The sequence below is a fragment of the Rhinolophus hipposideros genome, assembly GCF_964194185.1.
Source record: "Rhinolophus hipposideros genome assembly, chromosome: 15".
Classification (NCBI taxonomy): Eukaryota; Metazoa; Chordata; class Mammalia; order Chiroptera; family Rhinolophidae; genus Rhinolophus; species Rhinolophus hipposideros.
This window is the reverse complement of record NC_138061.1, coordinates 48,252,468-48,320,153: the sequence shown is the minus strand read 5'-3', so window position 1 is coordinate 48,320,153 and position 67,686 is coordinate 48,252,468. Positions and strand designations below refer to the sequence as shown.

Below are 67,686 nucleotides of genomic sequence, written 5' to 3'. Positions count from 1 at the left end.
AGCTCCCCCCAGACTCTCTTTATTCTCCAGGTCCCAAGCCTCCGGTGGGCCTCCAGGCTAGTGGCTGAGCTCTGGATGGGACAGGAGACTCCTCAAAGACTCTTCACCTCCTGGCACGGGCCACATTCCATCCCAGAGGAAGGCAAGAGGAGAGTTTACAAGATAATGTTATGAGACCCTACATCGAAAGACTTCCCAGAAGAGCTGTGTTTAGACACTGAGCTGCTCCCTTCTGAACGTGGCTGGAGAAACACACACTGAAACGTGGGACTGAGTCAGACACACAGAGCAGGGCCAACTCTGCTGCATACTCTTGTACCACTCTGAGCAAGGCATGGAACCCCTGTGATCCCAGTTCTCCCATTTCAAATGGGGCTAATACCTAACCTGTTTACCTCCTAGTGGGAGGGTTAGATAAAATAATAGATATGGAAATGCTTTGTTAAATGCTGTGCAAATGAAGCAGCTGATCACCACAATGGGAAGGGGTGCACGATAGGTGGTAGCCTTGGCTTTGGATGGTTTCTGGTGAATTTAGCGTGTGCCTTTGCTCCTTTGTCCTAGTTCAGGTCCCCTTTCATTCTCCTTTTCCCGACTGCCTTCTTGCCTTTCCCAACTAAAGTTCCGTGGAGGAGAGGATGCGGAAGGACATCAAAGATCTTGGGAGTGTAACAGTCAGGGTCTCAGAAGAAAACAGGTGATACACTCAGAAAGTGTGTAACTGAAGAGAGTTTAACAGAAGGGAAGGTCTACAGGGGGGAAAGGGAGGGCAAGAGAACCAGCCAGGGATGGTGAAGCCACCTGGGACTGGCAGTCACAGGAAGCAGTGTCAGTGTGGTCCGAAAAGAACTCGAATCATAAAGAGGAGACCTAGCAGGAGCTGTGCCCATAACTGGGCCAGGCAGGGAGTGAGGCAGGAGGTGAATACCCTGACCTCTTTCTTCTCTAGTCCTCCCGTCTCCCTCAGTGCCTCCATTGACTGAACCTAGTCAGCAAACCAGAGGGCAAGGCGCCTGGGTGATGTGGTCCTTAGAGGTCAGGCTCTGGGGCAGAGAGCAGGGCTGAGAAGGATGGAGCCTAGATGGGGCAGAGGAGGGTTACATTTACGTGGAGAATAGCCAACATGGGGAGATGAGTCATGCACAGGACAGGGTGGGAGGTGTGAGATCAGGGTGGCTGTGGGGGCCGAGTTTTGGATCTGTGCATTCATTGACAACTGGAGCTGAGCAGGGTTTGGAGCACAGACGGATCTCACCCATGGTGGGAAGTCAGTCATCTCTTCTTTGTCTAGCATCCTGACTCATATGTTCCTTCGCTCCTAGGGGCGCCCTCCCAGCCTTCCAACAGCAGCTGGCCCCCAAACCAGAATGGGAGTCACACTGAGGCCACCCCGGCCGCAAACCTCACCTTCTCCTCCTACTACCAGCACTCCTCTCCAGTGGCGGCCATGTTCATTGTGGCCTACGTGCTCATCTTCCTTCTGTGCATGGTGGGCAACACCCTGGTCTGTTTCATCGTGCTCAAGAACCGGCACATGCGCACTGTCACCAACATATTCATTCTCAACCTAGCCATCAGTGACCTGCTGGTGGGCATCTTCTGCATGCCTACCACCCTTGTGGACAACCTCATCACAGGTGAGTGTAGCCCGTGGCGGCCGAAGGAGCGCCCTCCCCGGAATCACTGCTGGCCTGCTCTCTCGGCCAACATGTCATTGTCTCAAACTCTCAAGGCAGTCTGATGGCACAGGGATTTGATGCTAGATACAATGAATTAGCCATTTTCTTTGTTTCAGCATTGTGTGACCTCACTCTTCCTGCATTATCTTAACTAATCCTCACAACAATCCAGTGAAGCATGTATTATTATTATTATCCCCAGTTTAGCAATAAAGAAACTGATGCTCAGAGTGATTAAGGGACAGATAGTTACACAGCTAAGTGTCGAGTCCCACATTGTCACACCCATATTCCTAACAACTATACCATTCAGTCTTACTCTCCCGGGTATCTCGCACGGGAAGAACTAGAACCAGTGGGAAGGAGTGGGAAGGAGGCAGGGTTTTTCTGAATAAGGACCTAAAAATCCACTTATTTGTGCTGTTCTCCAACAAAAGATAATTCTGTCCTACAGATAGCGAGCTCCCTGTCACTGGGAGTGCCTAAGTAAGGACGGGCTGGCCATTTAGCAGGGATTTGGGAGAAGGGATTCAAGCAGGACTAGACTACCTGACCTCTCGATTCCTGCCTGTTAGTCCTGCAAGTGTCAGAAAGATCCCCCTGTCATCTACTCTCTCCCGTTTCAGAATAAGGCTCCGCAGACCCTGGGACTCTGGATTTCCTGAGCTGTGGAGACCCCTAGAGGTCTGAGCCTGCAGCTTCTGAGCTCAGAGCCCCATTTGGAGTGACTTAACCTGACTTGGGGCAGGGGAGTCACAGCCTGAGTTTCTAAGATCCAGGAAGTGGAACCAGGGCAGTTAGTTTCCCCTCGGGTATACTGATGGAACCTTTAATTACTGCTGAAGGCCGGGTTCTTTCAGGGCTGCTGATAAACTGCATCCTTCTTCCCAGCATACCTAGACACATACATAGGCATGCATGCACACACGTACAGGCGCGTGCGTGCACACACACACACACTCACACACACACACACTCCAGTTAACAATGATATGATCACTAGTTGGTTAAAGTCGTTTTGCCAGTCCTTTTCAAATGCCTAAAATTTTTAAATTGCTTGAATAGATAACATATCTACATGGTTCAATAGTCAAAATCTCCCAAAGATATCCAGTGAAAAATCTCTCTACCTAGTCCTCTGGTGTCTCAGCTCCTCTCCTAGGAGGGAACCAATCTTGCCAGTTTCTTGTGTCCCTTTCCAAACATATTTTATACAAGTACAAGCAAATTAAGGAAAAGCTAGCTTTTCAGTCAATTCTGCACCTTTACCTTTTCTTTGCTTAAAAATATAGTATATATGTTATAAATAGGATTCATTAAAATTAATTTACATGAAGTTATTTCATTCTTTTTACAACTGCTTAGAATTACATTGTATGGATGTGTTACAATTTATTTAACCAGTCTGTTTTTATGTGTATTTAGAAGTTTTCTAATAGAATGTTTCGCTATAAAATAAAACTTCATATGGCTTTTCCCTTCCCTCCCCTTCCCTTCCCGTCCCCCTTCCCCCTTCTTTATCTTCCCCCTTCCTCTTCCCTTTTCCCTTTCTTCCTTTTTACAGATGAAAAATTTCATCTCCCACCTTCCCCCCCCTTTCTTTTGGAACACAGGTACAAATGGTTGAATTATTCACATCCACAGTTCATGGCAGAGGGACTTCACTCTGATGTGAAGCCTCATGTTTATTTTTTATTTATTCATTCCTTTCTATACCCCTGCCCCACTCCAAAGCCCCTTCCTCATAGGCAAACATTCTATTAAATGTCACGTGTGTCTTTTGCATTCTTACAGACTGTACATTGGGTTGGGTGGATCCAAATCTCAGGGGAGGAAATCATTGGTTGGTAATAAAGATTGTCTCTCCAATGGGCAGAATTGTTGATGGTGGTGTGGGCTGGTGAGTTTCTCATTCCTGGAGATGTGTAAGCAGAGAGGGTGACCACCTCGCCGGACATGGAGGAACCACGCTGCAGAGGGGACTGGCTTAGATGGTGTAAGGTTCCTGGCTCTCTGTGGGTGAGACATCTCTTACTCTGTGCTGGCCTCTGTCATTGCAGGGTGGCCCTTTGATAACGCCACATGCAAGATGAGCGGCTTGGTGCAGGGCATGTCCGTGTCAGCTTCCGTTTTCACACTGGTGGCCATTGCCGTGGAAAGGTAAGAGGGTTCCCAACTCAGTTATCCTGGGTCGATTGGGCCTGGCACTTGAAAGAGCCACTGTCTTCACTGCAGGACCCGGGGAAGGCTGGGGCTGCTCTGTGGTGGGTGGGGCTGAATCTGAGCCATAAAGGGAAGGCTGCTCTTTAAATTTGGGGAGACTGGATCCCACCACCTCCTCTCAGAAGGCTTGGAGGCAGCTCCTAAGGACATTTAATGGGGACTCCTGGGGCTTCTGAGGAGCTTGAAGGCAGACCTTGTTTCCTGAGGAGCAGGAATCCTGCCTTCCATGACTCTGAGCAGGGGAGCTAGCTTAATGGGTGGCCATCGTCTGGCTGGGAGGAAGTGTGTCCCCCGGCTCCTTCACTTCTCTCCACAGCCTCCTTGCTGGGCGCTGGCAGTCCAGGCCCTACCGGCACCCCATCTCCACCCTATCACCAGCTACTTATGGTATTTGAAGCCTCAGATTCCATCGGATTCTCTGATAAGCATGGCTCTGCTAATGGAATGGAAGCAGGAGCCAAGGAGGCTTTGCAATAAAATTCTGACTAACTGCAGTAAGTCCTCTTCCTCCCCGGTGAGCCCTTTCACTAAGTTACTTACCTAGTCAGAGCCTCAGTTTTTCATCTGTGAAATGGAAAATACCCTACAGGATGGTTGGGAGTCTTCAGTGAGCTTCTCCTTATAAAGCTGACGCATACTACCTGGCACAGGGTCAAAATGTCAGCTATCACTGTTATTTTCTTTCTTTCTCACACTCCTTGTTCGATTCCCAATACAGGCACTTCTTAGCTCTGCCCTTTCTATTTATTTACTTACTTATATTACATTTATTGGGATAACATTGGTGAATCACATATAAATTTCAGGTGTACGACTTTATAATACAACATCTGTGTACTGTATTGTGTGCTCAACACCCAAAGTCTAGTGTCCTTCTGCCACCATCTATTTGACCCCCTTTACCCTCTTTGCCCTCCTCCCACCCCCCTTCCTCTCTGGTAACCACCATTCTGTTGTCTGTATCTATGAGTTTTTTTGTTTGCTTTGTTTGTTATTGTTTGTTTTACATCCCCCACATGAGTGGAATCATGTAGTTCCTTTCTCATCTGACTTATTTCACTTGTTTCTTTATACCCTCAAGATCCATCCTTGTTGTTGCAAATGGCAATATTTCATCTGTTTTATGGCTAAGTGATACTCCATTGTATATATGTGCCATATCTTCTTTATCCGATCACCCATCAAAGGACGCTTATATTGTTTCCATGTCTTGGCCACTGTGAATAATGCTGCAAAGAACATAGGGGTACCTATATTTTTACGCATAGTGTTTTCAAATTTTCCGGGTAGATACTGAGAAGAGGAATTGCTGGGTCATCTGGTAGCTCTATTCTCAATTTTCTGAGGAACTTCCATACTGTTTTCCAGAGATGTTGTACCAATTTACATTCCCATCAGCAGTGTGCAAGGGTTCCATTTTTTCCACATCCACTCTAATATTATTTCTTGTCTTATTGATAATAGCCATTCTAATAGGTATGAGGTGGTATCTCGTTGTGGTTTTGATTTGCATTTTTCCCTGATGACTAGAGATGTTGCGCATCTTTCATATATCTGTTGGACATATGTATGTCTTCCTTGGAAAAGTGTCTATTCCGTTCCTTTGACCAATTTTTAAATTGAGTTGTTTGGGTTTTTTTGTTGTTGAGTTGTATGCGTTTTATATATTTTGGATATCAGCCCCTTATTGGAGGTATCATTTACAAATATCTTCTCCCATTCAGTTGATTGCCTTTTTGTTTTGTCAATGGTTTCTTTTGCTTTGCAGAAGTTTTTTAGTTTGATGTGGTCCCATTCATTTATTTTTGCTTTTATTTCTCTTGCTTTTGGGGTCAAGGTCACAAAACCCCTCGGAGACCAAGGTCCATTAAGTTTAGTGCCTATGTTTCCTTCTATGTATTTTATTTTTCCAGTCTTATATTCAAGTCCTGAATCCATTTTGAGTTAAAGTGTCCGTTAGCAGTCTAGTTTCATTCTTTTGCATATGGCTTTCCAGTTTTTCCAACACCACTTATTGAATAGGCTTTTCTTTCTTCATCGTATGTTTTTGATTCCTTTGTCAAAGATTAGTTGCCTATATGTGTGTGAATTTACTTCTGGGCTCTCATTTCTGTTCCATTGGTCTCTGTGTCTATTTTTCTGCAAATACGATACTATTTGGGTTATTGTAACTTGGTAGTATTGTTTGAAATCAGGGAGTGTGATGTCTTCAGCTTTGTTCTTTTTTCTCGGGATTGCTTTGGCTATTTGGGGTCTTTTGTGTTCCCATAAAATTTGAGGATTTTTTGGTTCTATTTCTGTGAAAAATGCCATTGAAATTTTGATGGTGATTGCATTAAAACTGTATATTGCTTTAGGTAATATAGCCATTTTAATAATCCATGAACACAGAATATCTATTTCTTTGTGTCTTCAATTTCTATCAACAATGTCTTGTAATGTTCAGTGTACTTCACTTCCTTTTAGTTTATTTTATCCTTTTTGTTGCAATTGTAAACAAGATTGTTTTCATTTCTTTTTCTGATATTTCGTTGTTAGTATGTAGGACTGCAATGGATTTTTGCATATTGATTTTGTATCTTAAAACTTTAGTGTATTTGTTTATTGTTATATTTGTTTTCTGGTTGCTCTGTATCTCCATTGTTTCTTTTTTCTAGTGTTTCTGTCTGCTGTTTTAGTTTGGTAGTTTTCTATAAATTTTTTCTGTTTCCTCTTTTTTTATGTTACGTGTCTCAGCTCTAGATTTTTGTTTTGTGGTTATCATGAGGTTTATGTTTAAAAAAAGTTTCATAGATACAATAGTCTTTTTTCTTCTGATTACATCTTATCTTCACCTGTGCAAGTTCAGTCCTTTTTTTCCCCCTCCTTTTTGGTTTTTGTTGTCACAAATTACCCTTTTTTATGCTGTGTATTCATTTCCAAACTGCAGAAGTTATAGTCTTTTTAAAAAAATTCTTTTTGTTCCCTTTAACTCTTCTGTTATAATTAAAATTTCAATACCTTATTCTGGAATAGAGTTGCAATTTCCTGCTTCTGTCTGCTATCTTACTCAAAGTTTTATATAATTTTATCTTTTTGTTTCAGGTAGAAGAGCTTCTTGAAACATTTCTTATAATGCAGGTCTTGTGGTGGTAAATTCCTTTAGATTTTGTTTGTTTGGAAAAGTCTTTATTCCTCTTTCATATCTAAAGGATAACTTTGCTGAATATGTTATTCTTGGCTGATATTTTCTCCCTTTTAATATATGGAATATTTCATTCTACTCTCTTCTGGCTTGTAAGGTTTCTGCTGAAAATTCTGATCAGAATCTAATGGGGTTTCCTTTGTTGGGTACAGTCTTTTTCCCCCCTGGCTGCATTGAGAATTCTTTTTTTATCATTACTTTTTGACAGTTTTAATACAATGTGTCCTGGAGAAGGTATTTTTGCATTGGAATAGTTAGGTGTTTGTTAGCTTCTTGAATTCGAGGATCTAGCTCTTTTCCTAGGTTTGGGAAGTTCTCATTGATTATTTATTTCAGTTGGCTCTCTTTTCCCTTCTCCTTCTCTTCTCTTCCTGGTATACCCATTACTCTTATGTTGCTTTTGCTAATGGAGTCAGATAGTTCTCACAGAGTTCTTTCACTTTTTTTTTTTTTAACTCTCATTTCTCTCTCTTCTTCCACCTGAGTCATTCCTGGATTTTTATCTTCAAGCTTGCTTTCATCTCTCTTTCATCTAGTATGCTCTATTTCCAACGCCCTCTAATGCATTCTTTATCTCATTTGTGGAGTTCTTCTGCTCCAGAATTTTTCTTTGGTTCTTTTTTATAGTTTCAATATCTTTGGTAAAATACTCCTTTTGTTCATTGATTTTATTTTTTAGCTGGTTGAGCTGTCTTTCTGAGTTTTTTTGTATGCCATGGAGTATTTTCATAACTGTAATCTTGAATTCTCTGTTAATTAAATTACAGTCATTTATGTGTTTGAGTTTAGTTTCTGGAAAGTTTTCATTTTCTTTCTGAGCTATCTTGCTACCTTGGTTACTCATTGTATTTGATGGATTGTTTCTCTGCCTAGGCATTTGAGGTAGTGAAGTCTTCTTTCTTAGGTACTGTTCTGCTCTTAACAATTCAGCAGGTTGATACATAGAGGTCTTTCTTTTGTTTTCTAGTAGATGTTATAGCACGAGTTTTTGTTTTCTCTTCCCTGCACTACTTGCACCTCTGGGATCTTAGGGGGGGGGTGTTGCCTCAGTTGTGGAAAATGCCCCATATTCCCCAAGGAGGTGGGCATCCTCTCTGTGTCTGAGATGCCTCAATCTCAGGGTACCACCTCCATGGTGGGAGGTGGAAGGGGATAGGGCTCTAGGCTTGCAAGTTCCTGGTGCTGCCTCCTTGTAACCAGAAACTACCAGCCACACTGTACTATTTGAGGTGTTTCCACTTCTTCCACCAGGTTCTACCACAGTGGGGTGAGATGGGGTGGATTCATGAATATGCAGCTTTGCCTTCTTGCTAGTAATGGTAGATGTTAGTCTGCTGCTGCCATACCACTGTGCTGTGTCTCTGCCTGGGTTTAGCAGCAACTGGTGCCAGCTACTCAGGCAGAAAGGTTGCTTCTGCCCCTCTGGCCCTCCAGGATGCTGAGTATGGGCTGCAACCCAACTCCTTCCTTGCCACCATGTCATCTGGGGCCGTGGCAGGTGCTAGGTTGCATCTGTGGCCCCTGTCTCTGTCCTTCCCGGCATCTGGCCTCCCCTGTTTGTTCTGATACCTCCACCTTCATATGTCTCGATGCGTGCCTCTCTCAGATGTGTTTGTGTACTGAGCAGGGAAGCCTTTGTTGAATTATAGTTGTCCAACTTGTAGGGAAGAAATCAAGGGGTCTTCTCATTCCAGAATGATGCTGACTCTCCTTCACCCTTTCTAGAATCTAATGTCTTCATCCTCATTGCACCTCTGCCCTTCTCAAATGCAGTCTTTTGTGACCCAGTGATGTTGGCAACTGGGGTGATAGAACTGGATTCCTGTCTCTGCAGTGCACACAACTAGCTGGGTAATTGGGGGAAATCCCTCTCCATCACTCATGTTCATCTTGCTATCGTTGTTAATGGTATGTGAATGCACAACCTCTTCCAGTGGTGTCTGCCATATTCTTCAATTTCTCATCTCCTCCAGGAAGCCTTTCTAGACCGCCCCAGGATTCTCCTCCATCCATTAACTGGTACTGCACTACAGCTAGTACTGCGTGCTTTAAGAATTATTTGTTCTCTGGCAATTTCTTAAGTGTGTAATGCTATGAAACCAGTAAGCCAGCAAGGCTTGAGTCAGGCCATGGAAGAGGTAGAAGGTGCTGTCAGGTAGGGAAAAGGGAGGCGAGGCAGGAGGGCAGGACACAGTTTGGTGAAGTGGAAAGAGCACTTGGCTGAGAGTCAGCTCTAGGCCTGTGTTTTAGTGTAGGTTCACTCTCTAAATTGCCACGTGACCTTCCTAGATTAATTAGATTGGAATCATTGGCCAGGAGAATTCGGCACAGGTATTTCTTTAAATGTTTCAGGATGTTTTAACGCACCGTGAAGGTGTATAGCTGCTGGTTTATATGGCTTAGTGGAGCAAGACAAATCTAGGTTCGAGGCTGGTCCTTGCTACTTAGTAGCTGTGTGACCTGGAGCCAGTTGCTTAACACCTCTGAATCCCAGTTTCCTCAACTGTAAATTAAGGGTGTGATAATAATCGCTGTTGAGATGTTCTGTTGAGGAAATGGTGCAGATCTGTCCTAGTACTATGAAAGCACTGTTGGCAGGATGCTGGCCAACATGACATAGGGCCAGCCTGTTGTGGAGGCTCCCAAGGCTTTCTGAAGAATCCACAAATAGCTAAAAATTGTTTTCTTTGACACACCTCCCTAATCGCCTACTCGAGGACCGAATGTACAGACTGATCCCTCTGCTAGCTGCCGGCCCATCAGTTTACCCCCAAAAGTGCACAAACAGGATTCACGTTTCCCACACTGCCTGCGGTTTCCTTCTCCCCTCTCTCCTAAATCCTGTTTTTGCCTTTGTTCTTGGCGTCTGAGACCGAGAGCTGACTCCTCACACGTGAGAAACCAATTTGTTTGCAAGCTCGATTAACGTCAGAGCTGCTGTTTGACGCTCAGGTGAGGTGGTGAATGAAAAGGACCCGTACCCAGCAGCCCTCAGTCCAGGTTAGCTCTCACGTGGGGCTGCTGGACCCGCGCAGACCCGCTGCTTCTCTTCCCCCCACCCCCAACCCGTGCTGCAGATTCCGCTGCGTCATGCACCCTTTCCGGGAGAAGCTGACCCTGCAGAAGGCGCTGGTCACCATCGCGGCGATCTGGGCCCTGGCTCTGCTCATCATGTCCCCCTCGGCCGTCATGCTGACTGTCACGCGCGACGAGCACCATTTCATGGTGGACGCCCACAACCGCTCCTACCCGCTCTACTCGTGCTGGGAGGCGTGGCCCACGGAGAGCATGCGCCAGGTCTACACGACCGTGCTCTTCTCGCACGTCTACCTGGCGCCCCTGATTCTCATCGTGGTCATGTATGCCCGCATCGCCCGCAGGCTGGTCAAGGCCTCGGGCCCTGGCCACACCCGCGAGGAGGCAGCCGCCGAGGCCCGGCGGGGCGGCCGGCGCAAGGCCCGGGTGGTGCATATGCTGGTCGTGGTGGCGCTGTTCTTCACGCTGTCCTGGCTGCCACTCTGGGCGCTGCTGCTGCTCATCGACTATGGGCGGCTCAGCGAGCCGCAGCTGCACTTGATCTCAGTCTACGGCTTCCCCTTCGCCCACTGGCTGGCCTTCTTCAACAGCAGTGCCAACCCCATCATCTACGGCTACTTCAATGAGAACTTCCATCGCAGCTTCCAGGCTGCCTTCCGTGCCCAGCTCTGCCCACCGCAATGGGGGAGCCACAGGCTGGCCTACTCAGAGCGGTCCCGCGGGCTCCTCCGCTCGCGGGTCTTCGTGGAGGTGCAGCCCAGCGACTCAGGTCTGCCCTCCGAGTCGGGGCCCAGCAGTGGGGCCCCCAGGCCTGGCCACCTCCCACTGCGCAATGGCTGGGTGGCCCACCACGGCTTGGCCAGGGAAGGCCCTGGCTGTTCCCACCTGCCCCTCAGCATACCGGCCTGGCATATTTGAGTAGTATAGGGACCCCGGCTGGACATGTGAGACCTAGACGTGACAGCAGATTAATGGGTAGTGAAGAGGGTGCCATGATGCCTCCCTCTCAAATACAAGGTCGTGGCCATCTCTGCCTTGTGATACTTCTCTGGTACCTGCCTCCTCAGAGAGCGGCAAAGGAGGGAAAGGGGAAAGGAGCTAAGTTTCCTCGAAACCCTTCTGCCACAAACTTCATCTCTGAATTCTCACATTTGGGGAATAGGCTTTCCTTATCCTCCTACAGATGACAGACTGAGGTCTGGAGAGACGTGGCCAGCCCAGTCTCTCAGCTGGAAATCTCATAGGCGCATGGCTGACTCCAGTGTCTCTATGGTTTTACCTCTTCAGCTATCTCTAGAAGGGCCCGTGAAGGTGGAGCACAGTGATATGTGTAAATAGGCTGCTGGAAAGAAGCAAACAGCAAAACTGTCCTATCTGTTTGATGCTTTGTGTCCATGTCTTGGAGTCCCTCGTGTGTTGCTGAAGCCAATCCCCTTGACCCCTTCCTGCCAGCTCTGTGTAAGTTTCTCTTTTTGGTGTCCAAGGCCATTCACTTCTCCCCCAAACTACTACAACAGGACGTCATGTCTGAGCAGCTGTGGAATATACCCTAGAAAGACTGCAGCAGTTGCATGTCCTCTGGGTCTGAGCCCTATGGGTGTAGGGGATGGGGGTGGGCTCTGTCCTCCCTCCTCCCCTCATAGGGGGCCCACCACCATCACCCAGGGGCAGGCAAGTACTTATAGTGTGACACGTAGCTACAAGTCCACATGGAGGTGTCGGTTTATTTATTCATAGACAGGAGGAAGGAAAAGCACAGTACCCCCTTTCTGCCTTTGGAAGCACTCGTACGCTTGCTGGAGCTGCCAGCCCAAAGCCTTCCCCCAGGCTTTTTTCCCCCCGCTCTCTCTTGGGGGAAGATGGGGAGAAGTTGGCCAATGGAAGTTGTGTCCTTTGGGGCCTCCAATGGAATCTGGTGTGTCCTTTGGGGCCTCCTGGAAGACAAACACTAAATCCCCAACATGGATAAGTCATGTATCCTCTAAAGGGTTTGGGACCAGGAGGTCCCTTGTTTACTCCGGCTCACCTACATCACCATGAAGAACCCAAGGCTTCTTTCTAGGTTATGGGAGGAAATGAGATTGCCTCAGTGATCCTTACACAGCCCCAATAACCTTGCTGGACATTTCCCCTCATTTCTATACAAAACACAGTGTTGCTAGAATTTTAGTGATTAAAAAAGAAACATTTCCAGGGGTCAGGGCAGAGAATGGGACTCTGAGGCTTCAATTGTCTCCTTAATCTATACAGAATAATTTAACTTTGTTTATTCCACTCTAAATACAGATGTAGGGGCAAAAGAAAATTCCTAAGCAACTGTGTAATCCCTTCTCAGCAAGTCCCCAGGCACTGTCTTGTTTGATTCATACAAATGCGATAGAAGGAAATATTATTGTTGCCATTTTTTGTAAACAAAGTATCTGAGGCTCAAAGGGGCCAAGGTCACAGGCCACAGAAAAGCAGGGTTTGGATTAGAATTTGTCTTCTGATGGTTTCTTGCTGAACCTCATCTTGCCCCTCAAGGCAGGTAGATTGGGCATAACAGGGAGGAGAGCTGGAAATTCCCACAATGGTTTTCTGCCTGGCGCTGAACCAGAATGCTTCTGGAGCCAGCATCCCCACCCTCAAGCTCTGGGGCTGGGAAATGAGAGTCTATTGTGTTGACTTTTTTAATATCCGGCCTGAACTGCTCTGTGTACAATATCTCTAAACCCTTGTGTGGCACAGGCTGCTAAGATCCAGAGGTCTATCACGACCCCCCCACCCAATGTCTGGGAGTGATGGAGGACGGTCTCAGGGGAGGGTGTGCCATTCTATCCCTCCTTAGCTAATACACGTATGGTCCCCATCTTCAGTGTTGTGTCAGTGTTGTGTGTCACACAGACTAGACGGTTAACTCACTGCAGCTTGCTGTGAAGATCTCTGACTCCAGGCTCTAAAAATAGGCCAGAGAAAGAGCTATCTCCAACCCAAATGCTTGTCCCTGTGGCTGGCTGAGATGAGACACTGGTCTCTTCTCTGCGGTGTGTTCCTCCTTTAGCATGGACTCCCCAACCACAAAATCACAGCCTCTACAGCGGAGGGAGACCAGGGCTCTCACCCAAGCCAACATTTCCACCAAGGCCCCTTTGTTTCATTTCCCCCAAAAAGATGCCATGCTTTGAAAGATTGTACCTGCCAAAAAACTGCTCAAGGTCGTAACTGATATATTTTGCTGTTGTTTTTATTTATTAAAAAAAAATCAATCAATGTCTATGCTTGCCCATTTAGAGATTGGATCTAAATGGTCACAGACACGACTTGATGCTTTTAAGGGGGTGAGGCATTGTGGGTACCTGTGGAGTGCTTGGTTTTTTGTGTATGTGGTAAAATATACACAACATAAAAGTTTCCGATTTAACCATTTTGAAACGTACAGTTCAGTGGCAGTAAGTGCCTTCGCATTGTTGGGTAACCATCACCACTATCTGTTTCTGGATTTTATTCTATTTTATAGAAAACCTAGATTTATGTGTTACGCTACTACAACGACAAAAAAATTATCATCTGAAGTGCTTTGAGGACTTCATCCCAATTTCACTTGTTCTGTTACAGAAACTGACCTAAGAGGCTGGAAATTAAAGGATATATAACCTGAGAGATTCTAACAGAAGAAACTGGTGGAACATGATGAAAGGAACAAAAACTAGTTAGAAGCACTTGTGGTAGTGGCAGTATGTGTGGCTGAGATGTTTCCGAAGAGGCTCCCTAGAGACGCCTGAATGAATTAATCTGAGTCCCAAATTAGTAAAAAGATCCTTACCCCTGTGGTGAATGAGCAGAGGCCAAGATTTCTCTGCGATCTCTTTGTCTCTCTCTTTAAGGGATAAGGGTATCCTGAGGCCCTAAAGGGGCTCTAGCTTAGATTCAGCTTCTGTCCCACCCTAGACCTTCAAGAACCTCTGCATTTTCATATAGCCCTGCTGGGGTGTGGAAGGTGCATATACTGAAGGCAGGAATATAGACCCACTCAGAGGGCACTTAGACACAGGAAGTTTGAGGGTAAATGATAAACTACAAATACCCTCTTAGTTAAGTTAATTCACCTTTGTTAATAAAGGTCATACGTAGTTTCTTCTGCTGGTGACACCTTGTTTCAGTATAATCTGTCTCAAGAAAGAACTGTTTCAGGTAAATTTTGGAGAAGGAAAAATACTTTCATCAACACTCACGCCACCGTGAAAAAGGCACCAAGTTCTCTCCTACAGTTAGTTATGAGCAGAATCCCAAAGCAGCATAAAATCATTTTTAGTGATCAACATCTACACCCTCAAACTGCCCAGCAACTGTTGGTGTCGTATCTACCTCCATCCCATCTTCCTAATCTCTTACTGAATCTTCTGCCCGGACTCCAGCCATGATACACTGGCTGCTCGCGGACTGAGAAAGCATTCCTTCTCGTCTCTCCAGTGTGGCGTGGCCTTCTGCTGTTAAATGGGATAATCCTTCTCCAGAGGTGTAAAACGTAGGAATGTCCCCCTGCCCTTGTTCGTGTACTTCTACGTCATATTCTCCGTCGTCATCGTCTGGGTCTGGGTGCAAAGCCTGGCATTCCCAGATTGCCGCGGCCATTGCCTCCAATGATGATTTATCACTAGACACAAATCTAAGTTCAGGAATAGGTTCTACATCATCATCACTGTCTTCCTCTTCTTTGTCAGCAAGAGTCCTTCGTGTCTTCTTCAAATTCAGCATTCACCGTAACAGACAAGTGTTCTCGTGGACATGCGTTCAGGCCCCTGGACCCCGCATGCAAACTACTGGTGGGGTATTCCAGTGAGAATCCTAACCCAGAGCCGTCTAACCAAGACGGGTGGCACCAAAATCCCCCGGCATTGTCACAATTCAGAAAGAAATATTCCAAATTTGGGTGTCCAAAATTACAAATATCCAGAGCCAGAAAACTTTCTTTCATGACTCAGTTAGGAGATGGAAAAACTCTCAGCACCATAAAGAATGCCAGTGCCAAGGCCCTTTCTCTTCAACATAGCCTCCATATTAGGCTGCTGCCGTCAGAGCCCTCAGCTGACCCTGGGGGTGGGAAACTTTTGAGGAAGCTCATTGCAGAAGTGAGCACCAAGATACAGCTCCAGATTTTTTTTTTTTAACATCCCCAACTACAACTCTGTACCCATTCAACATCTCCCCATTCCTCCCAGCCCCTGGCAGCCACCACTTTCCTTTCCATCTCTATGAATTTGACTATCTAGGTACCTCATACAAGTAGTCATATAGTATTTGTCCTTTGTGACTGGCCTGTTTCACTTAGCATAACATCTTCAAGGTTCATCCATATTGTAGCATGTGTCAGTATTTTGTTCATTTTAAGGGCTGCATAATATTCCATTTGTGTGTGTGTGTGTGTGTGTGTGTGTGTGCATTTTGTTTATCCATTCATTTGTCAATGGACATGTGGATTGTTTCTACCTGTGGACTATTGTAAATAATGTGTGGCATTTTAAGATGTTGGAAGTAATTCCTGAAAATAGTTCCTGTATGAATCTGAGGACAGAGACCCCAGGTTTGGAACATGAGATTTCAATCAACTTAGCATTTATTGGGGACAAAGCAGAGTCTCTGAGAGAAGCTGATTGTCCCCCTCCCCTGGGCCCACCCCAGCTGCTTTGAACTCCTCTTGCTAGGCTTTCCTTCTTGACCAAAGAGGCTAGAAAGTTGTATGTTCCCTCCACAGGATGATATTTTATGAAGCGATTTTTATAAGTATAGCTTTATCATCTTCTCCAGAATCCTGTGTCCTGACACCTGGACCTGTCAGGAGTCTTGTCCAGCTACCCCCAAGGCATGCAAGGGCAAGCAAAGCAGACTTCTCTGGACATGCCCTCCTCCGCCTACGAGCTGCTTGGGTCTCCTAAGGTCGCTGTCCTCTCAGGGGCGGAAAGTTCGGAAATGAATTGGACATATGATGGAGGGAAAGGGCCAGAGGCCTGTTGACACTGAGTACCCCCACCCCAGTGGGGCTCTTGGAGGGACTCTGTGTCCTGTCCTGCCATGTGCAGCACAAGCGTTTGTGCTAATCATGGGTCTTCACTGATGAATGGTCTCTTGACTACACCAAGACCATGTAGCACTCAACAGACCAACGTGAGCTGGAGGTGGGCACCCGGCCTGGACCCCACAAACCACAATCTGCCCTGCCCTATGCTGAGGACTTTCTCTTGGGGCCTGGAGGACGCATGAGTTGATTTGGGTTGGAATGGAGGGCGGAGTTGGCAAAGTAGGATGACAGCCCCCCTATCATTAGTCTACTGTGTATTCATCCAAAAATCAAGGTGAGAGCCAAACCAAGAGCTGGATGGACAAAGCATTGCTATTAAGCTCTGTACTTTTTGCATCTGTTTCCTCAGCTCACCCCTCAGAAGTGCCACTGAGGAAAGATAGATGAGAAGGAGGTGACCCAAATGGGCTTCATGACAAGCAAACAATGTTGAATTAACAATAGATTCCTTGTTAGATAACCCAATTATTTATGTTGATGGCATTTTATTGTTTTCTTTCTCCCTCTCTACAAAAGCATTCCACAATCACTGTGGAAATTTTATAAAATTTAGATAAGCAAAAGAACGAAAATAAAAAGCACTTAAATCCCACCACAAGAGATAAGCATGGTCATTTTCTATGTGCATACCTACCTATATGTTTAACATTTTTCTAACAGCTTTACTAAGACATAATTTGTATAGAATAAAATTCACCTGTCTTAAGTATATGTTTTGATAAGTCTTAGCTATTGAATACAATCGTGTAACTACCATCACACTCAAGATATTTCCAGCATCCCCCCTAAAATTCCCTTGTGCCAATTTGTAGTCAACCCTCTCCCCCTACTCCTGGACCCAGCTAACTACCCATCTGATTTTGGAGTGTCATGTTCATAGAATTATACAGTGTGTAGCCTTGAGTCTGTCTTCTTTCACTTAGCATGATTTTTTTGAGATTCATCCATGTTACAACATATGTTTGTAATTTGCTCCTTTTTCCTGTTGAGTAGTATTCCATTATAGGGATATATTGCATTTTGTTTGTCATTTGTTAGTTGATAGACATTTGGGTTGTTACCAGTTTTTTATGAATGTTGACTAATGCTGCTATGAACATTCATATACAGGTCCTGATATGTATATATGTTTTGAATTCTCTTGGTCAAATACCTAGGAGTAGGTTTGCTGAGTTGTATGGTAAACGTATGGTTTAATTGTAAGAAACTGCCAGTGTTTTCCAATGTTGCTGTACCATTTTACATTCCTATCAGCAGTGTATGGGAGTTCCAGTTGTTCCTGCCAACACTTAATAGTATCAGTCTTTTGAACATTTTCCTGATAACTAATGATGCTAGGCATATTTTCATTTGTTTATTGGTCATTCTTATATCTTTTGTTATAAAGTGTTTTCAAATCTATCTGTTAAAAATATGATTATATTGTAGACACTGTAGGACAAAAGTGTGCTCCAAATCTAAGGGGAACTTATCAATAATAGATGATTTTTAAATCCATCAAGAATGGGTTTAAAGTAAAAAAAGAGTATAAACTATGATAGGGGCGGGGGCGGCTATTTTAATAGGGGGTTCGGAATGGCCTCTCTGAGGAGGTGATGTTTGCCTACAGATATGAATAAAGTGAAAGAGGGAGCCATGAAAATAGCTGATTTACAGCTATTTACAAAACAACCCAGACACAGAGAATAGCATGTGCAAAGGCCCTGAGATAGAAGAGGGGATCAATGAAAACAAAATTATATTGAATTTCAATAATTACGTTTCTGGTCAACTCAAAACATTTATTGAGTTCTTGTTAAAAGCCAGGCACAGTCCTAAGAGCTTTGTGTCTGTTATTTATTTCTCATAACGATTATAAAGCTCCATGAGGACGGGGAGCTATTTCACTCACTTTTGTGGATTCAGATTTAGGACAATGACTGGTACATTGGGACTCAATAAATGTCTGTTGGATGAGTGAAGTAATGCAATAAGCAAGTATTTATTATTATTCCCATAGTATAGCTGGGAAACCAAGGCTCAAAAAAGCTAAGTAGTTTATTGAAGGTCATATAACAAGGAGACGCTGAAGATGGGTTTAAATCTCAGTTCATCTGACTAGGAAGACAGGTTTTTTTGCCTCTCCCCCAAACTACTGTGGATTCTCCTTCCTCTATTTGGGAAACTGAGGTTCAGCATAAAAGAAAGAATTTTGATGGAGCTCCCTTTAATTCTGAAAATAAACCCAGCTGACCACAGGCTCCAGACTGCTGTTTTGGCCACAAGACCACATTTCCACATCATTCAGTGGCTTCCAAAGATTTGAGATGGAAGGAATACCAGCAATTTAAGTAAAAGGTGTAAATTTAGTTTGATCCAACTCTGCATCATGCTTTCAAAAAGAGATCCTTTCGACTCCTCTGCCTGAGGGCATTGACAGGGCAAAAGCTGCCGAACTGGCTATGGTGTCCTGCCTTGAGTTGTGTTCTCTTGCGAGCTGCAATGCCCAGACCTTTGAATCCTGTCACCAACAAATGCTGCTGTTGTCATGTGCGAGCAACCAAATTAATGAGGATGGAAAAACCCAAGCTTAGTGATTTAGGCAAATTAATTTATCTGTCACATAGCCAGTGGTGGTGTTAAATCACTCTCTGTGTGAGGAGTAATCACTCCCTACCCCACTCTGTCTCCCTCTCTGCAGGGAGGTTAGAACAGCCAAAGCCAAGCTGTCTCAGTGGCTGAGCGACCTACATTTATGTGTTTTGACCGCCCCCAAGGAAGAGCATTTTGCATAGTGTGTTTGTTCGTTCAGAGTGCTGGCTGGCAGTCCTTTGAAGCACCTCTAATGATCATAATCACCCTCTTTATTCTCCTCTAGCCCATGTCTTTGGAAAATGATTCTGTTACTTATGCTATAAATTATGGAAAATAAACTCACTGTGAAAGAGTTTGGTATTTACTTTTTTCTTTCCATCAAATTCGTACTTTTCCCCCTTTTGCATCTGCACCGTGAATGAAAAGTTTCTAGGCAAAACAGTCATCCTCCCCCCAAAAGGATAGACAGTAGGCTGTGTTACCACCAATATAACTGCAGTATTCCCATTTTACAGATGGGAAAATGAATGTGTAGAAGCCAAGCCATTTCCTTGACATCCTCACAGCTCGTAAGTACTGAAATAAAAAAAATTTTCAGGCTTTCTGGGTTGCAATTGTTCTTGGCATGACACCTAATTACCTACTTGATTAGCTTCTCACTTTTAAGTGTATATGACAGGCTAGACAAAACTTAATTCTGGCATGTGTACACTCAACAAACGTCGTGTCTGTTGAGTCTGGGAATATAGGGAACCTCTCCACAGTTCAGGGAGCAGAGATAGAAAAGAGAGAAATCATAATGTACTTTCTTGATGGGATATTGTACTTGGTCAAAGAAGCAATGGAACAGCTGAGGGCATCATAAAAGGGATCCGATAAAAACTTGAAATAAGTCGTAAAGACTGAGCAAGAGACAACCAGGTAGAGAGGAGCGTTTGAAGAAGGGAAGTGGTGTACTCAGGTCTTCATCTGTTCAAGTTCAAGCTGGCATCAGGTGGAGACTGACTAGGAGGGAGATGAAACTGGAGACCAGTGAGGCAGGAGGTATTAGTGGGAATCCAGGTGAGAAATCCTGGGATTGGCTAAGGCTGTAGAGATGGAGAAGAGGCCACAAGTTCAAGAGGTGTTTGAGAGATCCATGCACTAGTAACTGGTAACTGGTAGGTTGTGGGAGGATGGGTCATCATCTAGGACGCGTTCAGTTGCCATTACAGAAATTTGACTCAAACCAGCGACATTGAAAACTAAAGGGATGTATTGGTTCATAAAACAGTAAGTGCAAAGGATTGGTTGATCCAGGAGCTCAACAATGTCATCAAGGACCCAGCTTGTCTCCATTCCTCTGCTCTATCTGCAATGTGACCTGCTTCCTTGGCTGGCTTCCCTCATGGTGCAGAATGCAGCTATCAACAAGCAGAACTGCATGTTTTCTTGTTTACATTGAGAGAGAGAAAGTGAGAGGGAATATCTCTTCCATGACTTTCTCCTAAGAGAGCAAAGGAACTTCTCAGAAGGAAGCAGCAAACTCATTGGTTGAAAGTGGATCAGGTATCCATTTCTGAACCAATCCCTGTGGCTAGGGGAATGCCACGTTCTGAATCCCACGTTCTTGGATGGGGTTCTGGAATAGTCAAAGGGGCTGGGATTTCAACGTTTGGTTTAAATTACTCAAGACCCATCCCTGGAACTAGACGCCATTTTCAATCATATTAATCTGGGAGAGGGGGTTGGGAAAGACTGTTAGGAAGTTGTGTTCGTTAGAATGTTTTTCAGCTGAGAGACACAGAATACTCTGAGTCAAACTGGTTTAAACACAACAACAAAGTCACGTGCGATAATCTCACACAATTTATTACTTATTAGTAAAGTCAATTTATTATCTCCTCATAAGAAGACCTGAGGCAGGGAAGGCCCAGAGTTGGTTAAGTCAGAAGCTCAATGACCTCAGCAAGACCCAAGGTTCTTCCACTTGGCATCTTCATTGTAGGCTTACCACTATTACCTGCAGGCTACCTCTCCTCCCGCTTGTAAGACAGCTGGAGATGGCAAATTCCATGACAACGTCTAAAGAAAGAACACGGCCTTTTCTAGTGTATCTCTCATAGAAGCAAGAGAACCTTATGCAGAAGTTTCTATTACACCTCCCCTTATATCATCTTGGTGAGAAATGTGTCACAGACCCACAACCAAACTAGTCATTGGCAAGGGGAATGGAACCACTGTGACTGATTTAGACTCATCAGGCCCTCCCTTGGGCCTGAGATGGCACCTAATTCCCTGAATCACCTGGCCATGCAGGGGTAGGTGCCTTTGTCTCAACAACAACAGAGTCCTCTTGGGAAGGAGAATGGAAGCATACACAGGCGCTGGGCTGGCAACCACCAGTGGCTGCTGCAGAGATTATCCAGGAGGAGCCTAGAGGAACTGAACTTCCAGGTAGGCTGACTGGACAGGTGTGGCACGTTAACTGAGCTAGAGGACTCCAGGGAGAAAAAGGTGAGCTCATTTTTTGAGTTGGTGGCTCTGAGATGCTCACGGACCAGCCAAGCAGAAAAATCCTGAAGGTAGCTGCATGTGTTGACCACTCCTTCTTAAAAACCTCCTCTTCCCCCAGCTTCCAAGCCACTACGTGCCCTGTTTTGTCTCCTACCTTATCTCCTATCTCCATGGTATTCCTTTTCGGATCCCCTTGTGGACGCCTCTTCTGCCATCCATCCCTGGAATATTGGGATTCCTTGGGATTCTGTTCTAGGCCCTCTGCTTTTTAAAACTATTAGTATTACTCTATGTATTTCCTCTAGGTGGTCTCATATTCTGTGGCTTCAATTGTCTAACTCAATGACTACAGCCAACTTTCTTTTCTCTTCTGAGTTCCCGGCCTCATATCTAATCACTCACTGGGCATCTCAAATTGGACTTTGGTCTCTCCCCAGCCCCATACTCTCTATAAGATTCTCTCCATTATTCGATCATTTGGAAGGCAGATAATGTACCAAGTAGCCTGTGATTTTAGGCAAAGAGGTTGAGAAACAGATTATTACTAATGTGCCTTGGTTGTTTTTAACTGCATTTGACAGGATACTACAAGAAAGAGATGAGCTTAGAGAAGAATTGGCTGTTTTATAAGCAGGGATGAAAGGGAAAAGAGAGAATCAGAAGTTCCAGGACAGGCAGCGGAGAGATTCATCTCTAATCGATAAAAGATAGAAATTGAGAAACGCTTTGAGTACCAAGGCTGATTAAGTCTCAAATTAAAACTCAGACTTGGGACAGAAACCAGATTAAGGGCACGAGCAGTGGCTTCCAATAAGTCCTTTGTTGGATAAAATGGCTCAGGGGAAATAGACTAAGGGCATGCTCTCCAATGGAGGCTTGATAAGTTCAACTGACCTTACCAATTATGCCTAGAGAGAGGCATGTCTTGAAAGAATTATGGGTGTGGAGCTTGGTACAGAATCAACTGACTAGAATCAGGTAAAGCACTTTCCACATTGTAAAGAGAGATGTACAGCCAAGATACACCAGCTTGGATTAAAAGATCATGACTTTTACAGAAAGTAAAAGTAAAACTTTTGGGCTCCCAAATTTCTGTGCACAGGAAGGAAGCTGAAAAACCTGCTTTGTCCCAAGGAGTATGTATTTTCCAAATGTGACAGGGAAGGATAATGGAAAAGAAAGGACCTTCCAGAGAGTAAAGCCAAGAGCGATGGAAAAACAATAACTGGGAGCTACTCCCAGGGAACTGAACTGAAACTTAATGAAGGAATGGTTCTTACACCCGACGGGATTTTGGAATTCTAAGAACCAGTGATGGTTGTGTGCTCTCCCACATTATTTCTTTTTATAAATGAGAATGTTTACTTCAGTGTTTATTCTGTCCTCGTTCAACCTTTTCATATTAAGTATAGATGTGGGAGGCAATAGATTACATTTGTTTTTTTTAAGTTTGTAAGTGTCTGGATGAAGAGGAGCCGCATCTGGACATAATGCAGAAACTATCATGAAACTATCACTACTAAACTTTGAACCTGATATCATGATTGGTTGAGACTTTTGGCTATCACTTTTTGTAAGTAGAGTGAGTATTTTCATGCATAAAAGGGATAAACAAATATTTATGATCAAAGAAGTAGACTGTGGTAAGTCATAATTTTTTTTCACCTTCCATCCCAACCAAACTATCTCAGTAATTGACACACCAATCAACCAGTTGTTGTAGCCAGAAACCTAGAAATCATCCTCAAATTCATTTCCCTCATCTTTCATTTTGTCCACCCAATAATCAATTTCATTAATTCTATCTTGAATATAGCCCTGTATTCATCCTTCTCTTTTGTCACCCAAACTAAGGGAACCACCATCATCTTTCACCTGGGCCACTGCAGTAAACTTCTCATTGTTCTCTCTGAGTCTAGTGTTGCTAAACTTCAATCCAGGCTCCAAGCTGCTAACAGAGCCATTTTTTAAAGCAATTCTGATTATGTCATGTTCCTGCTAAAACCCTTCTTAAGTTTCCTATTGGTCTTAGGAAATAATCCAAACCCCATATGACGCCTTCTAAGGCCCTCCACCTGTTAACCCTCACCACACCTCTGGTTTCATCTCTTAATAATCTATTTCTGACTTCCGTCTTGTCCCCTTTGCCATATTAACCCCGTCTCATCCTTCAGGTGACAGATTAAGGGTCACTTCCTTGAAGAGGTTCTCTGCTCCCATAACACAATATCCTGTACTTCCTCTATCACTTTACTTATCCAAATTGGTTGTAATTGTCTGTTGAAGTCTGTCTTCCCTTCAGACTGTAAGTTCTGTGAAGTCCAGGACCATGTCTTTGTTAAGTGCTACATTCCTATGACCTTGCACAGAGCATGGCCACAATCAGTGTTAAATGAAACTTAGTTATAGATTTGAAAGTTTTCATGTTATGGGAACTATAGGCGGTAGTTGACAACAAATATATACATGAGACGACTTAGGGAGAACGTATCTCTAGAAAAAGAGAAGGAGCAGGAAGACAATGATGATTAAGATGAAGAGATGAAAAAGGAGCTAAGGGGGAGAATGATTAATGAGCAGCCAGAGAAGTAGGAGGAATGTCAGCAGAGAATGCAATCACAAGCCAAAGGAGAGAGAGCATCAGGAAACTGGAGGTACCCAACAGGATCAACCACAGCAAAGAGGACAGGATACGGACTGAAAAGTGCCATTGGATTTGGTTACAGAGCAAGAAAAACAATGTTTAAGAACAGTTGGGTTCATCCTTTGTCAAACTAATATACTTAAGAAGGTCTTTCCCCCTCCTTTTAATTCCTCTGTCCATTGGTCCAGCAAAGACTCACTGAACATCTACTCTAGGCCAGATACTGTGCTAAGCCCCAGGGAGACATGAGAAGGGGAACAAGGTCCACTTGGGCCTCTGGAGCGCACCACCCTTCCCTGCAGGGGAAAGTTACAAGGCATTTCCTCATGCCCCAGGACTTGCCATTTCACTGGAGTTGGTACTGATTGGCTCTCCCAACACATTCAATGACGGAAGAGGTAGTGCTCAAGTCCAGAGGTCAGCAAGACTTTATTATCTTGCTCTGAGCTGGCAGGAGGCAAAAGGGAAAGTTGTGTGGCACACTATTGCATCATTTCTGTCTGTTCATAAGTCAGTCACAGATGAGAGTCTGGGTTTTTCCAAGAAAACTAGTTTCATCTGCTCAAAGGCAGAAAACAGAGAGCAGTTCAAAAGAGCATCTCCTCAAAAAACTCTGAAGTTGACCCTGCTTAGCATTCACTCTGCAGAGATTCCTTTAATTTTCAGTAATACATTGTATTACCGACTAAACTACTGCTCTACTATTTTTTTCTATCCTGTGTTCTAACTACAGTAAAACAGTGTGGTACGGTGTTCAAAAAGGTCAGTGAGTCGTGGCCTTCGGAAAATTAATGGGAATCTAGATGGAGAACAGAGGGACACTCTTTCTAACGAATCAACAAATTATCTTACTAGGTTTTCATTTAATGTAGGGAATATCTCATTTTATATCATTGACATTGTTTCGCCAAAAAAAAGAGTTTAAATTAAAATGTCTTTAAGGCATATTATGAGAAACCCAGCCCATCAAAAATTTTAAATAAAACTAGGCATCCTTTGAAAGGTGAATAATCATTTCCAAATTTATAATTAGGATTTTGAAATATATTCTTTTTTTTGACATATAAGGTTGGGGATTTTAGTGATGCAAATATCCGCCCACAACCTCAATCAGACTGTAGCTTTTGGGTGTGGTCTGACACGATGGAACAGAAGTACAAAATTAAACTTCATGGAGCTTACATCTGAGAGAAAGGTGTCCTCCAGGAACTCTGAGCTCACGCCTGGACTTTTCCAGTGCTTCCACCTGAGGTACGTGAGGACCTGGGTGGGGTGAGTCCTGCAGGGAGCAGGCAGAGTGAACCCCTGAGTGCTTACAACCAGCCAGGCTCTTCCTCCAACTCTTGTATCAACTCAGTTAATCATCCCAACAACCCACAAAATAGTTACTACGATGGCCATCTCCATGTCCCAGATGAGAAGCTCAGTCAGAGAGGCTGACACTGCCCTTAGAAAGTGGTGGAACCGGTACTTAGCTCTCGTAGCCATTACAGGGGTCAGTAATATACTTCAGCTTCACTTACACGGATCAGAAAAACACAAATGCACATCGTTAAGACCGCAGGCAGGGTCTGTCTGGTAAAGCGGGTGAGTCGTAAATCACTTTTGAGATAAGGAATTACTGTGTGCGGAAGGGCGTGGGAGAGTCAAAGAGGAGTTCCCAGTGCGTGGGTGGGGAGCGGCCAGTGCCTAGCTGGTCCCAGCTGTGGACTTGAGCTTTTACCCTGCTCTGTCACAGCCCCAAAGCCCGAGCCTGCCGCCAGCCACGTGGCCCAGCTTAGCAGCCAGCCGGCCAGTCTGCGGAGGCAGGGCTGAGGGGGCGGGGCGGGCCGAGAGGACGAGCGGAGTGCGCCTGCGCGCGAGGTGGGCCGGGCGGGGGCGGGGCCGGCACGCGAGCCCGAGCCCAGTTAAAGGCCGCTCCCGGCGCCGCTCGCCGGGCCAGTTCGCGCAGTGCGCAGGCGCGGAGGGCTCTCCTTGTCAGTCGGCGCCGCGTGCGGGCTGGTGGCTCTGTGGCAGCGGCCGCGGCGGTTGTTCGTCTCCTGCACGATGAGTGGCTTCAGCAGCGAGGAGCGCGCCGCGCCCTTCACCCTCGAGTACCGAGTGTTCCTCAGTGAGTGTCGGCGGTGCGCGGCCCCTCCCCGCCCGCCCGTCCATTCATTCCCGGGCCTCGCCTCGCGTCCCGCCCGGGCTCCTGCGGCCCGCGCTCGGCCTGGGCTCCTCCCGAGGGTCCCCGGGGCCTGGGCCCGCCCGGCCATCCCACTTCACGTGTCCGGCCCGCGGGCGGGACGGCGTGGGTCGGCGTTTTCCCTTCTCGAGCCGGGTTGGACCCGCACCGGGGTCAGGCTAGTGGGCAGGTGTGCGCTCGGGCGGAGTGCGGTGGGAAAGGAAACCTCTGGGTGGCGCTGCAAGGTGCCCGGAGGTAACCTCACCCCCGCGAGGGACGCGGCGGGGGCGGGGGCGGGGGCGCGACGCCCGGGGACCTCGAGTCCGCCGCGGCAGCTCCGACCTCAGGCGCCGAGCGGGGGACGGCCAGCCCCTCGCCCCGCAGACGCGGACACTGAAGCCGGGGCCGGGAGAGGTCCGCGGGGGACGGGGTGCTGCGGGGCGGGCGTCCCGCTAGCGCGCCTGCGTTTCCCGCCGCGCGGTTGCCCCGGGCGCTGAGTCTGGGACCTCGCTTCGCGAAACAGAAAGCTGTTCGCTGCTAGTCTTGGCGGTGACGTCAGCCTGGCCGGCCGAGCGACGCGGTGCCGAGCTTTCCGCTCCGCCGGGACTCGGCGTGGAGGGGGACCTGGCCCACGCCCGCCCCGGGGCCGCCCCGGAGGCTGCGGCGGGCGGCGCGCCCTCTGCCTGGCGGCGCAGGCAGGCGGCCTAGGGCTTATCTCCATTCTCGACCCTCCGCCCGGCCCCCGTGTACTAGGAACAGATCACGGGGGGTGACGGGGGCGTCGAGAAGGGGTCCCCAGGGGCGTTTCTATTTCACCTTCTTTACGGCTTTGTTTGGGAGGCAGTGGGCAAGGGCGGCGAATTTCTGAGTTCTCTCGTGTGTGCAGGGCGAGCGAGGAAGGGTTTGGAGGGAGCGAGTGGGAGCGCGGAAAGGACGGACAGAACTGCTATCGAAAAGTAGCCTGGGGGGGGAGGGAAAGGAAAGCGGACGCTCCAGTTGGCACATCTGGTTGAACAGTAGACGACCGCGTAGAATCCGGGAAGGCTGGGACTCCCCGTGTTATTTAATGTTGGAATTAAGCAGCAAGCGCAGTGCAGGGACTTTTGACCAAAAAAAAAAAAAAAAAAAAAAAAAACCCACTGAACTATTTTTCCGATTTTCTGGAGTTAGTGTCGGTTCCAGAATTTCTCTCTGTGGTCTCCATGGAAGGGATTTAGAGAGGTGACTGTCTGGTTTTGGGGGGGGGGTGAGTGGTGTTGATAATGGGGGAGGCTATGCGTATGCGGGAGCGGGGGGGGGGGGGGTATGTGGGAAATCTCGGTACCTTTGCAATTTTATTGTAAACCTAAAACTGCTCCAAAACGTAAATTTTTTTTTTTTCAAAGTGTATGTCATGTATCTGGAAATATAATTAACGACAAAAACCAATAACTTTTTCTAATTCGTTTTGCAGAAAATGAAAAAGGACAATATATCTCTCCATTTCATGATATTCCGATTTATGCAGATAAGGTAAGGTGTACTCTTTTTGAATGTAGTTTCTTTGCTGAGATCAGTTAGTTTCACCTGGATATTCTTATGTCTGAACAAGTGATTAAAATACCTCACCGTGCTGTGAGTTAAAGGTCCGTTGAGTAAATAAGAAGTCAGTCTTAAATCTAGATTATGCAATTAAAGAAGCAACTATAAATTGGGAAAGGAATAGAGGAATAGAAACAAATGTTTTAAAAATGCCTTGGTTAACAAAAAAATCACATTGGTCTTTATGTGTATTTGGAGCTAAAAATCTTAGTTCTTCATTAGTGGTTTTGAAATTGACCAAATAGCCAGCCCAAAATGGGGGCTGTGGGTTATTAACTAAACAGTAAAAATAAACTAGGTGATTCAGTGAATACAGGAAAATTCAGTACTTTTACTGGACTGGTAGAGTTAAGATTTACAAATAGTATTAACAAAGGTTAGTCTACAGACTTTTAAAAAGAGATCCCAGTGAGCTGAAGAACTTTAGCACAAATTGATAGGTACAAGTTGGTAAGAATCTTTACTTTCTTAGGGAAAAAAGTCTACAACTATATGTTCCAAAATATTTGTGATCCTTGGGAGGTACAATGAATTGCTAGTGACTTTTTTGTTTTTATTTTCAGTTTTGCTTTTTTATATTTTCTAACCTTATTGCAAAGAGCCTGCATTATTTGTACAAATTTAAATAGTTATTTTTTAAAAAAAGACAACACAGCTTTTTTAGCCTCCTTCCCAATTGAAGTCTGTATTGTATTTAGGAACTGACACAAGGACAAATGTTTGATTCTTTTCTCTACCTTAAAATATTTTCTTTTATTCACTCAGGAAGCTTGATTCACAGGGAAAGCAAATCTTTTGGGGCTAGAAAATCTACGTAGGTTATTGATCTTCCTTAGCTAGACGCTGATACAGAAACATGTGAAGGTCACGTTCCAATGTACATCTAGAATACTGGTAAAGGTGAAATTTCATCCTGCTGTGTGCTTGCCTATCAGAAAGAAAGTTCTACCAGAAAGTTGCTGCTGGTCTGTATTGACACTTGAACGTTGGCAGAAAATCCGAACTATATGTTGCTCTGCAGGAGCCTTCCTGAGCTGGGCTCCAACTGGAGGCAGTGGAACAAACAGCCCTAGGCCAATTATTGCCCCAGGTACATGAGGGACTTCTCATTGGCATGTGTTCTCCTGTGGGATTATCAAAGTTGTATTTATTCAGAAGCCAGTTTGTTATATCTGGTTTCCCAGGAGTTGATATGAACCCCAGGGTCCTTCCTTCCTGTTGAATTGGCATCATTTGATTGGCTTGAATTATATTTGTTGTATATTTGTTGTATAATTCGTATGTATAGCAAAGTACGTTGTAGTAACATCTCAGACCATTTTGAGTAATGAAGAATTATAAAATGATGACCCCATGTTTATTGATGGTACCTTGGCATACAGATGTGCTAAGGAAGGAAAATATTTTCTTGACATAATAGCTGCTTTTTGTATGTTCCTAAGTGTCTTAGTCCGTTCGGGCTGCTATAACAAAACGCCATAGACTGGGTAGCTTACAAACAACAGAACTTTGTTTCTCGCAGTGCTGGAGGCTGGAAGTCTGAGAGGAAGGCGTCTGCATGGACAGGGGAGGGCCCTCTTCTGTCGCAAACTTCTCCTTGTCTCCTCACCTGGCAGAAGAAGCAAGGGAACTCTGTGGGGCTTCCTTTATAAGAACACTAATCCCATTCATGAGGGTTCTACCCTCATGTCTTAAACACTTCCCAAAGGCCTACCTACTGTACCATCACCTTTGAGGGTTAGGATTTTGACATATAAATTTTGGGGAGACACAAACATTCAGACCCTAGCAGTAAGTGCTTGGACAGTATTCTAGCCAAGGACCAGAATGATCATAACTGTTGTGGTATCTAATCTTATTACTGCTCAAGTTACCCCAAAATAGGAAACCAAGGCTACATTTTGGTGGCGCTAAAACATCTTCCCTCAAATTACTCAGACTCCTTAAAGTTTCATGCAGGACTGATTATGTCTGTAATCTGGGATTAATCAAATGAAGACTGCTTTTGTATCACCCAAGGCTGGTTCCAAAGCACAAGCTCTTGCGACAACTCTGGATTTCACCAGTGGTCCAGACCGCAATAAACCTTAGCACTTGCAGGAAAGAGTTCTTTTGGTTTCCTTTTTTTTTAAGGAAGGGTAATACGTATAAAACAAGTAAGGGTGTGGTACACAGAAATTTTTTGGATGATAGCCTCAATAAAAGATCTAATTGATTCAGTGGGTTACAGAAGAGTATGGTTTTAAAAACATTCCCGTGTGGTTAAGTTTATATGAATACATTTGTGTGTGTGCGTGGCCATCGACCTTATCCCTGGTATGGTCAGTCATTTGAGGGGTGATAATGAGGGAAGGTACTTTTAACACAACTCAGTCAACTCTACTGAGAAGAAAATGCCCAGAGACTTACCTGACTCCAAGTCAGGATCTTTCAATGTGGACTGCATTCGATTTGGTATATGTGCCATTAGGTAATCAATCCAGCCAATTCTGGGAATCCTTATGACTCGGATACCCTGTTTGGATACCCAAATCCACTGGGAAGAAGGCGGCAAAGGCAAGGACTCACTGGATTTTTTCTTTTTCTTTTTTTTTTTGATTATAAGAGTGTCCTTTGCTCTGGGTCTATTTGGGGATCAGATACAAACACCTGTAACTCAGAGTGTCTTCTGACATAAAATTTCTAAGATACCAGAAATTTAAAAAATCTGGAACATAAACAGTGTGAAACATTGAGTTGGTGAAACCTTTATCTAAATATGAAAGTGTTCAAACATTATGATTTGATCTTTAGCTTTAGAAGTTTGTTATTTTTCTATTCCATCTTAAACTTTGATGTTAAATACTAGGTGTAGCAAAGCAGGCTTCTATTTGCTTTGCAGGTGACTGTTGGGAGTATATAATATAAATATGGAATTACATTTCTTTTCTCTCCTGAAAGTCAAGCTTCGAATCAAATAGGTTGATGCTTCAGAAATTTAACAGAATATTTTCTGTCGTATGTATCATTAACTTTTTAAAGATATTATCTCACTGTACCCAAAACTTTTAGACTCCTATACTACCCAAATGGATACTTTTTAGATTATTCACTTTCTTACAGGGTTTGTCTTCTTTTGAATTTTCTGTTTCTTTTTATAGACAGTTCCATAAATGGAAATTTTAAAAACATCACAGGATTAATAATTTAAACGTCGTTTCTTGTCTTCCCCAGTTTGTGGAATGGTGGGGTTTTCCCGGTAGTTTTGTTGTGTTTATCTTTTGGTTTGCATTTTCCAAACCAAAGTTAGATGAAAACTGAAACATAGATGGAAACATAGGTGAAAACTGACAATAATTAAACTTAATTGACATGTCATGACTACCATAAGAATAAGCTCCTATTTTTTTCCCCTCAGATGAGCTTTAAGATGACTGAAATTTGAAAATAGATACTCTAACCATATCTCTGGTTTATCAACTTTATAAAAAAATAAAGTTGTGTTGATGAAGTCTCAATACACAATAACCAAACAAATCAAAATAGGATGACATGTTGACCACAATGACAAGTTATTTCTGAAAACGTTGAGAGCTCTATTTTATGGAGGAAAGATTGCTGACGAGTCCAATAATATTGTTAATATTTATTGAATGCTTCCTGTACCTTAGATACTATGCTATACCCTTGTGTGGATGATCTCATTTAACCATCATGTCATTCCCTGAGCTAGGTTCTTTTATTAACCCCACTGTCCGTGAGTCCGTGATCAGCAGCGAGAAGCAATAGTGGCAGGCAGCCTTCAAACCCAGGCATTCTGGCTCAGAACCTGTGGTCTTAACCATCGAGATACATTCCCGCCGGTGAGGCATGTACGTGGGGTGGATTTTACTTAGTGCTTTTTTTGTATTTTCCACATTTTCTACAGTAACTCTCTTTGATAATGCAGGGGGCAAAAGCTTACTTAAATTTTGTTTTGCTAGCATTCAAAGGAATTGAGTATTCAATTTTTTTCTTTGGGAAGGCTATAAGGTCTTCTAGTCCAGGATTCTTCGTGACCCCAAGGCCCTGGAATGCCTATTGGTGGGATTCTGAGAGTCTGTGAACACTCTGAAATTGCAATTTGGTGTAAATGTGCATGTTTCTTGGGAAAGGTTTTATGGTCAAAACTGAAAATCATAGAAAAGTTTGATAGTTGGAAATGCAGACTCTTTTGCTTGATTTTTATAAAGAGTAGAAAGGAAACAGATTATGATCAGAATATGTTTTAAAAATTTAGTCATTTTAAAGCTCATCTGAGGGGACAAAATAGGAGCTTATTCATATTACTACATTTCAATTAAGTTTTATTACTTTCTATAGGTACTTATGGCAGTAGGTATTACCAAATATTATACAAGAGTTTGTTGGAACTGCTGAATAGAAAATCTGTGTAATCGGAAAACAAATGAGTATTACTGAAGGGTGTTTGTTTTTAATTTTAATGTATTAACTGTCGTCCCTAGACTCTTAACACAATTTGTTGAGTGAACTTTTTGTTTGGTATAAGTCATGTTTTCCTTTGCAAAGTTACAATTCTAAATGAATAAGGGGCACACAACATGAATTTTGTTCATCATATTTCATTCCGTCAGCTTCTCAAGTAGACTTTTGTCCCTTTTCAATAAAATAATTCAGGAACCCATTTCCTTTTCCTTTTTTTTAATTAAACATTTTTCCAGCTTTATTGAGATATGATTGGCAAATAATCATTGTATTTATTTAAGGGGTACGATGTGATGTTTCGATATACGTATACATTGTGAAATGATCCTACCAAACAAGCTTACATATTAACCTATCCGCCACCTCACATACTTACTTGTGGGGGGTGGTGAGAACACTTAAGATCTACTCTCCTAGTAAATTTCATAGAATCATGCTGTACATTAGGTCTCCAGGACTTACTCATCTTGAAACTGAAAGTTTGTACCCTTTGCCCGACATCCTTCCTTTCCCCCTCCTCCCAGACCCTGGCAGCGTCCATTCTACTCTCTATTTGTATGAGCTCATACATTGTCTTTCTGTGTCTGGCCTATTGCACTTAGCATAATATCCTCCAGCTTCATTCATATTGTCATCAATGGCAGAATTTCCTTTTCTAAGGCTGAATAACATTCCATTGTGTGTATATACAGCACATTTTCTTTATCCGTTCATCTGTTTACGGACACTTAAATTATTTCCATTTCTTGGCTGTTGTGAACACGGAGCGCAGATAATCTCTTCGAGATTCTGACTTCATTTCTTTTAGATATACGAGTATACCCAGAAGTGGGATTGCTGGGTCATAAGGTGGTTTCATTTTTAGTGTTTTGAGGAACCCCTAGATTGTTACCCCTAGTGGCTGTTCTAATTTACAATCCCACCAACAGTGTACAAGGAGGAACCCATTTATCTTTATCAACTTAGAATATATCCTATAATCACAAACTTTGAAGTCAAAACTTAACATGAAAGGTTAAGAGCCATTGTCACTTGGTGAGCACTTAATAAGGTCAAATATTCTTGCAAATGATGAAATCTGCTATATCTTTTACGGGAGTAGAGCGTTTTCTTATTTAACTACATGAACTCTTCTGATAGGGATTTTATACCCAAAACTACTCTAAAAGTTATAGTTTGCCTTTCCCCCTGCCTTCTGCAGGCTTGTCACAATCATCCCACAGAGGATACCAACCTTCGTCTTCCTTTCTCTGTAACTGTACATAGGGAGCTGAGAGCTTGGATGCCAGAGCAGAGATTTAGAACCCAAAGCGTAGCAGAAGAGAACAGAGTTCTGAGAAGTCCTAACAGTGGGGATAATAAAACAAGAAATACAGGATTGAGCTAAGTAATAGTTGAAACCAGTTAGGGTTGAAGAAAGAAGGCATGAATTTCTAAGTGGGTGGTACTAAAATTTCTAAAATCTCGTCTCAGTATTTTTAAGTGCATAAACATTGGAAATATTAGAATGCATAATTTCCCTCAAATTTTTTATTACAGAGTACACATGACATAAAATTTGCCGTTTTAACCATTTTTTTCGTATACAGTTCAGTGGTATTAAGTTCGCTCATATTGTGCAACCATCACCAACCTTAATCTCCAGAACTCTTTTCATCTAGTAGTAAAACTGAAACTCTATACCCATTAAGCAATCATGTCCCATTCCCTCCTCCCCCATTCCCTGCACTTAAGAATCTCACTTAAGTAGAATCGTACAATATTTGTGTTTTTGTGCATGGCTTATTTCACTTAGCATGATGTCCTCAAGGTTCATCCATGTTGTAGCATGTGTCAGACTTTCCTTCCCTTTAAGGCTGAATAATATGTATACGAGGTCTGACAATTCAGTTCGCGAACACATCCTAGAAAAAGTGCTGCATTCTCATTGCTGAATATCACTACAGTCACCTTCCAAGTGCTCCCCTTAGGAAGCTATGCACCGACGCCAGCGCCTAGTCCACCCTTCAAAGCAATTTTGGAACTCTTTTTCTGGAATAGCCATCAGAGCTGTTGTCATATTACCCTTGATGTCCTGAATGTCATCAATATGTCTTCCTTTCAGTATTTCCTTTATCTTCGGGTAAAGAAAGAAGTCATTGGGGGCCAGATCAGGTGAGTAGGGAGGGTGTTCCAAATACAGTTATTTGTTTAGTCGCTAAAAACTCCCTCACAGACAGTGCCCTGTGAGCTGGTGCATTGTCGTGATGCACGAGCTCCTTCGGGACCATTTTTGTTGCACATACCTTTCTCATGCCAAGATTTTTCAGTTAAGATTTTCCTGTTTCTCTACCTATGTATACTTGGTCTGTTATGCTTCTTAGAGTCAGCCAATGATTTTGACGCACAATTCAAGGAATTTTTGCCATGTTTTCGTCAGTTCTGCTCGTTACTGGCCGCCCTGACCTCTCTTCATCAGTGATGAATTCTCTCCCCTCAGAAAAACGTTTAATGCATTTGTACACTGCCATTTTTTTCATGGCATTATCACCATAAACTTGGACTAACGTGTCTCTGATTTAACTTCCACTCTTGCCAAGTTTAACAAGAAATTTAATGTTTGTTTGCTGCTCTAATTCAAGCTCAGACATTCTCACGACAGCACACAAAAACACGCAACAATAATAATGAACGCAGCTCAGCAAGCCGCTGCCACACATCTACTCGAACACAGTGTGAGACACTGATATTCCAAGGTTAGGAGACCTTCCCGAGCTGTTTGTACAGTGCTGCCCATGTAAGCGCATGGTGGCAAGTTCGCAGACGTAATTGTCAGACCTCGTATATCACATTTTGCTTTTCCATTCACCGATCAGTGGACACAGGTTGCTTCCATATTTGCTGCTGTGAACATAGGTGTACAGATAGCTCTTCAAGACCCTACTTTCAGTTCTTTGGGATATATACTGGGAAGTATAATTGCTGGATCATACATGTTAACATAAAATTTCCTGGGACCAAGAGACCAGAGAGGTTGACAACCCTGTCTTTACATTAAGAGTTTATTAAGGGAACTTACATATGAAGTGCGCCTTGGGCGGTGGCAAGAGGACATGGACATCTTCTATACCTTCTGCCTCCCAGACTCTGTTTTATAGCTAAAAGCAGTGAGTCTCGGTGCTGGGAAAGGAATGTGTGTTTCAGGGGCAGGGGACCCCCTGATGCTGATGCCCGGAGGCACCAGAGCTGGTTCAGAGACAGACAGTGTCCCGGGCGGCGCACTGCAGAGCCCTTGTGTGTGTTCCCAGACCCGGATGGGCCAGGCAGGAGACAAGATGGTAGATTAGCTTCAAGACTGGGTCAGCTCTGTCCACAATGCACACTATAATAATTCTATTTTTAATTTTTTGAGATCCCGCCATACTGTTTTCCGCAGAGGCTGTACCATTTTACTTTCCTACCAGCAGTGCACAAGAGTTCCCATGAGAATGCATGTTTTAACAGTAAAAGTTTTTCTAGCAATGAAGTAATTGGTTGAATTTCTCACATGAGTTGTCCTGAAAATTCGAAGTATCACCGTTCACTTGTGGTAACCCCTTGAATTGTAGTGATGTTGTCTAGGAGAAATAAACTGTTCTTTAGTAGTAGTTCCTGCTAAAGTATGAGAACCCCATTTTTTATATCAAAATATTTAAAAACACTTTTCTTTGTGATAATAATTAATGAAGAAAATAATGATGAAAAACTACTACAAATTCATTGCTTTAAAAAAAGTACAGGGCCGGCCCGGTGGTTCAGGCGGTTGGAGCTCCGTGCTCCTGACTCCGAAGGCTGCCGGTTCGATTCCCACATGAGCCAGTGGGCTCTCAACCACAAGGCTGCCGGTTCAACTCCTCGAGTCCCGCAAGGGATGGTGGGCTGCGCCCCCTGCAACTAGCAACAGCAACTGGACCTGGAGCTGAGCTGCGCCCTCCACAACTAAGACTGAAAGGACAACAACTTGACTTGGGAAAAAGGCCTGGAAGTACACACTGTTCCCCAATAAAGCCCTGTTCCCTTCCCCAATAAAGTCTTTAAAAAAGAAAAAAGTACAGTCATCACCATAGCATGTACATATTCTTAAAAATGAGCGAAACATTCATTGTATAGACTAGTTCCTCATCTAGGTTTGTGGACCTCAAGCTGTAGGCTGTGGCCTGCAAGCTAGAAGGACCTGAGTGGGAGATCCAGCTCTTTGGGAGTTCAAGCTTTTATTCTGTTCACTGCTAGCCTTCAGCACCTAGAAAAGTATCTGACATGGAATGGTGGAATAAATAGTTGTTGGGAAAAAATAATGAATTGGATATGTGGCTCCTTGCTGTTTTTGGCCCAGCTAATGTTGGGGTTTTTTTGTTTGTTTGTTTTGTTTTTGACCTTCCATTAATTACCCAGGTTCACAATATTAGGAATGTGGTTTTGAGATCTATATGGATTTATCATTTCATTCCATTGAAGTATTCGATGTAGTTTCCAAACTTTGAATTAGTGATTTCAGCTCTATTTGCTGCTATTTTTTCCTTGAGGCAAAGTATTCATTTAGTAATATTTTCTTTAAAAAAATGACCAACCAGTCTCCTTGGTTTTCTCATCTCAGTTAATCTTTCATGTAGTAACAGCTCCATCTTGTGAGCCTTTAGGATATTGCTACTGAAAACTTCAAAAGCCATGACTGTTCTTGGAACGTAAACATACAGATCTTATATTTTAATACCGTAGTGGTACTAGACAGACGCAGTTCTTGAAAACTTTTAGTGAGTAGAATGAAATTTAATCAAAAATTGTGTCTACCCAGTTGTGTATTCCAACTGAACTACCATCAATTAAAGTGCAAACTGCAGGGGGATATAGTGGCTGGGGCTGAGGCCATCTAAAGGCCAGAGAGAAAAAAAAAATGCATATGTATATAAATCAGAGGATGGGCATGTAATTAATATTACATTTTCTAAAACCATCCAGTTATTACTTTACAAGGATAGAATAGTTTATTCAATCCTAGATTTAAATAATATCTTCTTTGTTGTGGTTTTTATATTGTTAGCTAGTAGGTATCAGGAGGCTTGGAGCAGAAACCCATGGAGTGCTTTAGTCTCTGTTGGTTTGACCAAGAACTTAAATGAGGGATAGAAGTTTGACACTCTTGAACATTAATCTGTAGCTTTTCTGCTTGGTTGAAAGGAGCAGCAAAGCAATTATTGGTTTGAAACCTTTGACTTATTCCCTTGTAGTTTATCAGTCCCTGTTTTTTAAATGCAAAGTAGGAAAGAAAGAATTCTAAAAAGTTGTGTAACTAAATGATTTTTATCTCAAATTAACTTTTTAAAATATACATTTTATAATAGAGTAATTGCAGACTTAGCTTCATGTGTGCCCTTTGTAGAGGCTGTAAACTGAACAACTGCATTCAAAGTTTTATTCCTTGGTAAAAGTAATTTTCGGACTCCTTAAAACTCAGCTTTAATTAGAGACCCCATGTCAATTTGATATTTGGATGTGCAAATTAAGATGACAAAGTCTGATTTTCTTTCATTGTGTTTTTAAATAACAAGCACTTGGGAATTTAAAAAACAATATCATCTGTTTTAAGTACAGGTAACCCCCATATAACACAGTTGTTAGGTTCCTAAAAAATTCCGTGTTATGCAAGTCCGTGTTATACGAAACAAAGAACTAGTACAAAAAAAGGGGTTAGTTTCCAAAAATTAAAAAAAACCACATACTATTATATTTTTATAATTAAGAGAAATATCTTTATTAAAGCAATTTTCACCAAAAGTATAACATATTAGTATGTATTAAATGTTTTCTTCATCATCACTACTAAGCACCATTAAACTGAGGGTGTTTTCTTTTTGACAAGATATCTTCATCCTCTGAACTTAATACTCCATGAACAAAATAGATTTAAAATTCTAATAAATTTTAAAATTCTAGTCAAATCTGATACGACATCCACGCTCAAATGAAAATTTTCAAATGAGATACCTTTTGCTCTTAAAAGCTCTTATTACGTTCCGCGTTGTTCGGGGACTTCTCTAATTCTCAAACCGTGTTAGAGTGAAACTGTGTTCTAGGCTGCCGTGTTGTACAAGGGTTTTCCCCAATTCTCGAACCGTGTTAGAGCCAAACTGTGTCATAGAAGTGCCGTGTTGTACAGGGGTTACCTGTAGTCAGTTTAAAGCGGTAAACTAATTACACTAGAATTGCCATTGGCTAAAATATTTTTGGATTTTATCTTTAGTGTCAAACTTCTTGTCCTTTTGAGGAGTAATTGATTTTAAAAACAGCCAAATTGGCAGAATAGTGTGAATAATTGAGCTGACTAATTTTGTTTGAGGCTGAAACTAAAGGATGATAAATTAAACTTATTTGGGAGTTGTCTTAAAATCCACCTCTGAAATAGGCAACCCAAAAATATTTTGAGTAATTGCAGTCACTGGAGGAAATAAATAGCCTATGGAGATGGTTGCTTTGAAAATGACCTTTCTCAGAAATACAAGTTCTGTTATGTTTAAAAACTGTTTCTTTTCTTCACCGAAGCATTCTTTGCACACATTCCCAACTATTTCATATGAAAAATTTAAAACATCCAGAAAAGTTTTGAAGAATTTATACCTTGAACAACCATACACCCACCACCTTGATTCTGCAATATTTTTGCAGAATAATATTTTGCAAAAATATTTTGCTGTATTTGTTTTACCTCTTCATCAGTCTTATTTTTTGATGTGTTTTATTGCAAGTCCATTGACTTCAAAGATCTGATACAATGAGCTGTTTAATTTTGGAGGAACTAGGGCATGCTCATTGAAAAAAACAAATTAGCTCTGGTGACCATCTCTCACCTTCTGTCTTTCAGGATGTGTTCCACATGGTAGTTGAAGTACCACGCTGGTCTAATGCAAAAATGGAGGTATGTTTTGCTTAACATTGATGGTCAGATTTGGATATTAGTTTTGATCTAGCCACGCTGATTTGCTCAAGTGTTAAACAGCTGAAGTTCAAGGTTTTCCTCTTCCTAGTGCCAATCTATTTTCCAGTTTCTTCTCTCATTGCTTACTATTATTCTTCCCTCTGTGCTCCAACTAAACTCAACCATTTGCAATTTGCAAATTGGTTACAGACTTTCCTTCCCCACATGTTTGCTTCTGGAGTTCCCAAAGCCTGGAATTACCCTTTTCTTCTGTGTCCTGTTCTTTTTAAGCCCACCACTGACTCTTCCACAGGGTCATGGGCTTTGCTTAGTTGCCCCAGCCATACATGATCTTATTGGAATTTCTGTTGCATTTTGTTAATTAAGTGCTTTAAAGGAAAGCCGAAGTTGGATAATATTTGCTTTGCCCTTTTAATAAAAGTCTTTTATTTCTCAAATGCTAGGATTTATTCCAGATAAGTGTAGTTTTTGCTTTCTAGAATTAGTAAATGTTCCTTTTCTCTTCTTGATAGTTCCTGTACACCTCAAATGCTTTCCACTTAAAGGCTGATTATGGAGAGACTGTTATTTCAAATTATAAAAATGTTAGGGGTAAAATGTATCATTAAAGTGGAGCTAGGGGATGTGCATTCCATAATTAATTTCCTAAAATCCTTCTTTGAAGGGTATTTCACATCCAAATATACAATGATTTGAAATTTTTTATTTCAGATTGCTACGAAGGACCCTTTAAACCCAATTAAACAAGATGTGAAAAAAGGAAAACTCCGATATGTTGCAAATTTGTTCCCTTATAAAGGATATATCTGGAACTATGGTGCCATCCCTCAGGTATGTCTCTGTACAATTGCTAGAAACTTTTTAGCTTACAAAAAAAATTAATAAATTAACCTACTGCTATTAGTAAAAGAGATTTAAACACCTTCAGAAAGTTTTTGCTATAATAGATTTTAAAAAACGTAAGGCACGGGGCGGCTGGATGGCTCAGTTGGTTAGAGCATGAGCTCTCAACAACAAGGTTGCCGGTTCAATACCCACACGGGATGGTGAGCTGCGCCCCCTGCAACTAAGATTGAAAATGGCGACTGGACTTGAAGCTGAGCTGCGCCCTCCACAACTGGATTGAAGGACAATGACTTGGAGCTGATGGGTCCTGGAGAAACACACTTTTCCCCAATTAAAAAAAAAAATTTTTAAAAAGCAACATAAGGCGTAATTAACTCATTTTAATACTTCCTTGAAAAGCTTATTTTCAAGATAGACAGAAAAGTTAAATGTTTAAGTTTACATTTGAAAGTTTGTTCTTTTCTGAAATATTTACCTTTCTATATGTACTAGTTATAAACTACACAAATTTCTTTTTATACAAAATGGGTGACAGCTCTGTTACGAGACAATGTAGGCTAGTGGTTATAAAAGCACTGATTTTTTGGTGCCAGATCAACTAGGGTTCAAATCCCAAGGCTGCCACTTCCTAAATTACCTAATTTGCGTCTGTTTCTTCCTCCCCAAGACATGAATATTTCCCCTGAGATATTAGTTCGTATGGCTATTGTGAGGAATAAAGCACCTACTTCTCACAGCTGTTGACCTTTATGTTGAGAGTCCTGCTTCCTTCCTTAAGCCAAGCTCTCCATGGTAAATAAGAATGGGATTCTATTTTCCTTAACAGTCAGCCCTTCCAGGAGGGGTGGGTATCTGCATTGTTTACCAGTTAATCCCCAGCACAATGCCAAGTGTGTAGTAGGTCCTTATGTAACGTTTGCACGAAGAATCACTAGAATCATGTCTATTATGAATCAATGATGGATTTAATTCTGATTTGGTTAGGCTAATGCTGTGGCACTTCTGATTTTTATACAAAATATTCAATTTATTTTTTCCTGTTGATAAATGGTTTGTTTTTATTAACCATTAAGTCTATTAAGTGGAATCTATTGTGAAACAATCGATACGTTACAAAAGCATAGGTCAAATTCATGTAGCTTGTTAGGTAATTACAGAGCCGTTCGTTTGCCGTAATTACAGCGCTTCACCTGCACCTCGGTTGGTTTAGTTTTTAACCTTGAAATATCATCCCGCCGGGAAACATCGCTGAAACTCTTATTCTTCTGTTGGTTGGATTTGGCTTTGGTGGATCTGGTCTTTCTTTATCAACCTTTTACATTTTTGCCTTTATTCCAGCTGAGTGGGCAAATAGATCCAAGCAATGTGTTCTGGATGGGGGGAGAAAAGAACCAAAACAACAGCTACATTTTAAACTTGACTTCTTGGCAAATATAGACCATCTGTTCTTTTGTGAGATGCTCTGCATGGGCTCTCTTCTGCAATTGAGCAGGAAAGAAAGCCAGCAATTGAAAGCTTCAGAAAATCCTGATTGAATTTTCCAATCTTGGCTCCTGGTCAGCGATGATACTTTTACCATCAGAACACATAGTTTCTATTTTAGTATTACTGCCTACCTACTTCTGCTTTGGAAATTAATTTTAAAGAAAATCTAGTTAGTAGAATATAGTAAGTACAAAGAATTCCTCAAAGCAGTTTTCTTTTAATATATTTTTAAAGTAAAGATTTGAGTCTATATCTGTGTTTGCATTGGCCTCAGTTATTAGGTGGTTGGTTTTTTGTTTGTTTTAAATAGGATCATCATCCATTTTAAAGCTTAAATTTAGTTTAGCCTTCAATGCATAATGGGAGCCCCGGGACTTAATTAAAACTATTGTGTGTAATTAAGATTCTGAGATGTGAATAAAGAATTTTAAATGAGAAAAAATATTTTTGCAGAAAGACTCATCGGCTGTTATCTTTTAATGTCAGCGTGATCCACTCTGTCACTAGCTTGTACAGGAATGCTCTAAGCCTTTTTCTTTTTTCTTTTAGACTTGGGAAGACCCAGGACACGATGACAAACACACAGGCTGTTGTGGTGACAATGACCCAATTGATGTGTGTGAAATTGGAAGCAAGGTAATAGGATCTGAAATGTTTTTCTTTGTTATTCAGGTGATTAATGAAATATACAAAGTTCATACTTTAAAAAACATTGTAAGTAATGATGTCACTGTGAGTGATTCCATTTCATTCTAAACATTTGTATATTATAATTTGTATATTTAAACCTAGCCTAGAAAAAAAATGTGCATTTATGTATACATGACTATACATATATGTGGAAGAAGTGGACATGTTCTGCATAGATTTAGAAGCCAGGTGACTAACCGGTCAATAGGTAAAAGGTACTAGGAGGCAAATTTCATCTCAGTACAAGGCAGACCTTGCCTAATAATTTGGAGTGATCAGTGAATTGAGCCAAGCCAAATCATCTCACTAGCTGGAGGTTTATGATAGGGATTCCTCTCTCAAGAAAGGTTGCTCTAAGATTCTGACTATAGTTGTATTTGTTTGTAATCTTTCTCAGGCTCAGGGAAATAGTAAACAACTGAAAAGAAAGTCGTCATTCAGTTTCTTAAGTCATGAAATTCAGTCATATTGTATGACTTGTCTAACTCACTGGCTTCTGTAAAATAACAGGTAAAGAAAGCACATTGAAATATGTATTTGAAACAAATTATGGAGGGTTTATTCTTTGGCACAGTTAAAGGCAGTTAAAAAAAAAATTACCCTGAACCATGTTAATGATTTTCTTAAGTCCTATGAGTAATAAGGGGTACCTATTTTCAACTTCTATAAGACTGATAGGCATTAACTTATTTAGCTTTTTAAAAATGGCTTACAGGAACAATCTTAAGGTAAACTTGCAGAAACTTGTCTTCTTCTTTACTTCCTATTATCTACCAAGTAAAGCTTTTCTTCCAAAGTTCTGTGCTGTAGTGTTGTCCTGACCGTGGTTATTGACTTTCAGGTATGTGCCAGAGGTGAGATAATCAGGGTGAAAGTTCTGGGCATCCTGGCAATGATCGATGAAGGGGAAACAGACTGGAAAGTCATTGCCATTAATGTGGATGATCCCGACGCAGCCAATTACAATGGTAAGACAATTTGAAGAGTCTGAGGTCTTTGCACCTAAATCTAATGCACCATTAACTTGAATTATAAGCTCATGCCTTTAAGCTGTTAAAGAATGGAGGAGCAAAACGTTTGACAAAGCATTGTTATTTCTGATACTGAACTTCTGTTCTCTTTCATTCCAGGAAAGAAAAAAATCTGGTCGTTTGTGTTTACTGTTTTCTCCTTTCCTTCCCTACATATTTGCACTCAGTTGCTCTATTTATTATTTTAATTGAGCTATAACCCACGTACCTTAAAAGTCACCGTTTTAAGTTGTATAATTCTGTGGTTTTTAATATAGTCACTAGATTGTGTAAACATCACCACTATTAATTCCAGAATATTTTCACCACTCCAGGAGGAAATCCTGTACCCATTAACCGTCACGCCCTATTCCCACATCTGTCAGTTCCTGGCAGCCATTAACCTATTGTCTGTCTTCGTGGATTTACCTGTTCCGAACATTTCACATAAATGGGTTCATATGATGATGTGTCTGGCTTCTTTCATTTAGCATGTAACATGTATCGGTACTTCATTCTCCCTTTTTTGGCGGTGAAATGAACATAACACAGAATTCCCCATTTTAACTATTTTAGAGTGTACAATTCGGTGGCATTTAGTACATTCACAGTGCTCTGCAACCACCACCACTGTCTAGTTCCAGAACATTTTCATCACCCCAAAAGGAAACTGTGTACCTTTAAGCAGTCACTCCCTGTTCCTTCCTCCTCCCAGGCCCTGACAGCCATGAATCTGCTTTTTGTCTCTGGAGTTTCCTATTCTGGATATTTCACACGTGTGGAATCATAAAATATGGGGCTTTTTGTGTCTGGTTGCTTAGCCCGATGTTTTTTAGGCTCATTCATGTTGGAGCGTATATTAGTACTCCTTTTATGGCTGAATACTACTGCACTGTCTCCATGGTATGGATATGTACCATAGTTTGTCTATCCATTTATCTGTTGACATTTGGGTTGTTTTTGGCTATTAGGAATTATGCTGCTGCTATGAACATTCCTATATAAGTTTTTGTATAGACACACGTTTTTAATCCTCTTGTGAGTATAAACCTAGGAGTTGAGTTGCTGAGTCATATGTTAACTTACCTTTAAGCTTTGGAGGAATTGCCAAACTTTTTTCCTAAGCCAGCTGCACCATTCTGTAGTCCTGCCATCAGGGCATAAGGGTTCCAATTTTTCTACTTCCTTGCCAACACTTATTATTAATCTTTTTTATTATAGCCATTTTAATGGGTATATCTTTTTGTTGTTGTGTTCTAAGAGTTCTTTATACCTTTATTAGATATATGATTTGTCTATGTTTTCTCCCATTTTGTGGATTGTCCTTTCATTTTTTTTAATGGTGTCCTTTGAAGCACTCAAGTTTTTCATTTTGATGTAGTCTTATTTATTAAAAAGTTTTTGTTGCTTTTTGGTGTCGTATCTAAGAAACCACTGCTTAATCCAAGGTCACAAATATTTACATTTATGTTTCCTTCTAAGAGTTTTATAAATTTAACCCTTCCATTTCAGTCTTTGATCTACTTTGAGTTAAGTTTTGTACATGGTGTGAAGTAGTAGGCCAGTGTCATTCTTTGCATGTCGATATCCTATTGTCCCAGAACTACTTGTTGAAAAGACTGTTCTTTCCCCCAGTGAATTGTCTTGGCACCATTGTTGAAAATCAACTGACTATAAATGTATAGGTTAGTGAGATAAGTTGAAGTTCTCTTTGGAAAAAATTGTCTGAAGTCCTCTTTGGAAAAAATACGTTTATAACTCTGTGTCTAATTTATCTCCACTGTTTTTATATACCCTTGCCTCTGGTTAATGATCTAATCTATTTACTTAGTTATTGTATTAGTTTTCTCTTGCCTGTCTGAAATGGGTCTCACTGGGCTAAATTCAAGGTGTCAGCAACATTGTATTCCTTCTAGAGGCTCTAAGGGAAAATCCTTCTCCAGCTTCTAAAGGCTGCCCACATGCTTTGATTCGTGTCACCTGTCAGTCTTCAAAGCCAGCAATGGCAAGTCAAGTCTTAGTCACATCTCTGACTTTGACATTTCTGCCTCCCTCTTCCACTTTATAAGGACCTTTGTGATTACATTGGGCCCACCCAGATAATCCAGGATAAACTGCAAATTTTAAAATCAGCAGATTAGCAAATTTAATAATCATTTGCAAGCTTCACTCCCCCTTGCCAGGTAATAATATAGCATATTCACAGGTTCTGGAAATTAGTATGTAGACATCTTTGGATGAAACTGTTCTGTATGACACTGTCATGGTGGATAGATGATGCTATGCATTTGTCAAAACCCATAAAATTTTAGTGTCAAAATAATACTCCCTTATCCCCCCGCTCCTTCCAAAGAGGTCCAGCTCCTAATCCCCAGAACCTGTGAATATTTTACCTAAGTGGCAGATGAATTTCAGATTAAGGTTAGGACCTTGAGATGGGGAGAGTATCCTACGTTATCCAGGTAGGCCCCATCGAATCACATGAGTCCTTGAAAGCGGAGAACCTTTCCCAGCTATGGTCAGATGTGATGGCAGAAGAAGGGTCAGAGAGAGGCAACATTGCTGGCTCTAAAGATGTCGGATGGTAGGAGCACATGCAAAGAATGTGGGTGGCCTGTAAAAGCTGGAAAGGGCAAGGAGACATTCTCCCCTAGAGCTTTCAGAAAGGACACAGCCCTGCAACACCCAGATGTTAGGCCATGAGACTCTGGAACTTCTGACCCACGGAACTGTAAGATAATAATTTTGTAGGTTTTTTGAGCCACTACGTTTGTGGTAATTTGTAACAGCAGCAATAGATAATTTATACACAGCACAAGGAGTGAACCTCAATATGTGAAAATTTTAAAAAGTCATTTGTGAGGTCATTTCATGAATGGAACGCAGACTGTGACAAAAGAATCTATTATAAATGTGTAAAATAACCTCACTGAAGGGATAAGAGAAAAGGTGCTGACCAAGTAACTTTGGAAATGAATGGAGATGGTAAGATAAAGGCAAAAGGAACTGCACATAAGCGCACTGTACGTACCCTAGTTGGTAAAGTTGTTTCTCAGTGGAGTACAGGTTAACAATTCTGAAACCACTGTATATGTGTACTGAGTTTGAGCAATTAAGTGAATAGATGGTAGATGGTGAGAACCAGGTTTCTTCTCACTGTTGGAGTGGGAGGTTACAGATAAGCACAAGGGAGGGAGCTAGAATTATTCGTGTCATGTGGCAATGGATTAGAGTTGGAGACATCAATAAGAACAGTTTGACTTAATAGAGATACAGGTAGATACATATAGATATATTTTAGGTGTATATACTGGGTTAGGATACACACTTCTATTTCTTTGTTCTATTAGCTGAGAGGGGCTTTTGGAAGCAATGAGCACACCTAGCCCCCAGACCTCGGTTTCTAATACCAGTGCTCAATAAAAGGAACCAAGGCTCTTTGGAGAAATAGCTGATTCTAGGGCTGGGGCAGGGAAGATATAAAGTAAGCCTGGAGCATTTGTAGTGCCAAAAGGTAAAGGCATGCTTTAAAAATATGATGGGGGTGTGTCAGGGGAACACACAACTGAATGCACTTCTGGTGGCTGAGCTGACACAATGTGAGCAATAGAAGAAAGTAGTATTGGATTATAACCCAAAGTCTGAAATAAATATCCCTGAGTCCATTCTGATTTAAATAAATGATTGAATAAATAAACAAATGGGGGAAGAATAGACAAATCTCCTGTGCAGAAGAATTCCAAGTAATTTATGTAAATACTTTCGCCCTCAAGGAGATGAAACATACTCCCCATTCCTGAAGTACAGGCTGTGCAGAGTGACCTCTTTCAGAAGAGTCCAGTATGGAAAGGGGCTGGTAGTCTAGTCTTGAGAAAAAGATGAGATAAGTTCCAATAGAGGGACATCTTACAAAATGCTTGATCAATACCCCTCAAAACAATCAAGGTCATCAAAACAAGTTTGTGAAACTCATAGCCAAGGGGAGCCTGAGGAGACATGATAACCAAAAAATGCAGTATCCTGGGTGGGTGGGATCTGCATTATAGAAAAAACAGACTTGAGTTAATGTATCACTATTGGTTAATTAATTGTGCCAAAGGTCTTTATATAAGATAGTAATAACAGGAGAAACTATGTGCAGGGTGGGTATCTGGGAAATCTGTAATATCTTCACAGCTTGCCTGTAAATCTAAAACTGTTCTAGGGCTTCCAGAGACTAAACAGGGGAGCGGGCCTAGGAAGCTATTTGATGCTTGGCAGGTTGGCCCAGCTCTGAGAGGGAGCAGAGCTGGGCGGAGACCCTTTCAGGAAGGGGCATTGTTGTGTGGTTCAGACCAAGCCTCGCTGCTGATTACTGGAGTCCCGAGGGGCTGTGGAAAGAATGTCGTTTGTCTGCATGAAGCTGCCCTTCCGTTGAGGAGGATTGCAGCAGTATTTCACAGCAATGGAGGCCCCTGTATCCAGAGTGAAGAAAGGGTTGCACTGACTATTTGTGGTAGTGTTGTCCTTTCTGCTCCAAACAGCCAAGGTACAGCGTATGAAGACTGGCTTCACGCTGAGGTGCTGGGTAGTTTGCTAGTCCAGTGTGGAGAGGTGGCAATTTGTGAGCAACTGAACACTGCCTCAGAAACTATAGTTGTAAATGCAACCTAATCCAGTAAGGACCAAGCTAGATAACCTTTAGACAAACTAAATGGATTCCAGTTGGAGAACTTCACGTTAAAAATGGCCCACATCCCAGATGAAATGGCTGCCCAGCAGAACGCCTCGCAGCAGCCCCGAGGTCTCCATGGGTTCAAGCAGAGGGGCTCATCGAGGCAGGGGTCTCCAGGATCAGTGTCCACACAGAAACTGTGTGACATGCCTCTATGCCTGCGGGCTCTCGCCCAACTCATAGGAGCCACTGTAGGAAAAGAAGGTGCCACCATTCGGAATATCACCTTGGAATATCGAGGTCCATCGTCAAGAGAGTGAAGGTGCTGCTGAGAAGTCAATTACTATTCTCTGTATCCCTGAAGGCACCTCTGCGGCTTGTCAATCTGTTCTGGAGATTACGCAGAGGAAAGCTCAAGATAAGAAATTCACAGAAGAGATTCCCTTGAGCATTTTAGCCCCTAACTTTGTAGGCCATCTTATTGATAAGGAAGGAAGAAACCTTAAGAAAAAATACATTGAGCAAGACACAGGCACTACAATCACAATATGTCCTTTGCAGAAATTGACCCTGCACCATTATAGTTAAAAACAATGTTGAAACATGTTCCAAAGCTTGAGGAAGAGATCATGAAGAAAATCAGGGATTCTTATGAAAGTGATATGAATCTGCTTCTATGAATCTGCAAGCACATTTAATTCCTGGATGAAATCTGAATGCGTTAGGTCTGTTCCCACCCACTTCAAGGATGCCCCCACCTCCCTCAGGACCCCCTTCAGCTACGGCTCCTCCTTACCTACGGCTTGAGCCATCAGAAGCAGAGACTGTTCATCTGTGTATCCCAGCTCTGATTGGTTTTTCTCGTTGGGATTCTACTAGGAGACATGAACCATGTTAATCCTTGTTGCTAATGCCTTCGGAATGCTCTGCTCCAGTTACTCTCTGAAGGCGGAACATCTTCGGCTGGTGACGGAAGTCTTCAGATGCACTCGCCAGTGAATCCTTTATTTCCTGCTGCAGCTTCTTACCCATGATTAGAAAACAAAGACTGCTTTGTCTCCAAAGACTCAGCCAGTGCAGGGCGACTGGTGGACTAGGCCCTTGATGAGCTGTGGGGCCACATTTACTCCTGAAGCTTCACCTTCAGTGTGATCAGACTCATTAATAAGGTGTACATGTCAAAGACGTGGTTGTTCCTCCAGGAAATCACAGGATTCCTGTGCTGTTTTAAAGGTGGCAGCCTCAGGACCGTGCTGCTGAGGACAGCACTGTGGTTTATCTGTTAGGTTGTAACTTATCTGTTGGGTTCTTAGGTCTAATTAAGGCAGTTGATTCTGGGGACCAAATTAAAATTTGAGTTCTTGTGCAAAAGTCAACATCTTTACACTGCTCACAAGAGTGCTGATGGTTATAGATGTTTAATGAGATTACAGCAATCGGCCTACAGCCATCTAGTGGTAGTTTGTACCTGATTTCAGATATCCTGGCAGTGGTCCATTCTTTCTCCTACGCACTGTATTTTCTTAGTCACAGTTGTGTAAGCTAGGAGATGTCAAAGCCCTATTATATTGTTGTTACCATGTTGTGCCAAGAAAGGGGTTTTTTTTGTTTGTTAAGATTTGCCTTGTTTAGATTAATAAGAAAGATTTGTCTTCTTACTGGAAAGAGCTTTGGACCAGGGGCTGAGATGCAGATTCTTTGGCCCATAAATGAACTTTTGTTAAGTGCATAAGTATCTGTAAATACCATGATTTTGCTGGTGAGGGGGAGGGGAAGGAAGGCAATGAAATGAGAGACCGTAGGTGAAAAGCTTTGCAAGTAAAAAGCACCACATGAGGGAGGATAAACTGCCACTTTCACCTTCTACATAAGGAATGTTTTTCAAATATCCCAAATAATACTGGTTTTTAGAACATTTATGGAAAATTGGTATTTTGATTAATATCACTTTGACCCAGCAATTCTACTTCTAAGTAGCTATTTCATGGAATTTATTTATTCCTCATAAATACGTATATACAAAGATGCATTACAAGGATATTCGTTGCAACAAAAACCTGGAAAGAGCTAAAATATCCATCACCGGTTAGATGGTTAGATAATTGTGGTCTGTCCAGGCAGTGGACTACTGTGTGGCCATTACAAAGGATGAGGAAGACCTGCATGTACAAATGTGGAAAGACGACTAAGGCAGAGTGGTATTATTCCTTTCTGCTGTTTCTGCTGTTTGCCTTACAGAGTATGAGCTCATATATGTTTAAATATGTGTATATTTGCATATGTACATAAATTCATTTGTAAAGAACTAGAAGAACACTAATCCTTTAATAGTGCAATGGAAAGAAGGGTAAAGGGAGACTTTTTGTTTCAGGTGTTTCTATATTGTTTAAATTTAGTGCAGTAAGAATGCATTCATCCCATTTGTTAACCCCTTGGTGGTACAACTGTGATTCTGTTGATCGTGTGTCCATTTTCGCGTGTGCTACTTACACAAGAGCACACTAAAAGGCATGCTGTGGCCACTGTTCGTGAATCCACGCCTGTCATTATGTCAGCACTATTCTGCCAGGGCACCATTGCCCGGCAGGAAAGGTTATTAGAACCCTGAAACTTCCCTGGGTGTCTGGTCCCATGGTGCAAGTGGTTTCGGTTTTCCCAAAGTGTCAACCTAAGGCAATGTCCGTCTGCCATCAGTTATTATCTGGAGAGTTTATCAGAGTTTCTAGATAGAGAGTGCTCTTGACTAGCCACAGCTTCGGAAGAACACGCACAGAGCCATGGGAGAGGACCCCTCTCCAATAAAGCAACCAGGTTGGCGTGTCGCTCCCCCACAACAGCCATATCCCCTCCCATCTGAGTTGCGGGAATCAGTGAAAGCAAGCATCTCACGTGTGGTTGTGGGATACAGTACTGCCTGGCTGGTTACAAACTGAACCCAAAAAGGAGCCACACAGAAGCGGGCTGCCTGTGGCAGGAGCTCGACGTGGCCTCAGGAGGAAGTCTTGGTAGCTCTGCAGACCACTGGCTTTGTCTCTGTACTTAACGGACAACACAAGGGAAAAATATTGACAGGGTGCTTTTTTCCTATTTTTTTTTATGGGTCTGATGTCAGGGTTCCTCAGTCTGGATGCAGCTTACATTTCAATGTGTGCTTCACAGTCAAACAGTTAATCAGCTCTTATAGTTTTGCCATGCTGTGGTATAATTACAAAAATATATTTGATCTTTGTCTCCAGTTCTGGCAAAAAAACCCCAAAACCCTTGGAATTTCCTGAGTGATGAGTGTCTTTTGTTATTCAGGATGAGCCCCTTGCATCACACCTGAGTTTACACTAATAAGGTGACTGGGGGGGGGGGGGCATAACTATGGAATAATGACATTTGGATCACTTCTGAATTGATGAAAACCTCAGTGTGCTGGGAGGGTGGCATGGCCTCCCTCCATATCTTGCCCTAGGCACCTCATCCATTTGGCTGTTCCTGAATTGTATCCTTTATAATAAACCAGTAAACATAAATAAAGTGGTTCCCAGAATTCTGTGAATCATTCTGAAACCTGAGGCCAAATGAGTCCGGGGCTCGTGCTGCCTGCGCTGCTTCAGCCAATAGACCAACACAGGAGTTGGGTCATAGAATAAGCGTTCATTATCAGAGCCTCGGTGTTCTGAGAAGGCAGTGGGTTAACACCTCCAAAAACTGTCTTAGTATTCTCAGACTAGCCTGGGATATTTAAGGGAAAATCTGGGATTCCTCCAGAGGCTACAGGGTGTTCCAGGGGTGTGCGTGGAGTCTTCCCTCAGGCAATGTGGCTCCAACGTGCTCATCAACCCAGGAGCAGTGATGACAATGACCTGGAAAGAATGCTAGGCCATAGAGATTGTGATCAGTAAGCATGGGGGTCTTTATAAGTTTTAGGGTAATTTTCTAAAATGGAACTGGGACAAGGAACATTTCGAGCTCAAGCTGCAGGGCAATCATCTATTACTAAGCTTTAGGGCAAAGAAAGGTGAGGCTGGGATGCGGTGAGGCTACCGTGGGGGTCCCAGCCAGGCCCTGCTTCAATTCTAGCAAATGATCAAACCTGCGGAGAGAGCTGTAGAAAACCCTTTTTTATAGAGGTCGGTCAGAAGTGTGGGTGGCCTGGATTCTGCTTCAAGTGGGGTAAGCCTTGGGGGACTGAGCCCTTTAACTTGTGGGATCTGACACTAATTCCAGTAGGTAGTGTCATTATTGAATGGAATTGTTGGACACCCAGCTGGTACCTGAAGAATGGGAGAATTGGTTGGAAAATTTGTTGGCAAACACCCGACCTTTTTATTTCAGATTTCTGGATTTTCAAAATATTTCTGTATTAAGTGACACATTTTCTGTGAATTATAAGTTCTTTAAAAAGTATCAGTGTTCAAACATTTCCCAGTTCACTTTGTAAACTTTCCATATTTTTGGTGGTACTATAATAACAAAATGCATGATATTCTTTAACTATATATATTATGAACTGGACTTAAGCAAAGTTATTTTAATAAGCTTCTGTTGTTGAATGTATTCCTCCTTCCCCAAATACTTTTCTTGATTGATATTTTTAGCACTTGGATCTTCTATTTGCTTGCATTGAGCAGGCAGCTTGGTCATTTACAGGTGAGTTTGTTGACGTTGAGGCTAGCCATTGTTGGTGGTTGTACAGAAACTTTAAAAAGTTTTTTTAAACAGGACATTTTTCTGTTGGCCAGAACAAATGCATTGTGATAAGAATGCCTTTACTGTAGAGTTAGAAAAGTCTAGTTGCATTTAATATGTAACCCATCAGTGGATAACAGTATAATCCATTTTTCTTGTCTTTTTGGTATGCAATTGGGGTATGATCTGAGTGGAACCTCAGCCTGTCTTTTTTAGTATCATCTATCCTTATCATAGAATTTATCCACACTTGCCAAACTCTTCTTTGTTATGTAGCCGCCAGTCATTTCTCTCTCCTGTTATCTAAAGAAGTTACTATTGTAATGGTTGTTCTCTTACTACTCAACATCAGAGCTAGACACTGCAGGATTTCCTTTTAATGGCTGTATATGTTCTCTTCTCAACAAGATGGTTAGCTCTTATATTATCTTGAATTTTTATTATAACCATCCCCTGGCTCCCTCAAAGTAAATACATACTTGGTGTTTTTATCACATAAATAATTACATATGCATCTTGCAATCTGCTTGTTCTCGTCTAAGATATTAACGATGTCAAGCGGCTGAAACCTGGCTATCTAGAAGCTACTGTGGACTGGTTTAGAAGGTACAAGGTTCCTGATGGAAAACCAGAGAACCAGTTTGCTTTCAATGCCGAATTTAAAAACAAGGTAATGTGTCATTCAGAACTGTAGTTTTAGGTTTGTTTCTACTGAGACTTAACAATTTAACATGTGATTACCATTTAAAGACTATATGATTATAAAAAAAATGTCTGAAGACATGAGTCTTGATGTTGACTCATTCATTTAAATGTTTTCTTCTGTTTTTGACACAAGGAAGTGATTCAAAAGAGACAAAGGTATCAAACTTTTGGGAAAATGTCGATACTAAGAATACTTTTCTATCATTGTAATGCATATATCTTCAAATTATAGGATTTTGCAATTGATATTATTAAAAGCACTCATGACCATTGGAGAGCATTAGTGACGAAGAAAACTGATGGAAAAGGAATCAGTTGGTAAGCGTTGACTGTTCTCTGCATGTTTAACACACAAAGCTACCAGTTTGCTCCAAAAAATTTTAATAACCACAACACACTACCGTTACCTTCACTTAGAAAAGAGAGAACCTGTTTTGTCAGTGAGTGCTCAAGTGAGTGGGAAGGTAGATACAGAAACAACAGAAAAGTACTAAGATAACTCTCTGAACAAGTACAAACTAAAACTCTCTGAACAAGCACAAACTAAAACTACACGAGGGACAGTGAGCGCGCGTTGTGGGAAAGGCGGTTAGCGTCCGGGTGCTCAGAATGTAATGGGAAAAATAAAGTTGAGTGCAAGGGTTGGTGTTCTCTGATGTCAATATATAAGGTGCATCAGCCTAAACCAGTATCTGTAGATGCACACTGTAGTGCACATAAAGTTTACTGCCACTAATAATAAAAGCTGATTTAATTGAGCAGTGAATGTTTGCCGAGCATGTAACAGATACAGGGAGAATGAACTTACCCAAAGTCATCCCATAAGAATGGTTCCAGAGTTAGGACTCATATCCAGGTTCAGGACAATATACTTCCTCTTAGGTAATTAAAGATTTGTAAGAGAATGTCCACTATCAGCACTTAACTAATGATGCTGTGGAAATAGTAGTCAATGAAGTAAAAAGGAGAAATGATGTGTTTTGATGCAGGAATATTGGAAAGGGGGCGTAAACTGGGGCAGATAATATGATTGTGTATCCAGAAAATCCTAGAAAAAAAAATAAAGAATTCGGGAAGGTAACCAGTTACAAAATGAGTATATATGTACAGCTGATCCTTGAACAACAAGGGTTTGAACTGCATGGGTCCACTTACATGCAGATTTTTTTCAATAAATAAATATCGTGCTGTAAATGTATTTTCTGTTCCTAATGATTTTCTTAATTTCATTTTTTTCTCCAGCTTTATTGTAAGAATACAACGTATAATACGTATAACATACAAAATATGTGTTAATCACTTTTGTGTTATCAGTGAGACTTCTGGTTAACAGTAGTTTATTATTAAGTTTTTGAGGAGTCAAAAGTTGTATGTAGATTTTTAACTGTGTGGGAGGTTTGTGCCCTTAAGTCCCACATTATTCAAGGGTCAACTGTATAAGTGAGATCATATGGTACTTATCTTTTTCTGTCTGATTTACTTAATATAATACCCTTAAGGTCTATCCATGTTGTCGTAAATGGCAAGATTTAATTATTTTTTTATGGCTGAATAATATTCCGTTGTATATATACCACATTATCTTCATCCATTTATTCATCGATGGACATTTACTTGGCTACTATAAATAATGCTGCAATGAACATGGGGTGCATATATATTTCTGAATTAGTGTTTTCATTTTTATTGGGTAAATACCCAGAAGTGAAATTCTGGATCATATGGTAGGTAGTTCTATTTTCAGTTTTTTGAGGAATCTCCATATTGTTTCCCATAGTTGTGTGCATTTCCCACCAACAGAGCACAAAGGTTCCCTTTTCTCCACATCCTCACCAACACTTGTTATCTCTTGTCTTTTTGATGATAGTCCTTCTAACAGTGTGAAATAATAATCTCAATGTGGTTTTGATTTGCATTTCCCTGATGTCTAGTGATCTTGAGCACCTTTCCATGTACCTGTTGGCCATCTGCATGTCTTTGGAAAAATGTCTGTTCAGGTCCTCTGCCTGTTTTTTCATCAGATTGTTTGTGGTCGTTTTTTATTTGTTTTGCTATTCAGTGTATGAGTTCTTTATGTTTTGGATATTAACCCCTTATCAGATTATGATTTGTAAACATTTGCTCTCATTCAATAGGTTACCTTTTCATTTGCTGATGGCTTCCTTTGCTGTGCAGATGCCTTTTTGTCTGATGTAGTCCCACTTCTTTTTGTTTTTGTTGCCTTTGCTTTTGGTATCAAATCCAAAAATTTATCACGAAGACTGATGTCAAGGAGCTTACTGCCTATGCTTTCTGCTAGGAGTTTTATGGTGTCAGGTTTGACATTCAAGTCTTCAATCCATTTTGAGTTGATTTATATGTATGGGGCAAGACAGTGGTCCAGTTTCATTCTTTTGCATGTGGCTGTCCATTTTTCCCAACACCATTTATTGAAGAGATTGTCCTTTCTTCATCTTTCTTCGTTGTATATGCTTGGCTTCTTTGTCATAAATTAATTGACCATATACTTGTATGCCTGGGTTTGTTTCTAGGCTCTTTATTCAGTTCCACTGATCTATGTCTGTTTTTATTCAATTACCATACTGTTCTGATTACTGTAACTTTGTAATATAGTTTGAAATCAGAAAGTGTGTGATACCTCCAACTTTGTTCTTCTTTCCTAAGTTTGCTTTAGATATTTGGGGGCCTTTTGTGATTCCTTACAAATTTTGGAATGATTTGTTCTATTTTTGTGAAAAATGTCATTGGAATTTTGGGAGGTATTGCATTGATCTGTAGATTGCTTTGGGTAGTGTGGACATTTTAACAATATTAATTATTTCAATTTCATGAGCATGGAATATATTTCCATTTATTTTAGTGGATGTTGTATTATTTTATAATGAATATTTATATATGATATATGTATTATTTAGACAATATTATAATTTCTTCAATTTTTTTTTATTAATGTTTTAACAGTTTTCACTCTACAGATCTTTTACGTCCTTAAATGTATTCTGAAGTATTTTATTCTTTTTGATGCAGTTGTAAATGGGATTATTTTCTTAATTTCTCTTTCTGATAGTTTGTTATTAGTGTGTAGAAATGCAACAGATTTTTATATATTGATTTTGTATCCTACAATTTAAGTAAACTTGAGATTCAGGTAAACCAAACTTGAATCTCATCTGGCCTACCATCTTAAACTTGTTTTTTAACTCTTTAGAGAGATAATTTTGTGACTTATGACTACTTTTGTTTTATTTAATAGCATGAATACCACAGTGTCTGAGAGCCCCTTCAAGTGTGACCCTGATGCGGCCAAAGCCATTGTGAATGCTGTATGTAACAGTTTCCTTGAAAAAGAACATACCTGGTGGCTAAATGGGAGGGGAGGTGTTTCTTTCAACAAATATTTGAATACCTCCTGTATGCCTATTACTGTATGAGGTCTTGAAATTACAAACCATGGACACATGTAAGTAGACATTTAAGAGTAAAATCTGAAGAGGGTCCTGGTGAACTCTAAACTGGACAGATAGCAAAACAGGAGGATTTGTAACAAAATAATTCCAGAATATACTGACTAACTCAAGTGCCTGTGTACCTATCACAAGCCAATTTTCACAAAAGAACCAATGGGATCTTACTTGACTTTGTTATAGCAAGGCCTAAGAAAGTTACCAAATTTCAGGTACCGTTGCAGGGGTGGTTCATAATCCTAGAAAAGACTTTCATGTGAGGTAGTAAACCATTTGGTAAGAAATAATTTTATTTTTGTACTATTTTTAAGAATCTGATTTAGATTAACCAACACACTGAATTAGATCATCTTAATTCTCATTTACAATATTAAATAAGAAAGAACAAAAGAAAATGAGGTGTGACTTTTTCTGCTTTGTAATTGGGGTAGTACAAGGAAAAATAACAACATAACGATGAAGCCAATACATTTAGATTTATCTTTATATATGAATCCCGACAAAGTTGAAGTGAATAAGAAAAATTGAAAGGGAAATGCCATTGGTTAACAATCATAGCTTTTCAATGAGAACACTGCCTACATTAAATGGTATGTGTACATATGAAATCATTGTATATGCATAAATTAGTTTTTCTTTATTTCAAAAAGCATTTTATTATTTATTCTCCTGTGTGTCAATAAAAGCCAAGAGGCTTGAATTTGTTAGCATTTCTTAGCCGTAAAGCAAACCTTGTTTCTATAAATTATAAATTATTTTTAGAACCTAAGAATTGGAACACTTGTCTTCAGATTCATTTTAATTTTTGTGCCAGTATACTTTTTTAGTTTTTAATCCCTGGGATTAGACTAATACATTTTACTATTTTATTTTAGTTGCCACCACCATGTGAATCTGCTTGCACAGTACCAACGGATGGTAAGATCAATATTCTAGTAAAATTACATTAAACAGTGTATGTGTGGGGAAATTATATCTGTATCTATAGAGAAATCTTACATACCATATCCATACATTTTTAGAGTTCCCCAGTCTATGTGGGAAGAAAGTTGGCTGTACATACCACCTTTAAGTCACCCCCCCCACACACACTCCCATCACAGCAGTTTCCAAACCGTGACCCACTGTTCTCTAGGTTCCAGGTAGATGCCTTGTGGACACTGGAGCCGGCTTGGGCGCTGGGTCCCCATCTGGCCATAGGCTGCTTCACCTAGAAACAGTTTTTTCCCCCTTTAGATTTAGAATTTTCTGTACAGTTCTTGTGAGAATCGCATGTCTATATGATTAAGGAAACCCAAAAGAAAACAATGATAAATTACCGGTTTTTGCTGCAGTGAAATTTGCATGTATGAAAGTTTGTCTTAAGGGAATACATAGTAGGATACATTATGTTAGCAAGTATGTTATTTGTTTTATGTTGGGTGTATTTTGATTATTAACAAGTATTCTAATTTGTTTTTGTTTTTTCTAAATATAGTAGATAAGTGGTTCCATCACCAGAAGAACTAAGGAGATTTCTCTGGAATACAAGCTGATATTGCTGCATCCTATTCATCTGGACGTAGTAGATGCAAAAGTAGTGGCTTTTCAGAGCTTTAAATTTATAGAACTTACCTAACAAAGCAAATTCTGCTGTGACCAATCTAATATATTCAGTGTGTTATCCATCTGAAAGCATTTTTTCATATTTCAACTAAGATAACTTTCAGTACATGCTTAAATATCAAAGCAGTTGTAATTTGGAAGTCATTTGTGAATAAACATGCAAGATAAGTACATATTAGGTGTATATGTTTACCAGGTGTTAGGAAATAAAATTATTTTGCTGAAACTTGGTTTGTGATATTTTTATTTTAATCTGAAGTCAGACATTACTGAGCAGGCATGGGTGCTATTTGGTATTTGTTTTCCTTCAATGAATCTTACAATTCAATTTTATAATTATTACACTAAAACTTGATTTATTTTTAGTAATATGAGAATGAAATCCCTTATTTTACAGTAGTCTTGATACTATGCTCTTAATTCCTAGCATCCCAAAAGATTTTTAATTTATATCATATTAGCAGAGCACACCCCTGCTTACCTTTTCAAATGATATAGCTACTTTTTTTTTTTACTTCTCTAGGCACCTAATTGGACTCTTAAGTCATTTACATTATATTCTGAGTTATCAGCCAGAATAACTTTGTGATTAACTTGGGTTTTGGACCTATCCACACCTGAATTTTTAATCCTAGCCCATATGCTTATTAGCTCTGTAATTGTCAGTTACCAACCACCCAACTTCAGTTCCCTCATTTGTAAAAGAGATGTTACTCATGTAATGTGTTAAGCATTCAGATTATTTTCAGTTGAAATTTTTATTGAGATCATTGTTGATTCACATGCAGTTAGTTGTAAGAAATAATACAGAGAGATTCTCTCTATACCTTGCCCAGTTTCCCCCAAGGTAAGATTTTGTAAAACTATAGTATAACATCACACCCAGGACACTGGCTTTTATATAATCCATCAATCTGATTCAGATTTCCCAGTTTTGCTTGTAGTCATTGGAATGATACGCATATATTGTTCTATACAAGTTAGTCACCTATATACATTCCTATATCCTATAAGATACTGATTTCTTCTGTTTTTCTCTAAAAGTTCTACAGTTTTACATTTCACATTTAAGTCTATGATCCATTTTGAGTTGATTTTGGTATAAGGTGTGAGGTGTAGGTCGTTTCTTTTTCCTATAGATGTCCAATTGCTCCAGTACCAGTTGTTGAAAGGTTATTCTTCCTCCATTGAATTAGTTTTGTGCTTTTGTTAAACACCAGTTGAGCATACATGTGTGGGTCTATTTATGGGTCCTCTGTTCCAGAGATCTGTGTGTCTGTCCCTCCGACAGCACCATACTCCCTTGAGTACTGGAGCTATATGGTAAGCCTTCCTACCAAATAGAGTACTTCCTCTCACTTTATTATAATTGTTTAACTAGTCAAGGGCCTGTGCCTTTTCATTTAAATCTTAAAATAAAATTTCCTATGTCTGTTGTCTATGCCTATAAAAAATTGTACTGAGATTTTGATAGGCATTGCATTAAAGCCATAGATCAATTTTAGCCACGTGTTTAGTGTCCTAATGTTTCCTGTTAGTGATTTCTACTTTGATTCCATTATGATCAGAAAACACACTCTGTGATTTCAATACGTTCTGTGTTGTTAAGGTTGTTTTGTGGCCCAGAATGTGTTCTGTCTTAGGGAGTGTTCCATAGACGCTTAGAGAAAAAGGGGGCATTTTGGTGGTGTTGGGTGGTGTATTCTATTTATGTTAGCTAAGTCCTGTTGATTGGTAGTATTGCTCAGATCTTCTATATCCTGTTGATATTCTATTTGTTTCGTCAATTGCTGAAAGGAAGGTAATGAAGTCCTCAATTATAACTGGATTTGTCTATTTCACTTTTTAGCTTCATCAGTTTGGGGGTTTTTTTCTCCCATGTATTTTGAGGTTCTGTCGTTTGGTGTATACATTTAGGATTTTTATGTCTTCCTGGTGGATTGATCCTTATATCATTATGTAATGTTTGTCTCTCGTAATTTTCTTTGCTCTGTAGTCTACTTCATCAGAGGTTAATATAGCCACTTTTTTAAATTGTTTGCATGGTATACTTTTTCTGTTCTTTTACTTTCAACCTGCATATGTTGTTGAATTTGAAATGAATTTCTTATAAGTAGTATACAGTTGTTGTTTTTTTTATCCACTCTTTCAATGTCTTTTAATTGACATGTTTAGGCTATTTACTTCAAAATAATTATTGCTACGTTAGCACTTTATCCTGTTTGGGATTTGCTCAGCTTCTTGGGTCTGTAAGTTTGTGTCTTTCATCAAATTTGGGAATTTTCCAGCCATTTTTCTTCAAATGCTCTTTCAGCCCCAGCCCCATTGTCCTTTCTTCTAAGACTCTGATGATATGAATGTTGAGTCTTTTGTTATTATCCCATAGGTGTGTAAGCTCTGTTTTTTGTTTGTTTGTTGTTTTTCTCCAGTCTGTTTTCTGTCTTTTTCAGACTGGGTGAGTTCTATTGTTCTGTAGTTGTTCTGTCCTCATTCCCTCAGTCTATCCTCGGTCATCTCCATTCTAATATTGAAACTACCCAGCAAGTTAACTTTTATTTCTTTGCTGAGATTTTCTATTTTTTAACTTATTTCAAGGGAATTTCTAATTCACTGCCTAACTGCAGTTTCAAGGTTGCTTTAAAATCCTTGTCAAGATTCATCTCAGTGTTGGCATCCATTGATTGTCTTTTCTCATTGTGGTTTTTCTTGGCTCTTGGTATGATGGGTGATTGTTAATAATGTCCTAGACATTTTACCTGTTTATGTTAGGAGACTCCAGGTCCTATTTAAATCTTTTATCTTAGTAGGCATCACCCTATTTGGGGTTAGCACATGGGTCTTGGCCTACTTTTGGGACTGTGGCTTTAATGGCAGTTTAATTTTCAGCAGCTTTGCAGGGTTATTTTGGTCTGCTTGGTTTATCTGGTGCTGCTGGGGCTTCTGTTGATTCCTACAGGTGCTGCCTGAGAAGGCTGGGTATCTATCTCTTGGTCCTCCCAACCCACCCTACTACCCTCGTGTCTCTGGGTGGGGGAGGAGAGTCCTAGGGATAAAGAGGCTTCCTGAAGCAGTCCACCTGCTACAGCTGGATTTCTCCCTCAGGCTCAGCCCACCCACCCACTTAGATAACTCTTGGGAGGAAGGGGGATCTCAGGCCTTGTGGGGAAGGAGAGTGCCTCCCCCGGTGGCTTATTTCTGGCTCTGCCTCCAAGGATCCCCCTTGTCAGGCGATGGTATGCTCACTAGGGGGACCCCCATTCTCTACAGGGAAGGAATGAGCCCATCTGGGCTGCCTTCTGCTGCTGGATCTGGGGTTTGGAAAGACTCCCCTCCTTCTTGTGTTAGGTGGATAGGATGCATGTGCCCTGCCACTGTGCTGTACTCTCGTCCTGCGGTCCCAAACCAGCTCACTTTCTTTCCACCTCTCAGAGTTCTCCTTGGGTTGTCTTTTTGCCTTTCCCAAGGTTTATTGCTATGCTTAGCAGGGAGGAGCAGGGGGAAAGGGTCTATGCCATCTTGACTGGATCAGAATCAGAAATGTCAACATTTAGGTTTTAGTAATATTTCTCTTATTCCTTTTGTAAGTCCTATTTTTAAGTGCTCCCTTAGTCGTTGTAATATGCGACTTCTGAAGTGACTTGTTAGGATAAGAAATATGTTTTCTAATGAAAGATTATACAATGTGGCCCAATAGATAGAAGTCACCCCCTCATATTTATGGAAAGGGGCTAAAACACTAGCGGGAAGAAGTGTCAACAATAGTTTATATAAGATCCTCTATAGAAAGCTGCCCCTCTTCTGTTAAAGCAAGGAAATATATAACACTCTTGTATTAGCTTGCTAGGGCTGCTGTAATGAAGTGCCACAAACTGCAAGGGTTAAATAACAGAAATGTATTGTCTCATGGTTCTGGAGGCCAGAGCCCCAGCTCGAGGTGTCCGCAGGCCCATGCTCTCTCCGAAGGGGTTAGGGGAGATCTGGAGAGCTCTCTTCTTCATCACCTGTGCTGGATTAGCGTTATCTGCACAGTAAAGCCAAAAAGATATCCTAATTCCAAGGACAACAGCCATTCTACAAACATTTCATGAGGTTTGACTTATGCCAGGCACTGTTTTAGACACTGGGATACAGTGTGAAGCCAAACAGATGTTCTGTATAGGTCCGTTATGCTCAGCAATCCCCAAATCTCAGTGGCTTAAGAAAATAAAAGTTTATTCCTCACTCACACATAGTTGGCTATGTCTCTAGACAGGTGCCCTCCATGGGATAGCTCAGCATGGTGTCTCCATACTAACACGGGCTTTCTCACGTGATCACTGCCTCAGAGGAAGAAAGCGCCGGAGTCTAGCACTGCTGACTAAATGCTGCCCAGACTGCCCAGAAGCGACATTCATCATAGTCATTCTCATTTCATTGTCTAATACAAGCTTCATGACCACGCCTAACCATGGAGTGAAGTCTTACCGTTTACACTTAGGGAGAATGCCATACACTTAGAAACATTATCCAATACACAGAAGAGTAATCTTTTTTTTTTTTAATGAGAAAAAAGAGCCTAAGTTGCTCACCGTCCCTCAGACAGTAAGTGGTGGAGGCAGGACTTATATCCAGTCATCCGATGCCGAGACCAGGGCTTTTCCCCACTATTTTATATTGTTTCTTGGTCTTCACCATCCTCATTAATGGGTACTTAATAATCCATCAAAGTGATTATTTACTTAGTCCTATCTCTTTTGCTAAACTTTGTTGTTTCTAATGTTTAGCTCTTTGTTATCTTTGGACATAACTTTTTTCTTTGGGAATTTTCTAAGGATAAATTTCCAGGGTTAGATTGCAAGGTCATGAAATATAGACATTTTTGTTACTCTTGTTTTCTGCAAGTTTTTTCTCATTTTCAATGTTGTATATGATTGTGTTTTCTCCCCAGTGGCCTGGAAATCATACAGAACTGACTACATTACCATGGTCAAATTATTTAACCTATTTTAGCATCAGTTTTCCCATCTGTAAAATGGTGATAACACCATCATCACAGGGTGGAAAGAATGTAGGTGAAGGACTCAGCCCAGTGCCAGAGTCATAGTAGGTGCTCTGTGAAGGCTAGTTGTTCATAATTGTAATCTCTACAACACTGAGTGTGATCAGTGCATTTTTTTCAGGAATCTGAAGAATGCTGTGTAAAGCATCCAAATGAGAACTCAGATTGGAAATTCAAAATTCATTTTCACCATCAGTAAGCCCAGGCCTGCATGTGCTCAGGCTGTAACGGCAATTATGTCCTACCTAATCAGCATATTTATTTGCACTGCAAGGGCTTGAGTTATGTTTTTTCACAGAATGTCCTTCACATTTAGAAAAAGCTGTCTCAATGCTTTCTGGGAGTCAAGGCAGATGGGAATTTACTTTTACACTGACAAGTGCTGTGCAAATTGCTTCCTAGTGGACAAGTATTTATTGAGTTGTAAACTTGAGTCCATTGTCACATCGTTCATTGCTTTCTCTGTTGGTCCCTTAGTTATTACAAAACCTTTACATTAACAAAATATTCGCCAAGAGTAAGATTAAGCAACGAAAATCACAAGGCTACGTGGCAATCTGAATTTAAAAAGAAGCCTGAGAGCCATTTGGCAATCTCTTTATCAAAATTTTAAGTTCATACTTACCCTTTAAGTCAGCAATTCTGCTCTAAGAATTCATTCTGGTTGAATGAGAGTAGTCAACCAAGCACACAGTATATCGCAGCTTTGTTTAGTAGAGCAAAACCTGGAAAAATATCTAACTGTCCAATGGAGGAATGGCTACATATATTATCTGTACCATGTAGCAGTTAAAGAATGAAGACACTGCATGGGCTGATATGGGAAAGAAGTTCAAATTATATAAAGGAGAAGAGAAAGTGGTAGTACTCCATAGCAGGCAACTATGGCCTGTGGGCCAAATCCAGCTTGCTGCCTGTTAGATAATAAAATTTAATTGGGACACAGCCACACCCATTCATTTATGAATTGCTGTGGCTGCCTTCAAGCTATAATGGAGAGAGAGTTTAGTAGTTGAGACAGAGACCCTATAGTTCACAAAGCTGAAAATATTTACTATTTGACACTTTACTGAAAATGTTTGCCAATCCCTGCTCTACCCATGATTCTAGTTGTGTTTTTCACAAAGGGAGGATTGGGGGGAAAGAGATGCATTAATGGATTTGCTGGTACGGGCAGAGACAATTTCTGGAAACAAACAACAACAAACCACAGATAATGATTATGTCAAGGGGGTGGGAATACAGTTAAACATGGAAGAACTGGGGTCCCGGTAGTTTCCTTCCACTTTATCTGCTTCTGTGCTCTGAACTGTTTTTCTAAAAGCATGTCTAACTTATTTAAAAATGTTTAAAGAAAATCAAGTGAAGGAGGAGAGCACCAGTGGACAGTGCTTAACACAGCTAGTGGGAGGGCTCCCAGCTTAAGGGGGCCTCTCCCAGTGGTTCCTGAATCACTAGCGCTGAATCACCTAAGAGATTTGTAAAAAAAAGTACGTGTGTGTTTGTGTGTGTGTGTGTGTGTGTGTGTGTGTGTGTGTGTGTGACCTGAATTGGAACTGGGAGGGGCCAAGCCCTGGAATCTAATTTTTAACCAGTTTCCCCCAGGTGATTCTAACAATGAGGTTTGAAACCACTGTTCCAGTCATAAATCTCAGAGATCAGCAAAAGGTTTCTCGGGGGTTGTAATGCAATCAGCATGAAATAATCCAGCAAACCACAGCAGCAATGCTAATAGTTCCCACTGGTGAGCACTTCCTAAATGTCACGGCCTGCGCTATGAGCTTTATGTCTTTCATCTTGTTTAATTCTGCAACGCTGAGCCAGAGAGGCTCAGTGACTTGCCTGAGGTCTCTGAGTGCCCGGTCACCAGGCACTGTGTGAGGGACTGAGAATGCGTGAGAAAAAGACACCATCCTGGCCCCGCTGCCCTTCCTGCAGTGACAAGTTAGTCTCCTCTTCCTCCTGGCAAGCCCCTTAATGCTGGTTGCTCTTTGACAGGTGTTCTCAAGAGACGAACCAGCTGGGGCACCTTCAGCACACAGCTTTCACGCTTGCAAAATGAGAGGCTTGAACTGGGTCCCCTGGAAGGCCTCTTCTAGCTCTGAGGTCCATGCCTCCAGGGTACAGCACCGCTGTCGCTGCTGGTTCCACTGTGACCTGCATGCCGCCCCGAGGCCATCCTCTTCTGGCGTCCTTCTGGCCTTCCCTGTGGAGTCACTGCCCTGCATTCCTGCCTCAAGTCCCATTTCCCTGGCATCACTGCCTGTCCTCCCAGCTCATTAAGATACATCAGATAAACCCTGTCATCCAGCCTAGCACGGAGTCCTCGGTAGGAGTTCAGTAAATACCTCCTGATTTCTTCTCGAATGGCTTTTCAGTCAGAAGCATAACCTCCGTGCGCTCCTCAAGGTGACACAGCCAGCAGCTGGTGACTGCCTGCTTCCACAAAGAGGAGGTTCTGAGTGTACCCCCGCATACAGTGATGTGTGGCTTTCCACACAAAGGATCCAGCACCCCACGGGGACACAGCCTGTGCCAAGGGGTATGAAAGCCACAGTGTAGACACTTTGCAAAGCCCTGGGGCTTCCATTTTACTGGAGAGTAAATAATCACAAGGTTACTCACAGGTTAAAAAGCACGGGCATGTTAATGATTTTGAATGCCACTTTTCCATGAATTGTAAAGAGTAACATGCTATTCCAGGGCAATTTGCTATTTGTGGCTTCTGTCTTAGGGCTGTGCCACCAGGTCCCTGGAAATCAAAGTCGATTTCTCTTCTGGTTTTGAAGTAAATTCAAAGGCAAAGTGTGCAAGAAACAGCACTGTGCTGGGAGTCATGAGACCTGAGTTTGCTCCAGCTCTGTGTGACATCAGCAGATTTATTCACCTTTCTGGGCCCCAGTTTCCTCATTTTGTGTATAAGGTAGTGGGTGCCTACCTTGAGCATAGATTTTAACGTGAAAGATGTCACGTGTCTATAACTCTGATAGAGTTCAGGCGAACAGGGATGAGGTAGAAAAAATTCGCCTCTGTGACTGAGGGGGGGGATAAGGTGGGTGGTTGGGGGAATATTATTAAGGTTCAATCCACATTTGCATGATTCTGAACTTGAACTTGCAGACCACAAAGCACAGTCATGACTGTTTGCTGTGTCAGGATATGTTCATAGCTTCTCTTGGAGGATGCGGCATGGCAAGTTGGAACCTGAGGTGCAATCTCATTAAGAGGGTGCGCTGTGGTCGGCTTTGGCTTTCCCTCCCCACTTCCTCAGGATGATAGTTTGCAGTGACAGAAAAGTAAAGGTTATGGTTGGAAGTCACAAGAATGAGCCCTCAGGGTTGAGGAGAGTGCCTTTGGGGACCAGTCTATGCTCGGACTTTATTCTCAGTTGCAAGCTGTGTAGTCTTTCAGGAAATAGGGAAGAAATCTACTGGAAGGATTTAAGAGGGGGAAGAGTGACGGGAAGAACTGAGTTCCCTTCTTTATGAACAGATTCCCTTTGCTGAGGAACAGAGGGAAACAGAAGGTCAAGGTGCTTACCCAAAGAGAGATGGCTCTGTTTCTCTTTCACTTCAAAGCTTGACATGAGTGCTATGTGCCAAGCACTGAAGTCCTAGGGATTCAGCCAGGAAGAAGATGGTGAACTTTTTCTCCTACACATGATTTTCTGTATTTGTGTGCAAGCAATACTTTCAAACCATAGATTTCAAAAAAATAATAGATAGGTTGTGTGTTTTTTTTCTTTTCTGTTGAGGGGGTACAGTCGTTAGGGAGAGAGGATTCCATAAATAGTACTTATTTATTTTAGAAAAATATGAAAACACAGAAAAAACAAATAAATGCAGCGATGATTTAACTTCTCAACAGTGAAGAAAAGACATGCATATATTATATACATTCACACATATAAAAGTCAGACAATTAAGTTCGCAAACTTTCAGTGAAAAGTCCTCGAACTTAATTATCAGACCAACCATATATACATCTACACAAATACGTATACACAGATACATACATATGTAATGATAGCCAATCCTCATTATTTGCACATTCCAATTTTATGAATTTTCCTACTCTCTAAAATTTATTTGTAACCCCAAACTTAATACTTGCCGTGTTTTCATGGTCATTTACAGACATGCACAGAGTGGTGAAAAATTTGAGTCACCTCATGTGCACATTCCCAGCCAAGGTCAAACAGGGGGTCGTTCTGCCTTCTTGTTTCATTGCTCGTATCGTAAACAAGTATCCTTTTGTGGTCTATTTAGTGCCATCTTTTTGCACTTGTGTGCTTTTTGTGGGTGATTTCACCATTTAAAATAGCCCCAAGGGTAGTGTACTGCCTTCCCCCTTGATAGTCCTCACTCTCTGAATTCAGATTCTCTGTGGGGGACGAACGAGACTGAAGTACTTTTCTTTATTTGTAAATAAATTTTTAATTTTAAAAACATTTTTAGGAAAAT

The 67,686-nt window shown here is 41.6% G+C and overlaps 2 protein-coding genes and 1 pseudogene across 8 annotated transcripts in view; 2 read left to right on the top strand and 1 right to left on the bottom strand.

The window, feature by feature from the left end:
- NPFFR1 (neuropeptide FF receptor 1) overlaps positions 1-11,218 on the top strand; it is a 20,527-nt gene extending 9,309 nt beyond the window's left edge. The window contains exons 2-4 of the mRNA XM_081074524.1: positions 1,323-1,637; positions 3,740-3,839; positions 10,164-11,218. Of these exons, the coding sequence (XP_080930650.1) occupies positions 1,323-1,637; positions 3,740-3,839; positions 10,164-11,040 (1,292 nt within the window). The 3' untranslated portion in view covers positions 11,041-11,218. The remainder of the gene's footprint in view (positions 1-1,322; positions 1,638-3,739; positions 3,840-10,163) is intronic.
- A 2,339-nt stretch (positions 11,219-13,557) lies between these two features.
- On the bottom strand, positions 13,558-16,005 carry LOC308508084 (methylosome subunit pICln-like; annotated as a pseudogene). Its single transcript has 2 exons — positions 15,101-16,005; positions 13,558-14,979 (listed from the first exon to the last, which is right to left on the bottom strand). The product of its transcript is annotated as a methylosome subunit pICln-like (transcript).
- A 9,751-nt stretch (positions 16,006-25,756) lies between these two features.
- On the top strand, positions 25,757-59,688 carry PPA1 (inorganic pyrophosphatase 1). 6 transcript variants are annotated; one of them, XM_081074864.1, is made up of 12 exons: positions 26,334-26,469; positions 27,226-27,276; positions 27,509-27,567; positions 38,975-39,028; positions 39,761-39,880; positions 41,930-42,016; positions 42,912-43,038; positions 52,954-53,081; positions 53,349-53,434; positions 56,370-56,439; positions 57,456-57,498; positions 58,058-59,686. In XM_081074864.1, the coding sequence occupies exons 4-12, from the start codon at positions 38,987-38,989 to the stop codon at positions 58,087-58,089; spliced, it is 735 nt and encodes a 244-aa protein (XP_080930990.1). In that variant the 5' UTR covers positions 26,334-26,469; positions 27,226-27,276; positions 27,509-27,567; positions 38,975-38,986; the 3' UTR covers positions 58,090-59,686. The 6 variants fall into 6 exon arrangements, 5 of the variants coding, with proteins under 5 accessions (XP_080930988.1, XP_080930987.1, XP_080930990.1 ...); XM_081074862.1 differs by lacking the exons at positions 26,334-26,469; positions 27,226-27,276 and adding an exon at positions 25,757-26,001 and having other exon boundaries at positions 58,058-59,688; XR_013995016.1 differs by lacking the exons at positions 26,334-26,469; positions 27,226-27,276 and adding an exon at positions 25,814-26,001 and having other exon boundaries at positions 56,370-56,576; positions 58,058-58,408.
- The last annotated feature ends 7,998 nt before the right edge of the window (positions 59,689-67,686 follow it).

Coding starts and splice junctions, on each gene's coding strand:
- PPA1 (XM_081074861.1), top strand. CDS start 25,938: ATGAGTGGCTTCAGCAGCGAGGAGCGCGCCGCGCCCTTCACCCTCGAG. Junction 43,039..52,953: donor CGACGCAGCCAATTACAATG/GTAAGACAATTT, acceptor TTCTCGTCTAAG/ATATTAACGATGTCAAGCGG. Junction 53,435..56,369: donor GATGGAAAAGGAATCAGTTG/GTAAGCGTTGAC, acceptor TTTATTTAATAG/CATGAATACCACAGTGTCTG.